This window comes from Malus sylvestris, chromosome 17, assembly GCF_916048215.2.
Source record: "Malus sylvestris chromosome 17, drMalSylv7.2, whole genome shotgun sequence".
In the NCBI taxonomy this organism is placed as follows: domain Eukaryota; kingdom Viridiplantae; phylum Streptophyta; class Magnoliopsida; order Rosales; family Rosaceae; genus Malus; species Malus sylvestris.
This window is the reverse complement of record NC_062276.1, coordinates 10858017-10929846: the sequence shown is the minus strand read 5'-3', so window position 1 is coordinate 10929846 and position 71830 is coordinate 10858017. Positions and strand designations below refer to the sequence as shown.

The 71830-nt window shown below is 40.1% G+C and overlaps 4 protein-coding genes and 2 long non-coding RNA genes across 6 annotated transcripts; 5 read left to right on the top strand and 1 right to left on the bottom strand.

The window, feature by feature from the left end:
- The first annotated feature begins 23999 nt into the window (after positions 1-23999).
- On the top strand, positions 24000-25710 carry LOC126609560 (uncharacterized). The gene is made up of 3 exons (XM_050277407.1): positions 24000-24669; positions 24783-25004; positions 25178-25710. The coding sequence occupies exons 1-3, from the start codon at positions 24130-24132 to the stop codon at positions 25475-25477; spliced, it is 1062 nt and encodes a 353-aa protein (XP_050133364.1). The 5' UTR covers positions 24000-24129; the 3' UTR covers positions 25478-25710.
- Positions 25711-25841: 131 nt separating this feature from the next.
- LOC126609559 (7-deoxyloganetin glucosyltransferase-like) lies at positions 25842-27979 on the top strand. The gene is made up of 2 exons (XM_050277405.1): positions 25842-26895; positions 26978-27979. Exons 1-2 carry the CDS (start codon positions 26367-26369, stop codon positions 27907-27909), a joined length of 1461 nt encoding a protein of 486 aa, XP_050133362.1. The 5' UTR covers positions 25842-26366; the 3' UTR covers positions 27910-27979.
- A 4291-nt stretch (positions 27980-32270) lies between these two features.
- LOC126611785 (7-deoxyloganetin glucosyltransferase-like) lies at positions 32271-37111 on the top strand. The gene is made up of 4 exons (XM_050280146.1): positions 32271-32694; positions 32999-33033; positions 33133-33187; positions 36849-37111. The coding sequence occupies exons 1-4, from the start codon at positions 32271-32273 to the stop codon at positions 37109-37111; spliced, it is 777 nt and encodes a 258-aa protein (XP_050136103.1).
- Positions 37112-47388: 10277 nt separating this feature from the next.
- LOC126609752 (uncharacterized) lies at positions 47389-47827 on the bottom strand. Its single transcript, XR_007618263.1, has 2 exons — positions 47765-47827; positions 47389-47642 (listed from the first exon to the last, which is right to left on the bottom strand). It is a non-coding gene; the product is annotated as an uncharacterized LOC126609752 (long non-coding RNA).
- A 20370-nt stretch (positions 47828-68197) lies between these two features.
- Positions 68198-70540, top strand: LOC126609722 (7-deoxyloganetin glucosyltransferase-like). Its single transcript, XM_050277637.1, has 3 exons — positions 68198-68502; positions 68676-69410; positions 69518-70540. The coding sequence occupies exons 2-3, from the start codon at positions 68876-68878 to the stop codon at positions 70447-70449; spliced, it is 1467 nt and encodes a 488-aa protein (XP_050133594.1). The 5' UTR covers positions 68198-68502; positions 68676-68875; the 3' UTR covers positions 70450-70540.
- A 32-nt stretch (positions 70541-70572) lies between these two features.
- Positions 70573-71456, top strand: LOC126609747 (uncharacterized). The gene is made up of 2 exons (XR_007618258.1): positions 70573-70931; positions 70978-71456. It is a non-coding gene; the product is annotated as an uncharacterized LOC126609747 (long non-coding RNA).
- The last annotated feature ends 374 nt before the right edge of the window (positions 71457-71830 follow it).

Below are 71830 nucleotides of genomic sequence, written 5' to 3'. Positions count from 1 at the left end.
GAAGAAGCTAGGACAGAAGGGTAGAGTTCAAGAGAGCAAAATGCGTTTAGGAACGTGGAATATAGGAACCTTAACGGGAAAATCTATGGAAGTAGTGGAAGTTATGGTGAGGAGAAGGATAAATATTATGTGCCTACAAGAAACTAAGTGGGTTGGTAGTAAGGCAAAGGATCTAGAAAACTCAGGGTTTAAACTTTGGTATTCGGGCACAAATAGAACGAGAAACGGTGTTGGCATCATCGTGGACAAGACCTTGGTACAAGATGTTGTAGATGTCAAGAGGGTAGGAGATAGAATCATGGCAATCAAGATTGTAATAGGACAAGAACTTATCAATGTGATTAGTGCGTACGCACCTCAAGTAGGGTTGGATACGAGTTCGAAGGAGAAATTTTGGGAAGATCTTGGAGACTTGGTGCAAGGAATTGCTCAGACGGAGAAGTTATTTATAGGAGGAGATTTAAATGGACACGTGGGCAGGGAGACAGGCAACTATGGAGGTTTTCATGGTGGCCATGGTTTTGGGGAGAGAAACGAGGATGGGGAAGCTATCTTGGATTTTGCAGTGGCATATGATCTCTTCTTAGCCAATACCTTCTTTAAGAAGAGAGAAGAACATGTGATCACCTACAAGAGTGGGTCGTCAAAAACACAAATAGATTTTCTTCTAATGAGGAAAGGGGATCGTATAACTTGTAAGGATTGCAAAGTTATACCAGGAGAGAGCGTGGCTAATCAACATCGCTTGTTGGTGATGGATGTACATATCAAAAGAGTAAGACAAAAGAACAAGACTTGGAAGTGCCCAAGGACTAGATGGTGGAATCTAAAAGAAGAAAAACAAGTCATTTTCAAAGAGAAGGTAATCACCCAATGTGTGTGGGATAGAGAGGGGGAAGCTAGCGAAATGTGGGATTCCATGGCTAGTTGTATCCGAAAAGTAGCAAAAGAGGTATTAGGAGAGTCCAAGGGCTTTGCCCCACACCAAAAGGAATCTTGGTGGTGGAATGAGGAGGTACAAACAAAGGTGAAGGCTAAGAAGGAATGTTGTAAAGCCTTATACAAGGAGAGGACCGATGAAAATGGTGAAAGGTATAGAAAAGCGAAGCAAGAGGCGAAGAAAGCTGTGAGAGAAGCTAAGTTAGCGGCTTACGACGATATGTATAAACGACTAGATACCAAAGAAGGAGAGTTGGATATCTATAAACTATCTAGAGCAAGGGAAAAGAAGACAAGGGACCTAAACCAAGTGAGGTGCATCAAGGATGAGGATGGAAAGGTTCTTGCTACAGAGAACGCGGTTAAAGACAGATGGAGAGGTTATTTTCATAATCTTTTCAATGAAGGACATGGAATGAGTGCTTCTTTAGGGGAGTTGAGTAACTCAGAAGAGTGTAGAAACTACTCTTTTTATCGTCGAATCCGGAAGGAAGAAGTGGTTGTAGCTTTGAAGAAGATGAAGCATAAAAAAGCAATAGGCCCAGACGATATACCAATCGAAGTGTGGAAACTTTTGGGAGAGACAGGTATAACATGGCTCACTGACCTTTTCAATAGGATTTTGAAAACGAAGAAGATGCCAAATGAGTGGCGAATGAGCACTTTGGTGCCTATCTACAAGAATAAGGGCGACGTACAAAATTGCATGAACTATAGGGGTATTAAGCTAATGAGTCATACAATGAAGCTCTGGGAGAGAGTCATTGAGCATAGATTGAGGCAAGAGACACGGGTTTCGGACAACCAATTCGGGTTCATGCCAGGGCGCTCAACCATGGAGGCAATCTATCTCTTACGAAGATTGATGGAAAGATATAGAGATGGGAAAAAGGATTTACACATGGTCTTTATAGATTTGGAAAAAGCGTATGATAGGGTCCCAAGAGACATTCTTTGGAGGATTTTAGAGAAGAAAGGAGTACGAGTAGCATATATCCAAGCTATAAAGGATATGTATGAAGGAGCAAAGACTGCCGTAAGAACTCATGAAGGACAAACCGAAAGCTTTCCCATAACTGTAGGATTACATCAAGGCTCATCCTTAAGTCCTTACCTTTTTGCGTTGGTAATGGATGAGTTAACACGACATATTCAAGATGATATTCCTTGGTGTATGCTTTTCGCAGACGATATAGTGTTGATAGATGAAACTCAGGAAGGGGTAAATGCAAAGCTTAACCTTTGGAGAGAAGTGTTGGAATCTAAAGGTCTTCGCCTAAGCCGATTAAAGACAGAATATATGGAGTGCAAGTTCAGTGCAAATGGAGGCCAAAACGAGTTAGGGGTGAGGATCAGAGATCAAGAAATACCAAAGAGCGACCGTTTTCGTTACCTAGGATCTATCTTGCAAAAGAACGGAGAATTAGATGGAGATCTCAACCATAGAATACAAGCTGGATGGATGAAGTGGAAGAGTGCATCCGGCGTGTTGTGTGACCGCCGTATGCCACTGAAGTTCAAGGGAAAATTTTATAGGACGGCAATAAGGCCGGCGATGCTGTATGGCACAGAATGTTGGGCGGTGAAACATCAACACGTACACAAAATGGGTATAGCGGAGATGAGGATGCTTCGTTGGATGTGTGGGCACACGAGAAAGGATAAGATTAGGAATGAGGATATCCGGGGTAAAGTAGGAGTAGCCGAAATTGAAGGAAAGATGAGAGAAAATCGGTTACGGTGGTTTGGACATGTGCAAAGAAGGCCTACTGACGTTCCGATTAGAAGATGTGACTATGGGACAGAGGTTCAGGGCTGAAGGGGTAGAGGAAGACCTAGGAAAACTTTGGAAGAGACTCTAAGAAAAGACTTAGAGTACTTGGATCTAACGAAGGACATGACACAGGATCGAGCACAATGGCGTTCTAAGATTCATATAGCCGATCCCACTCAGTGACTTGGATTTTCCAAGTCTCCAACCGAGAAGTTTTCCTCACTCGGGAAATTAAGGGAACACTACCCCAACCTACATGCTCTACTCAGAAAGCTTCAACATACAAGCTTTAACAAAAGAAAATTCAAAGAACTTAGCGAAGAAGGCTTTGGTGTATTTAACACAATACGTTGAAATGAAGGAAAGCTTATTTATTGATATCCCCGATAAGCTACAAATATGTACATATACATGAGTCAAAATAAGCACACAAGAGGGAGCCTTCACAAAGGTTGCTTAGGAGAAGTCTCAGCAGTCGGTAGAGCCCCAGAAAGAGAAGGCACCGGAGGGGGATCATTTGAAGCCTCAGTACTGGACATAACCCTAGAAGGAGGAGGCATCAGAGGTTGATCATTTGGAGCTTCATTACGCGGTACAGCCCCAGAAGACGAAGACAATAAATGCCTTTGGAACAAACCCACAAATCTCTGATGATCAAGTAAAACCTGACCATCAGTTTCCTTCATCTGGTTAAGCTTCTTCTTCATGTTTGTAGCATAGTCATGTGTGAGCCGGTGCAACTGTTTATTCTCATGCTTGAGCCCTCTAATCTCCTGTTTGAGACTCATCACTTCAGCCGCCAATGATTCAACTTGGCGGGTTCGAGCAAATAGGCGTTGGGCCATATTAGACACAGAACCTGCACACTGAACACTGAGAGCCAGCGAATCCTTAACAGCTAACTCATCAGACCGTTTGGAAAGTAGTCTGTTATCTTTGGGAGTGAGAAGGTTCCTGGCCACCACCGCAGCGGTCATATCATTTTTCATCACGGAATCCCCAACGGTAAGAGGACCAGTAGGGGAGACGAAGGATGGGCGCCATATGTTGTCTGGAGAAGGCGGGGCTGCCTCTTCAACAAGGTTCAAGTCAAAACGACGGTCGGAGGGGCCATACATTTTCAAAGGTGTTGAAGAGAGAAGAGGTCGGACAAATCAAGATCTTAGAAGTGCAAGAATGAAGCTTCTACTGGTGGAGATTCAAGTGTGCTTTGGAACTTAATGCCAGCCCCTGTAAAAATCTGCACTCGACGAAGCTTCAGAAATCGAAGAGGCGCCTGCTCAGAAATCGAAGAGGCGTTTGCTTTCTCAAAAGCTGGGCTGCTTAGAGATCACGAGGGTTGATCTCAGAAATCGAAGAGGCGTTTGCTTTCTCAAAAGTTGGGCTGCTCAAAGACCACGAAGGCCGATCTCAAAAATCGAAGAGGCGCTCGCTTTCTCAAAAGCTGGGCTCCCCAGAGACCACGAGGGTCGATCTCAGAAATCGAAGAGGCACCTATTTTTCCAGCCTTTTCCAGCCTTGTCAGCACCTGTCACACGCACACTCAGTTTTGCGGAAATTATGGGCATTCTGTCAAAGACTTCTGGGGAAGTAGAAAACACATGAATCTTACTGTTCAATTACCCACTTCCCACACGCAACAATAGCTCATGGGTACCACAGATAACTTTGCCAAAGTTCTCTGCCAAAGTTGAGCACGTGAAGCTTGCAGCTCCCACTACATCGCTCTGACCAAGAAGGGTAAAAGAATAGCAAAGAAACAACACTAACAAAGTTTAGACCCATAAATTTTGAAGGTCTAGCTACCATATTATTACCCACAAGGGTAAAGGAACAGTACCACTGCTGGATAATTGGAAAGTCCCTGTGTGTCAACCTCTGTGCTTCGTGGCAAGGTAGACTAGCAAACATGCCTAACCTTTACTCACATTCGAGAAAACACTCCCAATAAGATTGCTTGCTCCAAAATCGAAGAGGCACCGTCCTCCGAATCTCGAGAGCCAGACTCCCAACATGACTACTTTCTTAAAAATCGAAGAGAGGGTAAAGGAACAGTACCATTGCTGGATAATTGGAAAGTTCCTGTGTGTCAACCTCTGTGCTTCGTGGCAAGGTAGACTAGCAAACATGCCCAACCTTTACTCACATTCGAGAAAACACTCCCAACAAGATTGCTTGCTCCAAAATCGAAGAGGCACCGCCCTCCGAATCTCGAGAGCCAGACTCCCAACATGATTACTTTCTCAAAAATCGAAGAGACACTGCTCCCCGAATCTCGAGAGCCAGACCCCCAGCATGATTGCTTTCTCAAAAATCGATGAGGTATCGTTCTCCGAATCAATCGAAGAGGCGCTCGCTTTCTCAAAAGCTGGGCTGCTCAGAGACCACGAGGGCCGATCTCAGAAATCGAAGAGGCACCTACTTTTCTAGCCTTGTCAGCAACTGTCACACGCACACTCAGCTTTGCAGAAATTATGGGCATTCTGTCGAAGACTTCTGGTGAAGTAGAAAGCACATGAATCTTACTGTTCAATCACCCACTTCCCACACGCAACAATAGCTCATGGGTACCACAAATAACTTTGCCAAAGTTCTCTGCCAAAGTTGAGCACGTGAAGCTTGCAGCTCCCACTACATCGCTCTGACCAAGAAAGGTAAAAGAATAGCAAAGAAACAGCACTAACAAAAGTTTAGACACATAAATTTTGAAGGTCTAGCTACCATATTATTACCCACAACTGTAAAGGAACAGTACCACTGCTGGATAATTGGAAAGTCCCTGTGTGTCAACCTCTGTGCTTCGTGGCAAGGTAGACTAGCAAACATGCCCAACCTTTACTCACATTCGAGAAAACACTCCCAATAAGATTGCTTGCTCCAAAATCGAAGAGGCACCGTCCTCCGAATCTCGAGAGCCAGACTCCCAACATGACTACTTTCTCAAAATCGAAGAGAGGGTAAAGGAACAGTACCATTGCTGGATAATTGGAAAGTCCCTGTGTGTCAACCTTTGTGCTTCGTGGCAAGGTAGACTAGCAAACATGCCCAACCTTTACTCACATTCGAGACAACACTCCCAACAAGATTGCTTGCTCCAAAATCGAAGAGGCACCGCCCTCCGAATCTCGAGAGCCAGACTCCCAACATGATTACTTCCTCAAAAATCGAAGAGACACTGCTCTCCGAATCTCGAGAGTCATACCCCCAGCATGATTGCTTTCTCAAAAATCGAAGAGGCATCGTTCTCCGAATCTCGAGAGCCAGATACCACATACCACTTTTTCAAAGTGCTCTGACAGAGTTAAAACATGTGAAACTGGCAGCTCCCACTACCGTGCTATGACCAAGCAGGGTAAAGGAATAGCATTACTACTTGTTGTTAGGGAGACTCCTATATATGTCGACCTCCATCCCCAACGGACAGGCAGACCTGCAAAAATGCTCAACCCTTCATCATATCTGAGAGGGCACTCCCAACGAAGCCTTTCGAAATATTCAGCTTTCTTTCCCCCCGATAATACCTCTGCAAACAAGCTATACTAGAGCAAGAATATCTCATATCATCAGGGTTAAAAGCAAGAGTATCCCATATCATGCTTTTTCCCTGTCTTTTCTTTTGGCCTTGTTTTTACCTGCAAGACAAGGAGAAAGAGAACAATCAGTCAGCACTTGGAATCAAGCTTCCAGCCAGGAACTGACTGCCTGGAACCCCTTACCTGATTACTTACCTGGCATTGCTCTCGAGTACTCATCTTCAACATCTTATGTTTCCAGGGAAGATTCCGCATCTGCTTGAGGAACAGATAGGGCAAGTGCGAAGGATACAAGGAAGCATGTGGAGACAAGCGTAACAGCACACGTGCCGATACATTCATTACTCTGTCAAAAGCAAAAGTATCCCATATCAGCAGGGTGGAACGTACTCTAGATTTGATGGACTTGTTTTGACCCTCAAATTCTTCAGTCGGCCTTATACTCTGGAGGAAACCAGAAAACCCTCCAGCTCAGTTCAAGAATAAGTCTGTGGAAAGTTACTTCTTCAAAAGCAAAAGTATCTCATATCATCTCTTCTCATTTTTCTTCTCTTTATCCTTCATGCTGCTGCAAGATGGGGAGAAGGTGAACAATCAGTCGGAGCTCTGATTGCTTACCTTGTCTGTCACCTCTTTCAGCAGACCCCCTAGCTCGGCGACTTGGGGGACTCCTACTACATGGTTTGTATCGCGCTTGACCAAGCCTGAAACTACAAGTAAGCTTCAAGTGAAATTGATACATTACCTTGTGCATCTCCACCAGTTAAAGATACCACCCCTGGATGGAGGAAGAGTACTTCCAGAGAAGATGCCACATCTACCTATGAGACAGATAAGGCAAGTCAAGACGACACCACACTCCGATACTTAGAAGTTTCGTGATTACGAGATCATTCTCCCACAATATTTCCTAATGTCATTTGTACTAAATCATTCACTTGTACTCACTAAATGAGAGCTTGAACCTATGTACTTGTGTAAACCCTTCACAATTAATGAGAACTCTTCTATTCCGTGGACGTAGCCAATCTGGGTGAACCACGTACATCTTGTGTTTGCTTTCCTATCTCTATCCATTTATATACTTATCCACACTAATGACCGGAGCAATCTAGCGAAGATCACAAAAAGCGATCGTTTTCGCTACCTAGGATCTATCTTGCAAGAGAACGGAGAATTAGATGGAGATCTCAACCATAGAATACGAGCTGGATGGAAAGAGTGCATCCGGCGTGTTGTGTGACCGTCGTAGGCCACTGAAGCTCAAGGGAAAATTTTATAGGACGGCAATAAGGCTAGCGATGTTGTATGGCACAGAATGTTGGGTGGTGAAGCATCAACACGTACACAAAATGGGTGTAGCGGAGATGAGGATGCTTCGTGGGATGTGTGGGCACACGAGAAAGGATAAGATTGGGAATGAGGATATCCGAGGTAAAGTAGGAGTAGCCGAAATTGTAGGAAATATGAGAGAAAATCGGCTCCGGTGATTTTGAACATGTGCAAAGAAGGCCGACTGACGCTCCGGTTCGAAGATGTGACTACGGGACAGAGGTTCAGGGCCGAAGGGGTAGAGGAAGACCTAGGACAACTTTGGAAGAGACTCTAAGAAAAGACTTAGAGTACTTGGATCTAACGGAGGACATGACACAAAACCGAGCGCAATGGCGTTCTAGGATTCATATAGCCGACCCCACTTAGTGGGAAAAGGCTTTGTTGTTGTTGTTGTTGTTGTTGGTATTCGGGGCTAGTAGAATTGAATCCATGGCCGTTTAGCAGGTTCATAATCTATCATGTGTTTATCTTTTCTCAAAAGATCCCCCCTTAATATAATTTTTCAAGAGTTCTACCTATACAAGTACAAATTTTTTTTCTTGATCCATATGCTTATGTCTATGCAGATAGAGAGAGGCAACAATTGTTGAGGCTCAAGCATTAGGGGCGGTAGTTCACTCTCAAGGTCCTTTGTTTGGAGGTGTTCAAAAAATGTGAAGTCTTCAAGTGACAATGTCCTTGTTTGTTGGAGATCTCTGAATAGTTTGATATTTCTTTGTATATCTCATCGTTTTGTTGTTTACCTTAGAAGATTACTTCTTGTTTTTTCTTTTTTGTTCGGATATCTTGTATGTACATTTCATATATTCTATAATTAAATACTTTTGCTTGGTTAATTAATTATTGTTTAGAATTTAATTACAATATTTATCAAAAATTTAAAAAAAAAAAATTTTGACCAAAACAAAAAAAGGGCTTTGCGGGACGCATGTCCTTACGTCGCGCAATATTTATCAAAAATTAAAAAAAAAAATATTTTTGACCAAAACAAAAAAAGGGTTTGCTCGACGCATGACTACGTCGTGCAAAGCGGCTTTGCGCGACGCATGTCCTACGTCGTGCAAAGCGGCTTTGCGCGACGCATGTCCTACGTCGTGCAAAGCCATTTTGTGTGACGTAGTACATGCGTCACGCAAAGCTGCTTTGCACAATGTAGTCATGCTTCATGCTAAGTGGCTTTGCGCAACGTAGGTTACTTCTTCGTCGTGCAAACCTTCTGTCACTGCCTAGGTGCGACGGTTGGCGTGCGACGAAGGTTTGTTGCGCTAATGTTTGCGCGACGGTTTTTTGACTTTGCACGACGAAGGACCTGCGTCGCGCAAAGTGTTTTTTGTACTAGTTTCTAACCTTCAAATTGATTTGGTTTGGGAATAAAATTTTGGAAGATTTATGACTTCCTTGTTATGGCAAACGGGAAGAATCCTAACACCAGTTTCATTGTTAAGATGTAAAGTAGTGGCCTAAAGTTAAACTGTTCGCTCTCTGTGTCTAATTTGTGATCCAAATAGAGTTCAGGCAAGACCTTATACAAATTTATTTTGCAATTTGAAATGATCTAGAATTCTGCATGCTTGGTTAATGATCCAGTCTCTTTTCTTTTTATTATACAGGGGTCACATATGTGGAGCCAAAAATATTCACTAGGCGACATGTGGACTTTTGGACAAAAGAGGACAAAAATACCCTTGAGGCATACCGGGATTCCTACGCGCAAGCAGCGGGAAATTATCTTTCAACCAAGTCAAAAGTGCTCAAAATAGGTAACAATTTAAAGCCTATTTCATCAAATCCTTTCTATAAGGTAATTCCCAAAACCTAATTTATTTTATATGTTTTATATTCCATTATTTAGCTAATCAATTAGCTAAATAATATATTCCTTTCATGTCTCCTAAAAATTGACTAATTAAGGGATTAATTACCTAATCAATCCCTTAATTATCAAATTGAAACACCCATTCAAACCTAAAAATACTAGAGGGCCGGCTATCCCCATTCAAAATCTAATCCATCACCTTTTTCTACCTTTTTTCACCATTTCTTCCTTTTTATTAGCCAATTAATACCATAACCACCAAAACATTTCCTTTTAGATTTAATTAGCCAAATAAAACCTAAAATTCCTATTGAATGGCCGGCCACATTTCCTCTCTAAAAAGTAAACCTACCTAGCCCTATAAATAGGGACCTATTTTCACCAAATGTAATTCCAATTCTCTGACAAAAAATCCCAAATACTCTAAACACTATTTCTCTCTAAAATTCTAACTTTGACATCGGAGGTTCTTCGGCCAAAGCCCCCCCCCCAATTCATCGTGGGCGCGTGAGGCTTTTGGCCTTAACCTAAGGTGCTACTTATTTTGTATGTGCAAAATCGTCCAAGATCGAGGAGGAGAAAATTTGCATCCACAAATTGGTGCTTTCATTGCAAGTTGAAATCAATACTTGTAGAAGACTCTCGCACAAAAATGTTTTTTTTTCTTTATTTTCTAGTCCATTTGAATATTTTTCATACGTTCATATTATTAGAATTTTTTACTTGCAAAGGTTCTTTGATAAAACGTATAAGAAAAATATAATGGCTAGAAATTTAAAAAATTCCACAAGTGAAAATTCTAATATTCAAGAAATGGGATTGAGGAGATCCGTGAGGCTAAATGCGACAATAAGTGGAGCGGCACCACCATCACGAGTTTCCACCACGGGAACCACCGCGGTGGCTAGCCACTCGTGGCGAGGTCCATGGTGCCTTCACCATGGCCCAAGTTGTGCCATCCAAGGTTCACGGCACCAAGGCCATGGCCCAAGCCATGTCACTCCAAGCTCGACACGAATTCAACGCGTTGCCAAGCCAAGCCCAAGCCTCGTACCCATATGCATCACACTCCGAGCAGCCTGTTCCCGTGGCCCAGCCTGCTCCAACTAAGCAGCCCACTCCTATGGCCCAGCTTGCTCCAACCGAGCAGCCCACTCTTATGGCCCAGCCTGCTCCTGCCAAGCAGCCCACTTCTATGGCCCAGCCTTCTCCCGCCGAGCAGCCTACTCTCGCAGCCCAGCTTGCTCTCGTGGCCCAACCTACTCCTGTGACCCAGTCTGCTCCCATGGCTTTCCAAGCAGCCCAAGTCGGCCCAAGACTATCTCAACCATCCGGACCTACCATCGAGCCAGGGCATTCTCACCACATTTTTTCGCGAATTTGACATTTCCCAACTCAAATCTCGTGCCCGGAGTCTACCACTCTTCCATTGCCCAAGAAGGCACATTCCTTCCAAGCTTTTCCAACCCAAATGGAGAACAACACTTGTCTCGACAAGTCATAGAGTTAACAAGCGTCCTCGTACAATAGACGACCTTGGTGAACCGGCTCTTCCAGCACACCGAGATGCAACGTGCCCCAGACGAGGTGTCCCGAAGTAGGACAAGGGCAGACAAAGAACCTTTCCAGCAGCGTCCCAGTAAGCAGCCACTCGACCAGCCACGAACCGAGCGTATAGGCAGTATACACTCTCGATTGGGCCCCCGAGATAGTGTATACTCCCGTCTTAGAGTGCGGAGGAGTGTGTACTCTCGACTAGGCCCACATACGAGCATACATTCACGGTTAGGGTCACACTCCGATAGTCAACATGAGCAGCCTTCCAGGCGAAGTGTTCATTTGCGACTAAGCCCGCAAAGGAGCATCATCCACCTCACATCGGAGTAGGCAGCCCGACGGACGAAGAGAAGCAGTCACTCAATACGGCTCAAGTGCAACCGGCAGCCTGCGAAGAACTCGTTCGCCTGCTAGGAACACGCTACATGCACTGCATCCGCGTCATAAACAAGCCAAACACATGGAATTGCAGCCTAGACCAGCAAGTCACAGTTGGGGGCAGCCGAGAGCTCCACTACCCCAACAAAAACAAATTCAAGAAGAAGTAGAGAGACTCTTGACCAAGCGATTGCGTAATTTCCAACGCAATGAGGTCATTGACGAGGCACTACAACGGAACATGACCAACATAAGCAGGTCACCCTTCACAGACAAGATCGAGCAGCAGAGCCTTCACGCGAGTTCAGTATGCCATATTTCACATCTTTCAAAGGGGATGAAGACCCGGAGAGACACTTAAAGCACTACCGAAGGGCAATGATCCTCTATCGAAACAACGACAATCTCATGTGCAAGATATTCACCATCACTCTACAAGGCGAGGCGCAAGATTGGTTCTACACCCTGTCGCCACAATCTTCGAGAATTTTAATGAACTTTCTTTGGTTTTCACCAAAGAATATTCATCCTATCGCTCAATCAAAAAGAAGTTCGACCATTTGTTCGACGTCAAGAAAAATCCAAAGGAGTCGCTTCGAGACTATGTGAGGAGGTTCAAAGCAGAGAAGGCAAAAATAGTCGGATGTAATGACTCGATCGCTAGAGCAGCCTTCCAAAAAGGACTTACAGTAGACCACCCGCTATTCGGAAAACTGATAATGAAAGAAGATCTAACTTTGGCAGACTCTTTCGCTTTAGCAGAAAAGCATGCACTTTGGGACGAAGTTCGGCGATCTTGAATATGAAGTTCCCCACTACTCTGAAGGAGATTCAAAGTCTGACTGGACGAGTAGTCACATCTGAAGCAAAAATAAGCTTTACCATCATACGAGAAGAGCTGGGGGGCCGACTACCTATATTCCACAGTTTAAAAGCTCTCATCCATGCTATTAGTTGTATTCCACAGTTTAAAAGCTCTCATTGATGTTATCAGAAATTCAAAAGCTAACTTTGGCAATAATTGTTGTAACCTAAAAGCTTAAGTTTTACCTTCAAGCGCACGTAGTCATCATCATGATGCACCATTCTGCCGAATCCATACGTGCGACAATAAAGGAGTAGACCTTAGCGGATGCAAAGCTTTCTGACGAACACAACAACTCAGCCTAAAAGACACGCCAAGGGCAGAAGAACATTGGAAAGAACACTCAGAAGCAAGTTTTGTCCTCGTCGTCCCAGAAGATTCTACATAAGAGCAACATGTACCGGCAGTTGAGCACTACCTTCTGCCGTGCGTCACATGGCCCTAGCTGACCCTTACTCCATTATTCAGCTCTAGAGTGGCCCAATATCGAAAGTTAAGCATCTCCTACTACATGTAACATGGCCCTAGCTCCACGGCTGCCTGCCGAGCCTTCACGCCTAGCCTTGACAACGCAACAGAGCAGCCTAACGACGCCCCGAAGGCAGTCGAGCACACTTTAGAGGCACATACTCCCTCAATGGAGATTTCTGGCATTTGCATGTCAACGGCGCATCCAACTACAAAGGCTCATGAGCAGCCATGGTTCTTGTCACCCCAAACGGTTCAATGCTCGAGCAGGTGATCACTCTAAGTTTCAAAGCATCTAACGACGAAGTAGAGTATGAAGCCCCACTAGCAGGCTTTCGAATGACAAAAGACTTGGCGATGAAAAAGTTTTCAATTCATTCTGATTCCCAGCTAATCACCAACCAGACTACTAGGGGCAAAGGCATGATGATCGTGGCAACCGACTACTTCACCAAATAGGTAGAAGCAGAGCCCATGACGGCCACGATTCAGACGAACATAGAGCGCTTCATATGGAGGAATATCATTTACCGATTTGGCATCCCTTAATCCATCATCACCAACGATGACCCGCAATTCATGGGAAAAGATTTGGCGAAGTTCTTAAAAAAATATGGCATAAAGCAACATATGTCCACGCCGAGATATCCTCAAGGCAATAGGCGAGCCGAAACATCCAAAAAGATGATCCTCAACTGCCTTAAGAAATCCATCACCAACAAGAAGGGAAGATGGCCAGACGACGAGTAACCGAAAGGAGATGGCCACAAGCTTAAATCTGGCAGAGGAGAAGTGCGAGCAGACTATCACCCGCATCGCAGCTTACCAGCAGTAGTTCCTTTCCAGCTACAACAAAAAGGCCAAGATCTGGCAATTTCAGTCCAAAGATCTAGTCCTAAGAAAAGCCTTCATCATTGCCCACAAAGAAGGCTCCAAAAAGATGGATCTCATCTGGGAAGGTCCGTACAAGCTCAGCAGAATAGGCGGCAAGAGTAATTACACCCTCGCCACCATGAAACGATAAAAAGATCGAAAAGTAGTGGAGCGCCTACAATCTGAAGAAGTACCATGTGTGACCTCCGACTACATTAAAGCCCGAAGACTCAAGAAGCTCAATGGGCATCACCTCACAAGTTGAGGACTATCCAGTTGTTATGCAGTTCCTACCTTACAACTAAGTTCTCGTTTGTTTCACTCGTTTTTCAATGAGGAATTCAGAAGTAATCACAACTTGGCTCAGCTGCATGCTTACAACAACTGATCACTCCAGCACTTCAAAAGAAGACTGCGCCCTTCTTAGGGACCCATCGCAGGAATTGTGCCCCCCGAGGGACCAACCATGCTCTCTAGTGTGAGAGGATAAACTAATTGCTCTCCAGTACGAGAGTATAAACTTTACACTCCGAATATCCAGACGTGGATGAGCTTGGTTGCCTTAGTATAACTAGATGTACGATGGCTTGTGCAGGGATTCCTCGAATTAGCCACAACGGTCTTTTTCAAAGCTTAGCTAACTGAAGGATTTTGGGTCTCTTGGCCTAATCCGCGAGGAACCGGGCCCTAGAGACGGAGGGGGCACATTACGCAGTACGCCCTATAGACGGCTGCCTTGGAACCCTAAAGCTGCTACCGAGTGCACTAAGGTAGCCTACGGATTCCGGAAGATTGCCTACGGCTTGCCCTTGGAGCAGTAAAGCCACGCTAGACTTATACAACTGCACATTCTTGTGAAAGGTTAAACAAGCTAGCGCACATATACGAAGTTTTATCCACTGCCGACATGCTACGTAGTCGATAAGCTTCACCTCTACCAAGCGCGGAACAACCTACACCAAGTCCTAAAGTGTTATGATACTTGCTACGCAACCTACGAAATTGAAGAAAGTCAAGGTTAATAACCTAGTGGTTTCGCGGACTTGTCTGCTTCTGTAAGTAAGGCATCCGGCTGCCAACCCTATGGCTAACAACTTTGCAAAGTTCTACACCAATACCTACGGCTGCATAGGCTATACGAGCTTGTCTGCTTATAAAAAAAATAGCATGCATGCCACTGGTCTATCAAGTTTAAAGGTTAGGGCATGAACAAAAGAAGCGAAGATGAAGAAAAACGAAGGAAAACATGTTTATAAACAACTAACAAAGGCCGAAGGAGTTCAAGCAAAACAAAAGCTACAAGGTCTTAGCAGCGGCTTGGACATCCCACGACAGCAGCAGCTTGGATACTACACTACAGCAGCTTGGACATCCCACGACTACTCAATCGCCACACCTTCAGCGGCCGTAACGCTTTTAGCAGCGACATCATCCGGCGATTCACCCCCTGCTGCCCCAGCCTAGGCACTAACTTCTCCAACTACTTCACCAATGGAAGCCTTAAAAGTAAAAGCAAGCAAGTATTCCGGAGAAATAAAGAAGGTCTTAAAACCTCAAGCCCATCATTCTCACCCTTCAGTTGCTCATTCTTCTCAAGCAGACTAACACGGACGCGCTGCAGCTCATCCACACCCTTCTTAGCATAAGCAGCAATCAACTTTTCATCATTTGCATAAGCAACGAATCGAAGCTCAGAAACTGCAACCTCAAGATCTTGAATTTGAGGTATTGTAACATTCAATCTCCTTCTCTGTACTTTCATACTTAACTTGGATCGCATCAAGCTTAGTCTTCAAGTCAACAATCTCGTGGTGAGCGATCTCAAGCTGCAGAGAAGTGGGGTCAGAAATATTAGACCATTTCAAAGCAACGAGCTCATAATCCAACAGCTTGATCTCTTCGGCCGATGGATAAGCTTCAGTTGCCATAGTCTTCGCCACCTCATTAATAGCCTTGCTATATCTGCATCATAGCAAGCAGAGCAATCCTTCTATATTGGGTCGTATGCTTTGCAGAGGAACTTGGGCAAACAAATTTTTCTAACGTCATCAACAAATTTGGCACAAGCGTCTATATCTTTAAGGAAATCTGCTTTCAGCACACAAATCTCAGCAGCCTCCCTAGAAGCAGGCTTAGTGGATTTCTCACAGCTACCCATGCGAGTAGTTTCCTTCTTCTTAGCAGGCGAATCAATCTCAACAGCAGAGGGAGTGGGCCTTAGCGCCGCTTTAGCAGCAAAGTCCATCTTATCGCTCTTCATATTAACAAGCCTCTCTAAAGGTGAACCAGACTTTTGCTCTTCACGAATGTCTTGGTACAGACTTCGACACTAGGGGCATGACATAATCTTTACACTGAGCAATCCTATTAACAATTGTGCTAGCTATTCTCAACATAGAAGGCGCCATAGGCTCAGATCTAGCAGCCTCATTTTTCTTCCTATTGGAAGAAGTCACGCCAATCACAGGCCTCTCGACAGCAGACGGATCTTCACGAGCAGCGGAGGAAGTCTTCAATTTTTTCTCAACTGGCACCTCTTGAGTAGACAGGGAAGATCTCTTCTTTCCATCTTCATTCATAGTAGGCTCCACGACATCGATCAGACGAGTTAATGCATCCGCCTTGATCCTCTTTACCTCCACTTTCGGGAGCAGTCCACCTTACTTCCGGCGAAGAGAACTAAGCAGCCAACGCCATTCACGGTACTCAGCAAATGAGATTAACCCAATATTCTAGCAGGTAGGAGGCCTGCATGCCCAGCATTCCAGCAACCATGAGGCCATGAGGCCCACGACTTCCTCATTTCTTTCAGCCGCCAGCCTGGCCTGAGTAAGGTCCAAAAGCCCAAAGGACATGAGCCATGTGGCTCGCCTAGCACTGCGCCCTAGCGCCACAATCTACGGCCCTGACCTCACAAGTTGCCTTTGGCTCTAGCCAAGCCAAACAGCCCAAGTAGTGGCCCCTGCCACGATGCCTCCTCGGCCCATGCCGAGTCAACTCCTGGCCTCTGCTAGCCGACGTGCCGCACCACCCCGATGACTGCTCCACAATAGCACTATCCAAGAAGAAGACAAGAAAAAATTAAATTTTTCTTACATCGGTGCGGCACGGAGAAGACGAAGAAATCAACGAAAGACGGTCCTTTACACGGGCAGGATGTAGAAGATTGCTAGAGAAGGGGGAACAAATATCCTCTAAGCTCTCTCTCTCTCTCTTGTAAGGTAAAATAAATCTTTCTCCAAAGTTGATTTAACAACCCACTTAAGGTGGACTTAAATAGGCTTTGAGAGAAATTTATTTCCCTTTCCTAGAAGGATCTAATTTCCTATTAAAGAGAAAATCTACATCAAAATAGGAAGCAGTCCTAAGTTTCCTAAAGTAAGAAGATCTCTACACCTGCTGCCCTTTTCTGTAGGCAGCCCAACAGGTGTGGGGGCATTTGTGGAGCCAAAAATATTCACTAGGCGACACGTGGACTTTTGGACAAAAGAGGACAAAAATACCCTTGAGGCATACCGGGATTCCTACGCGCAAGCAGCGGGAAATTATCTTTCAACCAAGTCAAAAGTGCTCAAAATAGGTAACAATTTAAAGCCTATTTCATCAAATCCTTTCTATAAGGTAATTCCCAAAACCTAATTTATTTTATATGTTTTATATTCCATTATTTAGCTAATCAATTAGCTAAATAATATATTCCCTTCATGTTTCCTAAAAATTGACTAATTAAGGGATTAATTACCTAATCAATCCCTTAATTATCAAATTGAAACACCCATTCAAACCTAAAAATACTAGAGGGCCGGCTATCCCCATTCAAAACCTAATCCATCACATTTTTCTACATTTTTTCACCATTTCTTCCTTTTTATTAGCCAATTAATACCATAACCACCAAAACATTTCCTTTTACGTTTAATTAGCCAAATAAAACCTAAAATTCCTATTGAATGGCCGGCCACATTTCCTCTCTAAAAAGTAAACCTACCTAGCTCTATAAATAGGGACCTATTTTCACCAAATGGTAATTCCAATTCTCTTACAAAAAATCCCAAATACTCTAAACACTTTTTCTCTCTAAAATTCTAACTTTGACATCGGAGGTTCTTCGGCCAAAGCCCCCCCCCCCATTCATCGTTGGCGCGTGAGGCTTTTGGCCTTAACCTAAGGTGCTAGTTATTTTGTAGGTGTAAAATCGTCCAAGATTGAGGAGGAGAAAATTTGCATCCACAACATACGTTCGAGAAAACTGGGAAATGCAGCTCAGTTTTAGAATATATTTTATTCCTGCTTTCTTATGGCTTAATCTTATATAAACAATGTTCAATACCGACACCTCTCAAATCTGGGCTTTCCCTTTGTTTTTATTTTTATTTTTGTCTGATTCTTTAATAATTTTTCTTTTGTATTTGATCCCGCAGGAAACTCAACGTCACCTCAGTTAACGATTTTTGTTTGAAATTCTTTTTATTTTTGCCCATAAATTCTTAAGTTTGATGGAACTCTGCTTGTGGAATGATGAATTTGTTTGTGGAGCAACAAAGATGGGATGAACAAAGCTTTTTGGGGAAGATGTTGTTGTGCAGAAATGATTGTTTTCGAGTGTTTTCTTAATTAGGGCTACAATATGTAAAATGATTGTTTTTAGTTTGTATGGTTTTTCGATTTTTTATTTTTTTAATATTTAATTGAATGGGCTCAAGTACAAACTTTGTGCTAACATGGATGGAAAGTCATCTGACAACCAGAACAGAGGCACAAAAATGCTCTTATTTGTGCCAAGTCTATGAACACCAAATGCTATATGGTGCCCTTTGACCAAAGGGCACACCCATAGAGGGCACATATATATTATAGTTGCTGCATTGTTGATGTTGATCAATGGGCACATATGTGAGTGCCCTTAAGCATCATAGGGCACAAATATATTTTTGTGCACATCGACCATTTTTCTTGTAGTGAAGTATATAAAGACAGATAAAAGTTCACCACATGATCAACAATTTCAGCAAGAGAAGAGAGCACAATATCACCATCTAAAAGAGCATTTAATCTAGGGAATTTTCATGAAAAACTTCCGGTACTGTTCACTTTAACGAAAAACCACATTTTTATACTAAAAAGTCAATTCTGGTACTTGTTTAGACCCAAAATTACACCATCGCCCCGAACGATCGAGGCCGTTGAATGAGTAGAGTTCAAGACCTTCGTGGAGTTGTTAATGTAATTTCTTATCATTATTGAGGGATAATATTGTGGTTTTAATCATAATTATTAGCTCTTAATAGTATATTAAATTATTTTAACTTAATATTATCTAAGATCCCAGTCGGTTTGAACGAAATGGAATAATGGGCATATGCCTTTGCCTTATTCATGTATTGCTTTCGCCACATGGAGTAATGCGTCATTAGGAGATTGATTTGATAGAATCTGGCAATGCCGTGTGGAATGATACGACTGTAATTTACAAGGCACGACATCAGATGATGAAGCATGTAAGATGGGGTTGTTATGAAGGAACACGAGGACTTTTTGGATTATGGTGATGATAAGATGGCAACAATCAGATAGTAAATTATGCTAAAAGATTTAGCATATTGGCATATGCTTTTATACCGTGAGTCAGCATGAAGACCTTTATGAAGCCAGATTCATTCAGCATGAATATTGGGAACTCGTTCAGCCATGCATGATGCGAATTGTGTTGATAAGGATTGCTTAATATGATTATCAAACATCGGTTTATTATCCTTTAGTATCAAGACATGACTTGTTCACGGCAAGGGCTCTACAAGGCGGCCATCATGCAGTTTGGTATTATAAATACAAAGCTGCACACAACGTAAAGACCCTCCAATTAAGCACACAATTGCCCTGCGCAAACTCTCTCAACAACCTTGAGATTTTTATTTTTCCCTTTTCGCCGACACATCTTCCATTGGTATCAACAACATTGTGAAGGCAACCGGTGATATCCTCAGTCGACATAAGATAGATCTGTCATCGTAGAATCAGCCGATCTCGCAGCATCTTTCATTGGTATCAACAGCACTGCGGTGAGGACAGTTGGTTACCTATCCAAGTCTCGGTCGAGAAGGATTTCCGAATCCTTGTTGGTTGAGGTTATCTCATTAGCCTTCTCGGCGAAGTGAGGTGTTACAGTTTACCAAGCTCGGCACATTGCACACTGAGTTATTTTATGATTGGATACTCTCAAGTGGGATTTAGAGTTTGGCATTCCGACGACTGAACCACGTTCACCATTAAGACTTATATCTGCTTTGAGTATTTGTGCCCTTACACTTTGATGTCGATTCGGCGTGAATTTACTCTGACGAATACCATCACTGTGACCGAGTCCGACAATGACGATTCGTGAACTTCGTAAGAATAATAGCCTTGTCTTCAGGCTTGAGAACCCAAGAGGCCGAGACGTGTTCCTTTCTCGGCCGCAATCGCAAGACGCAGAAGTCAGTAGCGCGACACAACGCAACATCAGCAAATTTTACTCCTCGGCCGACAAGTTGGCACGCCCCGCACACAACCGAAGGACGTAGTTAGCTCATAGATTACTCGGCCTGCGCGCCACGTAGGTTTAGTAGTTTTTAGGGTCAACAGTACTATTCACCTTACCATTTATTTTGTCTTTATCGTTAAAACCCAAAATTTTCAAACTCTTTTTATTAGTTTTCCTTTTAATCTAAGCACGATAGCGCCAGAAAGCTTCTTACATACGAAGAGCATTAAATATAGCTGTCTTGGCCTCAATTTCTTCATTAAACCTCTCTTGAGAGTTCTCAGTAGAATAATTAATATTTTGAATATTATGTAGCTTTTCCTTAACCATGGTGACGTTTTTATGGGCATCACCATAAACACTATAATTCCAAACTCGAAGACAACACTGAAGGGCCGTAAGCTTTAACAAAATAGCAAACATATATAAGACATGCATAAGCACTAGTTGATTGTCAGCACTTAGTTACCACATCAATAAGACTAGAATATAATGTCCACACATGGACTAAAACCGAAAAGGTCGAGGTCCCGAAAGTAAAGTAGCAGAAGCCGAAACAAGAAGACAGTTGTGATCAGATACAGCTCTCGGCAAAGCAGAACAACTTTTGTGTTCAGTGAAATTAAAAAAGCACATATACATATTTATGTTCGATGAAACTGAATAGGGCACAAACCAATTGTGTTCTTAGACCATTATTGTGTTGTGGTTTCATGAGCTTCTCAATCACAGCAGCTGAAGAGCTTGAACTTCCTATTGTGTTGTTCTTTCCTGCAGCTGCTTGTGGCTTCAAGAGATTCAAGCATTATCAGGCTTTCCCCGGAAAAGGATTTACACCACTAAGACCATCTCTAATGGTGGGCTAACCTAAAATTTCCCTTCCCCCCACCCCAAATCCACTCTAACCATGACCTAAAATAAACCTAAAACCCAAATGGGGGTCAAATTCCCGCCCAATTTTAGGCTACACAGCAAAAAGGCCCCACCAACTGAGACTGAAACCAGGGTTGTGAAGCCCACTTCACAAATCCTACACGCCTATGAGCTGCATGCGCTAGGCTTTGTTGAAATATGGACAAGCCCACGTGGGGGTGTTCCCCTGGTTGTCAGACCATCAAGTAGCCCAATAGCTACTTTTTATCATCCAACGACTACGTTTAAATGGGCCGTTGGTTAATCCAACGGTTCAAGTTCAAATTATTATTTTTTAGTTTTATATTTATATATTTATTGAATCCAACGGCTTAGATCGAATATAATCAAATCTAACGGTAAAAAAAAGATCTAATGGTCCAAATTTAAATCCAATGGCTAAAATAATTAAAAAAAAATTTAACTTAAAATGCAACCAAAAACTCTATAAATACCTATGTATTTGTTCAAACATCCACACAAAACTCACTTTTCTTCTACAATTCTTCCAATTTTTCTTTCTACCATTTCTTCTCATTTCTAAAATTTTCAAGATGGCAAAAGAGCATGTTAGAGGTCGTTATTGGACCTTTGACGAAGATATTGCTTTATGTTTGGCATGGATTTCTGTTAGCGAAGATGGTGCCGTCGGCACGAATCAAAATAGAAAGGTTTTGTGGGGTAAAATCGTTGATAAGTTCCATGAAAACTTTAATGCCGGTCGAAGGGAAGCTGGTGGTGTTCATGATCGGTGGAAGATTATCAACAAAGCATGCACTTTGTGGAATGGAAGCTTGGAGAGAGCCATGGTTGACATGCTTAGTGGAAGGGGCGCCTCATAAATTGTGAGTTTCTTTGTTCATATTTTAGTTGTCATGTACATAATAGTATTTTGCAACTAATTATTTTTATGTATTTGTTGCATAGGGTGACAAAGCAATGGCAATTTACAAGACAAGAACTACACCAAAAAATCAAGCTTTTAAGTTGCATCATGCTTGGAACATCCTCAAGGATTGTCCAAGGTGGGGAACCAATGCGGACCAACAATGGGGAATATTATTTCATAGTGAAACCCCACACCCAAATGGTGTCAATGAAGGTGTGAATTTTGCCGACAATGAAGGTGTCGAACAAATGACCCCAACTTCTTTTGCAAGGCCCCCAGTAGAGATAAGCAAAAGGAAGCAAAGAGAAAAGGGAAGTCCCAAGATCCAATACGTGCACAATTTGCTAGCGAAATGGTAAGAATGAATGAAAACCATATCTCTCGGCAAGAAGAATCGGCCCAAAATGTGTTTGGCCATGAAGGAACAAGGGGATAGGGAGCAAGAAAGGTTTGAAATTAATTTTATGATGGAGGACATCGACAAATACACTCCAGAGAGGAAGAAATACTTACGTGGTAAGCAAAAGGACATTTTACGAAGGGATGCCACAAGGAGTATATTTCAAGATGACGATTCATCTCAAGACTATCACCCAAGTCCATCACCAAGTCAAGATGGTGGATATCATTATTAAGTCTATGAGTTTTCGATTGTATTAAGTTTATGTGGTTTATTAATTGTCATTTGTATTAAGTTTATCATTTGTATTAAGTTTATGTGGTTTATCATGATTTTCATGTATTGATTTAGTAATTTTTCAAAATTTATCGGAATTTAAATATTTTTAGGTTAAAATGTTCATATAATTAATTTAGGATAGTCTACATAATTTTTTTTTTAAAAAGTTAATTTAAAAAAAATTAGCCTTAATTCATTCTTTGATGATCTCAGGCTAAAATTTTAGGCCATAAGGATTGGAGTAGAAAAGCTGTTTCTGGACTAAAACCTAAATTTTCTGGGCTAAATATTTTTAGGTTTTAGGTCATCATTGGAGATGGTCTAAAAGGTGGAGGGGAAGTGCAAGAAAATGAAGAACTCATTAGTGTATCTGATTTTTTATTTTTTAATTTAACTATACTCACTGTTTTTAATGCTGCAGATGAGAGTTATCTGTCAAATGGCTACTTAGACACTGTCATAGATTGAATACCAGGAAGGCGGGAAAGAAAGATATCCATCTAAGGGACCTTCCAGCCTTTCTACGAACAACAAATCTGAATGACAGTGCGATTTTCTTAACAAGTGAAGCAACTAAGAGAGCACATAAAGCTTCTGCAGTTGTAATTCATATTATCGAAGTCTTGCAGCTAGATATTTTGGATGCTATCTCATCCATGATTTCCCATCTTTACCCCATTGGCCCTCTCCAGTTGCTTATCAATCAAATAGAAGAAGACCTTTTGAAGTCTGTGGGATACAGGCTATGGAAAAAGGAAGCCTGAGTGACTTCCATGGCTCGACACCAAGGTGCCAATTTCCTAAAAATGGGTGGTATGGCATGTATTTGACAGCAGTATTGGCACCTTAACATGGCAAAAGGGGATGGATGAAAGTGCTCTAAAAAGATTCAACTCAAATATTATTTCTTGAGCTGATCAAAATTAATATCGACGACACTTCGATTAAATTTTAACGACACAATGAAAGATTAACAACATACTAAAAACTATTCATGTCAGTAACCATGACTCAAAATAGATCATTTTAGGCAAGAACCCTTTTTTGTGCACATCTGAGTTTAGTCAAGTTAACTAGAGCACTGTATCCATCCTCTGCACTAAAATCTCAATTCTCTCTAACTTAGTGTAATTACCTTGTCGTTTGCATTAAAAAAAGGGAATTTTAACGAAAAGTTTTCAGTACTGTTCATTTTAACGAAAAACCACATTTTTACATTAAAAATTCAATCTTGGTACTATTTACTTTATCCTTTATTTTGTCATTTTCGTTAAAACTCAAAGTTTCTAAACCATTTTCATTAGTTTTTTTTCTTAAAAAAATCAATTTTGTGTAAAGTTTGTTAATTATTCTTTTATCATTTAGTAGGGTCTTAAATTAAAACCCCTATTTTGAATTGGAAAACTTTGAAAATATCACTTAAATACGGGACTTGGTCAAGAAAACAAAAGCCGGGAAAATTAGCGAGAGGGAAAAGGAGGGCCAAAATCAAAATTTAACGAAAACCAAATACGAAATCGAAGTGCCTCCTCAATTCCCAATACTTCCTCACTGCTGCTGTGAGCGGAGTAATTCAGAGAGAGAGAGAGGGATGAAGACTGAAGCAAAACGCTTCGCCATCGAGATCGAAGACGACGACGAGTTCCTTTCTCAGGTAGCGGCGGCCGAGGCCGAAGCGCTCGCCTACAAGCGCCGTCGAATCAGTACCGCGCCCGCACAAAACGCCGCCGTTTCCTTCAATTCTCACGCGAATCAAAAATTAGGCGCGGACCACGACGACGGCGGCCTCTACACCGCTGCTCTCAAAGGAAGCCAGCGAGCACTCTCTGACACTCCCCGCGGCGGATTATCCAGAGGGAGGGTCAATGTCGGGGCGACCGGAAACGACGGCGTCTCCGCTGGTGGTGATACCTGCTTCAAGTGCGGCAAACCGGGGCATTGGGCCCGCGATTGTGATGCCCCCAGCGGAGGAGGAGGCGGTGGTGGGTATTATGGTAATATCGGTGGCGGCGACTCTTCGATTTCTGTTCCGGAGAAAAATTGCCCTTGTGGGTATGGAGCCTGCCTGGTCCTCACTGCAAATACTGAGAAGAATCCGGGTCGAAAGTTTTACAAATGTCCTCTGAGACAGGTTCAAAAACCCATATCCATTTCTTCTTTTATTTTTAATTTTTTTTCTTGGATTTAAGAGAACAATGGATGCTATGGTTACCGATTTTGTATAATGTTACTAAATTTTGACAGGAAAATGGAGGCTGTAGTTTCTTTGAGTGGTGTGACAATGCTGCTTCTGGGCCAAATGCCATGGCTTCTACTGGTAGCGCTACTAGAAGCCATAGCTATGCTGCATCTGATTCTTCGTTTCCAGCTCTAGAATGTCCCTGCGGTGGCGGTGTCTGCTTAATCTTAACTGCCAAAACTGGGAAAAATATCGGCAGCCAATTCTACCGTTGTCCTGCGCAGGAGGTACCTTTTAATTTGTTGAGCCTAATTCATTGATTTGGGTACAGTTAGATAAAATTATGTTGCAAATTTGCAATCTGTATCGTGTATGGTATGTGTTTGAGTTAATGTCGAAAGCAGAGTGTGTTTGAATTGAAATGAAGTAGGTTAATGGCTTCATTGTTTTGCTCGTTTAGGGAAGCTCTTGTGGGTTCTTCAAGTGGTGCAATGAGCATACTGCGGCAGCTGCTGGTGTTCCAGGTCGTGGTGCAAAGGTGCAATATGGTTTGAGCGAGGCAAACAACAAAGGGTATGTTGTAACTACTGGTTCTTCCTGCTTTAAGTGTGGAAAGGAAGGGCATTGGGCAAGAGATTGCCCAACAGTTCCTTCGTATAATGCTGCTCCGGCCGAAATGGGAGCACGGTCTGCTTCAGGGGGCTCTTGTTATAAGTGCGGCAAGCCAGGGCACTGGGCGCGGGACTGCCCTTCAGGTTAAGGTGCAATGTACTTCTGAAACACCACCATTTGCTGGAGTTACTGTTTGTGTTGAAAGTTTGCAGGACTGGTTCTTTCTTGATGTGATAATTTAAGAAAGGATTAATCCAATCATGGTAAGCCTGTGTATAGTTTTGAGAAGTTTGTGGAACGAGTGTTTAGAACTTGAGGACTTATGTTGTTTGCACATCATTTCGTTTCGCAATGGAAATTACTTAGTTTTGATTTCCCGCATTGAAGAGTTTATGGTTTATGCTAGTAATGTGATGTGATAAATGCTGGCAATTGAATGGTAGTTGAGGTCCTATTTTTTAATTTGACTGAGAAACTTGTGGAACAAGTGAATAGAAGTTGAGGATATGATGTTCGGCCATCGTTTCATTTCTCAATAGAAATTACACATTTCAATTCAGAGTTGGGTGGAAAAAGCTCCGTTCTTGGCTCTCCTGTAGCTAGATCCTCAGAAACCACGAGAATCCTTTGTTAGAATGGGATTCCATATAAGTGAATGCTCCAGTGAGCTGAAAATTTTCTGGTTTTTAGTCCATTGAGCTGAAGATCCTTGGTAAGACTGATTGGTTTGATATGTTCAACGACAGTAAATTCTCACCCATGCCTTTAGTTAGAGATGTAGTTTTGGGGTAATTGTCGCTTCACATTTTCTTTACTCTTTCCGCGTGTTTCTTCCACAAGCGCCGCCTTAGTAATGAAAATGTTTTCAGCCTGTGCGTGTAATCTCCAACCCCAGTATGGCCCTTCAAATAAAAGTACAGAAGAAAGATCAACCTCGCCGTCCATTATTTATTGGACTCGCTGACATTTAACGCCGCAAAATGGTCGATTGCCTATAAAGCTCGGACTGCTTGCATTTGTGAGAATGCAAATCGAAGATGAGTTCCATAGCAGTAGGTGATAAGCCTCACGCCGTATGTATTCCGGTTCCATTTCAAAGCCATATCAAGGCAATGCTGAAATTAGCAAAACTCCTCCACCATAGAGGCTTTCACATAACCTTTGTCAACACAGAGTTCAATCACAAGCGCTTTCTTAAATCTCTCGGACCCAACTCTCTTGATGGCTTCCCTGATTTTCGGTTTGAAACAATTCCTGATAGCCTTCCAGTTTCAGATGCAGACTCCGCCCAAGACCCCTATTTGCTTTGTGATTCTATCAGAACAAATTTTTTGGCTCCGTTTTGTAACCTTATAAAAAAACTCAACGACATGGCAGCTTCCAACAATGTTAGTCCTCCGGTGTCTTGCATTGTTTCAGACGGCCTCATGACGTTTACTATCACGGCTGCTGAAGAATTTAGACTCCCTATCGCGCTGTTTTTTACTTTAGCTGCATCCGCATGCAGCTTAATGGGATCTGAACACTATTCTGCTTTGGTAGAAAGAGGATTTGCACCATTAAAAGGTGAAAATTTTGAAGAATTTATTTTATTTTAATGATTTATTGCTTGTTGCTTAAATATGACATGATTGATTGGGTGTTGTAGATGAAAGCTGTTTGACAGATGACATTTTGGACAAGGTAATAGACTGGACTCCGGGAATGAACGGTGTACGGTTAAGGGCTCTCCCCTACTGGGATAGTGACATCTTCCTTAACTTCACCGTTGAAGCAATGGACAGAGCTCATAAAGCTTCAGCTGTTGTTTTTCACACTTTTGATGCGTTGGAGCAAGATGTTTTGGATGCTCTCTCATCTATGCTTCCACTTGTTTACGCCATTGGCCCACTCCAACTACTTCTCAATCAGATACCAGAACACCCTTTGAAGCCTGTGGGATACAGTCTATGGAAAGAAGAAACCGAGTGTCTCCAATGGTTAAACGCCAAGGCACCAAACTCTGTTATTTATGTGAATTTCGGCAGTCTAGCAGTGATGACACCTGAACATGTTATCGAGTTTGGTTGGGGACTTGCAAATAGCAATCATCCCTTCCTGTGGATAATTAGGCCTGATCTTGTTGCCGGGGAAACAGCAATTTTGCCACCCGACTTTGTGGCCGACACCAAGGAAAGAGGTATGATAGTAAGTTGGTGCCCACAAGAGAAAGTCCTCAACCACCCATCGGTTGGAGGGTTTTTAACACACAGTGGCTGGAACTCAACCATTGAGAGCTTGTCTGCCGGAGTGCCTATGCTCTGTTGGCCACTCTTCGGCGACCAGCAGACAAACTGTTACTTCACTTGCAACGAATGGGGTAGTGGCATGGAAATCGATAGTAAAGTGAAGAGAGATGAAGTGGAGAAGCTTGTTAGAGAATTAATGGAGGGGGAGAAGGGCAAGAAAATGAAAAATAAGGCCATAGAGTGGAAGAAACTTGCGGAAGAAGCCACCGGTCCGCATGGTTCTTCATCCAAAAACTTAGACAACTTGGTGAAGCAAGTGCTATTAAATAATAGCGATGTACTGCGCGACTAGATGCGCTTAGCTGAGGCTCCTGTACTCGGTTAGCAGCATCCTTATGAATAAACTGAAAACAGTATGCTTTTTTCTGTTTGTTCCCCGCTTAATTTGTCGGTGAAAGTAGTCGGATTTCCTATGTTGGAGTTAATTGTTTAGAAGCTAGCACAAGTTGGAGAAAATATACAGCGATACAGTACCATCAGCTGGCTTTGCTGAGTAGTAGTACGTGTCCACTAAAATTTTGCCATGTGTACAACAAATACACATAAGCTTAAGCTGTTTAAACCGACGTTATATAAAACCAAAAAGCCATTTACTCCGACGTTAAAAACCGAAACGGAGGTTATACTGATCCTCTGCCATGGCAACACCACCCAAAAGCTTGCTGGACCGGCGACGGCGAGTCTACTGACCAAATACTTTATTTTTTAATCTGCCATCTTTGTGCAATTATATCTTCTAACATTGGATTACATGCCCCGGTCCCGATATCCCCAAATACCAGGATGGACACATGATGGCTGACACCCTAGAGTAACGAAGCCATACTAACTAGTATGCAAGTGATATCGGTAAACGAAAGTAAATAAAATATGTAAATATGAAGAAATAAACAAATGCGGAAACGTGTTTAGAGCAAACAACTAATCAAGAATATTGTGAAAGAATTAATATAAAATGGTACGAACAAAAGAGTGGGTCCTACTCAGATAAGGTTTGAAGATACCGATGTGGGAGTGCCCTGACGTCGGTATCGTACGCCTCATTTCTAAATCTTGAAGGGGGCGCAAAACAAAATGTGAGTGGACCAAAGTTTATAATAGTAATAAGAATAAGAAAATCATTTTTCTTTTTTAAACATACTAACCCCTTGTTTTGAAAACACGTATAATACTGCATAATAGGTTTTCTGAAAACCCCTAACTTGCCATGAAAACATTCATAAAACATGTAGGTATAAAACAGTGCTCAGTAATGATAACATAGTCGCCTGAAGGCAAATCAGTAGAACATCCATAGTCACACCAATGATGTACTCAACTAGGGGTATCATAGTCGCCCGAAGGTAAAACCATCACCCGAAGGTGAAGCTGTACGACACTGGGTTACGCCAGTGAAGAAACATGGTAGGCCCCATCACTCGAAGGTGAAGTTGTACAACTCTGGGTTATACCAGAGAAGAAACATATACATAACATAACACACTGACACTAGCCCTGGCTAGTGAAGTTGTCCAACACTGGTTTAACCAGTGAAGCTGAGAGTATGTCATAAATATCCTTAACTGTGTCCTATAGCCACGTATACATACTCAGGTTATGTGTATGTGATGTATACCCACTAATTAAGCACAAAAAACATAAATCACATTTCTCGTATCAAATCATCAGGGCTCAAAAGCTCAAAGTATCATCTCATAAACCATAATAAATCAATCATGTGAAATCATAAATTCATATTCGTGAATCCATCATATATTGTAAAGCGTAAAAAGCCATGGTTTGTAAATCTTTCATAACCGTATATTCAATAAATTGTAAATAAATCATAAATAATGCGTAAAACGTAAAATCATGAAAACATGGTTTTTGTGAATGCAAGCCTAGCATTTAATAAAATAATGCAATTTAAGAAGGAGTCCACTCACAGATACTATGTTGCCGAGGAGCTGTTCGAACTAGGGAGTTCGGGATCGCCACTAACAACGCACCTAAGCACATAAAGGGACCAATTAGTAAAACCTTACTAAAACGATTGAATTTGAGAAAATGAATGTTAGATTCGGATTCGTTAAGTCGAAAAATCTAAAGAAGGACCTCGTGTTCCCCCACGCACCGCCACGCGCAGATTTGGGTCGTCGAAAAAGTCACCGGGGCCCCCGTGGATGGCGACGAAGCACAATACCTCTGGTGAAGGCGCGTGTGCTCCATGCGCTAGGCACTGCAACACCATGCTCAGCCTATGCGCCCGCAAGGCCTCAAACTGGCTGAATTCTAGGCTATTTTTCTAGAGCTTCATTCAAGCTCATTTCTCCACCAAAAACAATGTTCTACCTATGGAAATGAAGTTGGGAATAAGGAGAATAGATTCGTACCAAACAGAGACCAAGTGGTGGCCGAAGTTGGCCGGAAAATGCTTGCAAAAGTAGGTTCATTCGTTGAAAAACTGGGGAAGGTTCCCCCGAGCCGGTTTTGCTTCCAACATGGGAGTATAACTTAAAAACCACCCTAATCTAACCTTAAAACACAATCTAAAGGGTTCTAGGCACTTAACTACATCGGGGATGGCGAGAACTCGTCGTGGGTTCGTTGGGGAAGACAGTGAACAATGATCTATGCCACTGCCAGAGTTCTGGGACCTTGGCCTGGGGTCGAGACGGCGAGATTGAGATGGTGGTTCGCCAGCGTGAATCGTGGTGGAGGTGTTGCCGTCATTGTTTGTTTGTGTGCGTCCGTGCCTAGGAGAGGAGAGGAGAGAAGAGTGCAGAGATAAGAGGAATAGAGAATCGAGGGACCAAAAATTAGGGGTGGGCCCCACAGGCTCACCAACCAAGGGGAAAAGGACGAAACGCAAAATATTCTGCAGATGCAAAATTACCAAAATACCCCTAACACATCGGATTCCGTAAAATTCACGTTCTAGCTCCAAATTCAATTTCGCTTGCACCCACGTGTTCGTAGCGACGAGCACTACAAGGATATGCCAAGGAAAAGTGCCGTGTGCGACATGATAATACGGTCAACAAAAGTCAACACTTTTCGCCTCAAAGGGCATTTTCATATATTCATGTTTAAAATTATAAAAACCGTAAAATTTGGGACGGGTCGTTACATTGGATAATTGGGATTTGGGAAGACCTGTAGGTTTCAAGAAGATGGGAGAAAATCCCAAATTAATTTTCTTGGAAACGATGGCGAAGGTTGTTGGAAGCCAAGCCACCGCCCATGGATTTTCTGAATCTGATTTCTCATTCAACCAAACAGCCTTTGATTGTGCCTCCATCGTTCTTGTTTCCTCTTCCTCACTTTTGCATAAAACTCCTCTTCAAATTTTATTCGAGAAATTCTTAATCTTGAACGGTGAATCAATGATTCTATCAACCATCTGCAATTTCATTTTAATCCACCGGTATACCACCGCAGGCGGTGGTCAAATCCAGTGACGTTTCTTGTGTTAAGTTGTTGCTGACATGTATTAAATTCTACAGATGGCAAAATTCTAGTGGAACGTATCACCACTCAGCAATGCCAGCTGGTGGTACTGTACTACCGTATAATTCTCCCACAAGTTGATGTTGCAAAGATTTGAAAAATCCTTGTGGATTATAATCTGATTAGGTCATAGAAAAGACACATGAATGAGCAAGAGGACTAACTTTTAGCACTTGGAGTGATTACCTTCCTACTTAGTGTTGATTGTATTAATTAGCTTTGTATCAATTGTATTAGGGATCAATCATATGAATCTTCCTATAATATTTGTATATTGTAACCTTGGAAATTATGGATCAAGGAAATATTAAGAAGTACTCGTACTACAGAGGGCCGGTCACCCTATTTTTGTGATAACCAAGCAGCTCTCCATGGTGCTGCCAATCCCGCGTTTCATGAACGAAAAAGAGACATTGAGTTTTTTATTTTTTTTAACAAACAATATTATCTACACTAAAGCGGTGAGAGAGTGTCCTCATAAGGGATAGCAATAACATGGCTCTAATTCGTCTTTGGCAAGAGTTGAAACTAAAACCTCTCACAAGTGAAGAGGAAAACCACTAGACCGTAGTACTAAGTGGCAACAAGAGACATTGAGTTTGATTGCCATTTTGTTCGAGATAAGATTATGGAAGGAAAGATCGTCACCAGCTTTGTTCCATCCACATCATAGTTTGATGACATTTTTACCAAGGCCTTAGGCAAGAAATGCTTTTGTTCTTTGTTAGGAAAATTGGCGTTCATGATATTCACTCTCCAACTTGAGGAGTGTTGAGAAAGTCAACAATCACAACATATTTACCTAGGTTAGAATCCAATCAACGTTGATATAGGAAAATATGCTGGAATGAATACCTCCTTAGTTAGTGTTGATTGTGATAACCAAGCAGCCCTCCACTCCATAGGACAAAGAGAAACTGTTACCACGTGCGACATAGGTCAAAAATGCAAAGAGCAAACTCAACTGTCCATTGTTTATCCGAACCACCATCATACAAATTTGAAGTATATACAAAATGTATATGACATATATACATACAATACATATATATAGTAGTCCTGTCTTAGACTAGAGATATATGAGATGACTAGTTCCATAAAGTAGTAGGCAATAAGCCTCATGCTGTATGTACACCGCTTCCACTTCCAAGCCATGTAACGGCAATGCTAAAACTTGCAAAGCTCCTCCACCACAAAGGCTTTCACATAGCTTTTGTTAACACAGAGTACAACCACAAGCGCTTTCTTAAATTTCTTGGCCCCAGCTCCCTCGATGGCTTGCCTGACTTCCGGTATGAAACAATCCCAGATGGCCTTTCAGATACCAATCCCCGCCAAGAGTTCCCTTTGCTTCAAGAGTCCATCAGAAAGAACTTCTTGGCTCCGTTGCGTAACCTCCTCAAGAAACTGAATGACAGTAATCCTCCAGTGACTTGTATGGTTTCAGATGGTTTTGTGACATCGACCATCACAGCTGCTAAAGAGCTTGGAATTCCTATCGTAGTCCTCCTTCCTTTTGCTGCAGCCGGCTTCATGGGCTCTAAACAATATCCTATTTTGGTGGAAAAAGGACTTGCACCTTTGAAAGGTGAGAAGCTGAAGCACTTCTGCTTGTAAGATTTTTTGCGTAAGTGCTTTTATTATAAATTTGTACATAATTTATCAAAAATCCAACTGGTTTTATTCATGAATCCAAAACACCCTTCTACATAATCATAAGCACTTTTAAGTTTTTCTTCGAAATATAGTCGGAAGTGCTTTTGGTTGTTAGAAAGTGCATTTAGCTTTGTCAGAAGCATTCCATAGAGGCCCTAAATACTCCTTTTGCCAATTTATCATTAAACAAAATATTGATGAGATTAATTTTCCTTTACTTGGATGTTGTGTTGTAGATGAGAGCTGCTTGACAAAAGGATTTTTGGAGATGGTAATAGATTGGGTTCCAGGAATGAAGGGTATCGGTTTGAGGGATCTATTGAAAGCTTTGTTTTTGCCTACTCACGTTTTCTGTTTTGTGCTCCTCCAGATTTTAGCTGCTGAACGTTTGTATCGACGAGGATTCTTGGTGAATCTCAGTATAGGTGGCTACCTCTGAGGGTACGATCCTTACCTACACTACTGTATTTTACTTATGCTTTGATGTCGCGTGTGAAATGGGTTCATTCCCGCTCACCAGCGCACTCTTGTATTTAGGCACTTTTAGGTTTAAATTTATTCACTTTTTCCACTTCACTACACTTTATGGCTTCGTCACATTCCAGGTGTCGGCCAGCATAGCTCAATTCGGAGTCCTAGTAGACATTCCAGGTCGGGATGTGTCACATGATTTAAAGGTTAAGGTCACATGCCAAAACTGTACTTAGAGTCACCTTATGATATCGCACGCGAGTCATTGACTCTGAATGATCAAGTGACTTAACCACTAGACTTCTGATGCGTCTAGCGATAAACGTTAAATAAAGCCCCTATTGAGAGGCAAACCAAGTTTCTAATTTTTTTCCTTATTCTCTTTAAGTTTTTTATTTTATGTTTCTAGATGTTTTTAATTTCTTAAGCTTTATTTTACTTTAGTTTGTTTTCAATTGTTTCAAAAAGAACAAAAAACAAAAATAAAAATAGAAAACCTTGAAAAATCCAAAAATATTTTGTTTTACTTTGCTTCTTTCCTAATTAGTTCTAGCTTAATTTTGTGTACTTTTCCGTTTTTAATTTTCAAACACACTTGGTTCAACAATTGATGAGGGCTTGAGAAACATGCTAAAATTGGGTTGGTAAAACATGCTAAAAATTTTGGGCTTTTGCAGGTGGTAGACAAAACATACAAGATGATCCTATTTTCAGCTACTTGCACGTGCAGAAAAGTAAAATTGGATAATGCATCCAGTAGCAAGTCTTGTGAAATCCCATCCCCGGAATTTCACCATTCATTACGTATCTCGAATTTTAAATTCGTATTTCGCGATTACGTTATCTTTATTAGTTAATTTTAATTCCGTTAATTTTAAGTTTAGTAATTGATTAGTTATCGAGTTGGAAGTTTCTTAATCAATCGTTATCTTTCGTTGATATTTCGAAGTTACAACTAGTGTTTTTAAATAAATCTCGAATCCACGAACGCATAGGCGAAAGCCGTTTGCGAGTACGAATTATAACGGTATAGTTGCTGACGTTTGAAGTTATAAACTATAGATTGTGGGAATTGTTTAATTTCCACATGTGAATTAAAAGTTAAGTTAGTTTAAAAATAATAATAATAATATAAAAAAAAGAAAAAGAAAGGATCAATCAGATGGTTTGGGGGGGGGGGGGGGAGCTAGAAAAGGCGAACTAAAGGAAAAAAAGGGGACACTTTTTCTTTCTTCCCCATTTGGTGAACTGTGTGCACCACCAAACCGTTTTCAAACAGGCCATTTCAGGTAAGTTCCTCCAATTCTTAGCTGATTCTCCTATCTCCTTCACCTGTAACTTGCTTAAATATCTTCTCCCTTCCCTCTCTACCAAAAATCAAGGGTTTTTAAGGTCTAATTTGGGTAGAACTCCATAGGAGACCCCGGGGGTTCTCGACGACGAATTGTCGTTCCGGAGAGTATCACCACTAACCATCACCCTTAATCAACTTCCCTTGGACCCAGGAACAGCCCCCAACTGGTGGTTGGGGCGTTGGAACACCAAGGAAACCGAAGTGAAGAACACCCACCTTAGGGTTCGTTGGGTGTGAGCCAATTTGATGGCCTTCCAGGCCAAATTGGACTCGGCCACAGGTATAAAGTTTACTCTGCTTGTTGAAATCTTTATTCCTGTAAAATTTGAGAATTTTTGGAGAAAGTCAAATTTTCCGATGTGTGACATTCGATTTATGAAAATGTTGTTGGTTGAGTATTTTATCGATAAGGTCCGCCACTTGATTATGCTAACAATTGACGATCTTACAGTGTATTGACACTAATTTTAGTATGCTATGGTAGATATTGTTTAAGGACCTTAGGGACTTACAAGTGAAAATCTAGTGATTGGATATTACGGAATAAGTGACGCAAGATCATGGACCCTACCTTAGAATGATAGTTCGATTCCTCATTAAATGTTGTTGTGGGAGATATATGAGAGTTTTAAGTATGTGAATTATCGAAGGAAATATAAATGTGGTTTGTACCTTGTTAGGCGGTGATAGAACGTGATGCCTTAAGTCTTGTGTTTGAGTGCGTTAGTGTGAATCTTAGATGAGTGATTCTAATCTATGTGTTATGGTTATTGCTTTGAAATCTTTTGTGCTAATAAACTTTGTGGTTACACTATGGATTCTTAAAATAGTTCTGATGCTAAATAATTGTTGCTATTAAGTTGTCGTCGATCTACTTATGAAACATTAGGTGACTTGGATATTTGAACTGTGATGGATTGTGTTTTGGGATATATATGTAATGGTTGATAAAAATGATGGATTGTGTTTTGGGATATATATGTGATGGTTGATAAAAATGATGGATTGTGTTTTGGAATATATATTTGATGGTTTGATAGAAATGAAGGATTGTAAATGACCATTACCCTAGTGTCATGGGGTTAGGTGACACTAAGTTTGCATCACGTAGCAGTGGTCCTGGATGGTCCTACTTAGTTAATCCGCATTAGGGGACCATACTATTTGTGGATTGCGCTTGGTTAATCCGCGTTGGGCGATCCTTATATCCTAGGTATGGCCATACACATTTAAAGGTGATCATGCTTGGTGAATCCGCATTGGGTGATCACCTTCCAATAGTTATAGGAGTGACTCTGCTTGGTTAATCCGCATTGGGGGGTCACTACCTATTTGGTTATTTTCGCAGGGGTGACTCTGCTTGGTTAATCCACATTGGGGGTCACTACCTACTTGGTTACTTTCTTAGGGTTGGCTTTGCTTGGTTGATCCGCTTTGGGGGGCCACTTCTTATTTGGTTACTTGCGTAGGCTTCGGCCGAACGACGTCTCTCTAACTCTAGTTTTGAATATATCTGTGAATGTGGCTTTGAGAACTTTGAGTTTTGATTTAGAAAACTCGTTGGATGTATTTGTGACTCCTTCGGAGGTTGCAAGGTTTGGTAGCGATTTCTTATAAATGATTTATATTCAAAGTTTATAATTGTGAATGATGGTTGGTTTTATTATTAGTATCATATACTTTGTATTATTTATCGCTCACACAAGCTTCGTAGCTTATCCGGGTTGTTGTTTGCCCGGTGCACCATTTCGATGGTGTAGGCACTGATCTTATAGGTAACAAGTCTAAGTAGCTTCGAGAGGTTCGTAGGTGGGGTAGCGGTACAGTTATAAGAGATTTGGAGTGCTAGGTTACCCCTATCCTATCTTGTACTTTATCTTTGGGACTTTCTTTTGAGCACCTCAATCTTGTTCTTAGTAAAGCAAAGATTATGCTTCTTTTTGGGATGTACATATTTGTAAATATTTTTTGGAGAACTTAGAGACCTTCATATTATTTTGGTTTATCAGTTAAAGTATTTTATTCCGTAACTTATACCGTATTCAACGGACGTTATTTTCCTTGTCACGTGTCGATTCTCGACGTATGTTGGGATTGGGGCGTGACAATTTTTGTGGTATCAGAGCTTAGGTTCAAGGTTTCATACCTTAACCTTAGAGTGAGGAAACCTTGGGAAGGTTGGGTTGTGAACCTTGACTAGGTCCGTGAATTCGTCTCTCGAATGTTGATTATATGCTTATGTTGAATTCTTCTTGCATCAGACATTATGACGACCCCACACGATACTACTCAGCAGTTTGGGGATGATGTTCCCGATGAAGGCACTTCTACTTCTGGTCAGGAGGCTAGCCATGATTATGATGGACCCGATGGAGCTTTCCGGGCCATCGAGGATTTGACACAGTTAATGCAGGCTCACGTTCAAGCGGCTTCTAGTAAGGAGAAGCCTTTGTATGGGGAGTTCTGTACCCATAAGTTGTCTTCCTTTGATGGTAGTGTCGATCCATGGGCGGCTGAGTCCTAGATCAATCAGATCGCCAGAATTTTCACAGTATTGCATTGCTCATCTGGGGAGCAGGTTGATCTTGCAGCGTATATGTTGACAGGTGAGGCCTACGAGTGGTGGCAGATCACTCGTCCATTATTAGTAGCTTAGGGACTTCTTACTTGGGAGCGGTTTCAGACCGCATTCTTTGAGCAATATTTCCCAGAGTCATTCCGAGACGAGTTAGAGGCTGAGTTTTCCACTGTTGAGCCGATACAGTGGCTGATTTTATGGCTCGTTTTACCGTTTCTCCCAGCCTCTTCCTGAAGATAAGAAAACGAAGAAACTTATTAGGAGGTTCAAGCCTAGTATCAGAGATCTATTATCCGTCTAGGGATTGCTTTCTTACGCCCAGGCGATTGATCGTGCACGCACAGCTAAGATTAATGAGGAGCGCAATGCACGAGAGGGTGGAGAACAGAGGAAGAGGGCCCAGTCAGATGGTCAATTATCTAATGCGTTTTCGAGTAGATTCCGGAAGCGCTAGGGACCATTATTTGGTGGTTTATAGGGATCGTCCCATAGGGGATATCAGGGCACTTCTCATGGAAACTTACATGCTACTTCTAGGGAAGGCTCCCAGCATTCAGCTGGGGCGAGTTATCAGGGCCGTTTCCGTGGGGGTACCTAGAGCGCGTTCAGACGTGGACCCCAGACTTCTTCTAGAGGTTGTTCACAAAGTTTTTCCAGAGGATCTCATGGGCCACATAAGACACTTTCACGGATTTGTGCTCACTACGGACATCACCACCATGGAGCATGTAGAGATGGTACTAGAACCTGTTATCAGTGTGGTGAAATGGGTCACTTCATTCGTGATTGTCCCCAGATTACTGCTAGTGGTACTGGCATACCATATGCTACTGTTGGGGGTTCAGTAGCATCTTCGGTGCAGAGTAGGCCTACTAGAGCATCTTCAGTCTCGGGCCAGCTGAGGATTGGGCAGCAAAGGGCAGGACAGTAGAGAGGTAGATAGTTTGGTGGAGGTTCTCAGTAAGATGGGGCCCATAGCAGTGGAGCGAAGACGTCTCAGGCAGGTACTCATCGAGTTAGCAGAGTTTATGCATTATCTACTATGGAGGTCGAGGCGGAGCCGAACACAGTTACAGGTACTATTCATTTTGATTCACTCCCCGCTAAAGTATTATTTGACCCTGGGGCCGAGAACTCATTTATATCAAATAATTTTGTGAAGTCTTTGGATAAACCTATAGAGATGATAGATGTGACGTACTCTATTTCCTCACCTTTTTCGGGACCTTATGTCGTTAAAAAAGTAGTTCGATCGTGTGAGGCTCGTGTGGGTCAGGGTGAGATAACAATGGATTTGATGATTATTCCGATGCGAGATTTAGATGTCATTGTTGGCATGGATTACTTACCCTTGTATCGCGTGAATTTTGATTGCTTTGAGAAAGTGGTGACTTTTTTACCACTTGGTAAACCTCAGTTTTAGTTTGTTGGAGATCGTAAACCTATTCTAGCACCAGTAATGATATCAGCCACTAAGGCTAGACGACTTATGAAACATGGATGTCAGGGTTATCTAGCTCATGTCATGGTCGTTGATCAAGGAAACAGTAAGGTTGACGCCATCCCAATATTTAAGGAGTTTCCTGATGTGTTTCCAATTGAATTGCCTGGCTTGCCCCCAGTGAGGGAAATTGAGTTCACCATTGATCTTATGCCAGGGACCACACCTATTTCTAAGGCTCTATATCGAATGGCACCTTTTAAACTTAGGGAGCTTAAGGTACAGTTACAGGAGTTGTTGGATAAAGGTTTAATTCGCCCTAGTGTTTCACCATGGGGTGCTCCTATTCTGTTTGTGAAGAAAAAAGACGGATCTATGTGGTTGTGCATTGATTATCGTGAGGTTAATAAGGTGATAGTCCGAAATAAGTACCCTTTACTGAGGATTGATGACTTGTTTGATCAACTGCAAGGTGCTCAATATTTTAGTAAGTTAGATTTAAGAACTGGTTATCATCAGTTGAGGATCCGAGAAGAAGATATAGCAAAGACAGCTTTTCGGACTCGCTATGGTCATTATGAGTTCTTCGTTTTACCGTTTGGTCTGACTAATGCCCCTACTGCGTTCATGAACTTGATGAATAGGGTGTTCCGACTGTTTATTGATAAGTTTGTGGTGGTGTTCATTGATGACATTCTGATTTATTCACGGAGTGCCACTGAACATGAGGAACATCTAAGACCTGTTTTGCAGATGATGCGAGATCATAGGTTGTATGCTAAGTTTAGCAAATGTGAGTTTTGGTTGGAAAGTGTTAAATTCCTTGGCCATGTGATTTCGAGGGATGGTATTCAGGTGGATCCTACCAAGGTGGAGGCAGTTGTCGGTTGGAGTCGACCTACCACGGTGACTAAGATTCGGAGTTTTCTGGGCTTAGCTGGATATTATCGCAGATTTATTAAAGGTTTTTCATCGTTAGCACTTCCTCTGACGAAACTGACAAGGAAGGATACTCCTTTTGTTTGGAATGATGAATGTGAGGTTAGTTTTGAGGAGCTAAAGAAGAGACTCGTCTCTGCACCTGTTCTTACGCTTCCATTTGGTTTTGGAGGTTTTGTAGTATACACTGATACGTCCCATAAAGGATTAGGTTGCGTTCTGATGCAGCACGGTAAGGTTATGGCTTATGATTCTCGCCAACTTAAGCCGCATGAACTTAATTATCCCACTCATGATTTAGAACTAGCTGTTGTGGTTTATGCATTAAAGCTTTAGCGACATTATCTGTATGGGGAGTCTTGTGAGATTTATACCGATCATAAGAGCCTCAAGTATATTTTCACCCAACGAGAGCTAAACTTGCTACAAAGACGTTGGTTATAGTTGGTGAAAGGTTATGATTGTCATATTCTTTATCATCCTGGTAAGGCAAATGTAGTTGTTGATGCTTTGAGTCAGAAACACTTAACTAGTGTTGCAGCTTTTTCACTTCAGGTTGGTCAGTTAGCGGAGGATCTTAAGCGAATGGAGATTAAACCGATTAATCAGGGTTGAGATCCTCTCCTCGCAGCCCTTACGGTACAACCTTCGTTAATTAATCGGATTCAAGCAACCCAAAGTGAAGACTCAGAGTTAGTTCGGATCATGGAAGGAGTATGAACAGGTACTCGGCCCGATTTTACCATTTTTGACAGTGCTGTACTTTGTTACAGGACTCGACTTTGTGTTCCGAATGTTAAAAACCTACGGAGAGAGGTCATGGAGAAGGCTCATACTTCCCATTTTTCCGTCCACCTTGGGAGCACAAAGATGTATCGAGATCTTCGTGATAATTTCTGGTGGGGAAATATGAAAAAAGAGATTGCCGAGTTCATCGCACATTGCTTGACTTGTCAACAAGTTAAGGCAGAGCATCAGCGACCTACAAGTTTACTTCAGTCACTCCCTATTCCTGAGTGGAAGTGGGAGCACATTACCATGGATTTTGTAACAGGCTTACCGAAAACTCGTGATGGGCATGATTCCATTTGGGTGATCGTCGATCGATTGACGAAATCTGCTCATTTTATTGTTGTTGAGAAAACTTATACTCTTGAGCGACTTGCAAGACTATTTTTAGATGTGATTATTAAGTTGCATAGAGTTCCAGTATCCATCATTTCCGATCGTGATCCTCGTTTCACTTCTCGTTTTTGGGGTAGCCTTCATAATGCTATGGGGACTAAGTTGAGTTTTAGCACAGCTTTTCATCCTCAAACCGATGGTCAGTCAGAACGCACCATTCAGACGTTGGAGGATATGCTTCGAGCTTGCATACTTGATTTGAAAGGTAATTGGGATAAGCAGATATCTTTGATTGAATTTGCTTATAATAATAGCTACCAGGCTAGTATTAAGATGGCACCATATGAGGCACTTTATGGAAGAAAGTGTAGGTCTCTTTTATACTGGGACGAAGTAGGAGAACGTCAATTATTGGGACAAGAGTTAATACAGATTGCAGCAGAAAAGATTTCTATGATCCGTGCACATCTATTAGCCGCTCAGAGTAGACAACGGAGTTATGCTAATCCTCACAGATGTGAGGTGACGTTCGATATTGGAGAATATGCTACGGGTTTCACCTATGAAAGGCGTTTTTAGATTTGGACGTAAAGGGAAGCTTAGTCCAAGGTACATTGGACCATTTAAGGTATTGGAGAGAGTGGGCGAAGTTGCCTATCGCCTTGCACTACCTCCAAAGTTGTCTCACATTCACCCAGTATTCCACGTATCCTCACTCCGGAGGTATTGTAGTGATCCTTCTCATGTCATTTTTTATGAGCCTATTCAGGTTAAGGAAAATCTCAGTTATGAGGAGTACCCCATTGAAATTATTGATCAGAGAGAGAAAGCTCTCCGCACCAAGACTATTTCATTGGTGCGCATGTTATGGAATAATCATGGTGTGGAGGAGTCAACTTGGGAACCAGAGATTGAGATGCGCCAAGATTATCCCCATATATTTGACTCAGATGCGTTGAGTTTAGGGGACTAAACTCTTTTTAAGGGGGGAAGGATGTGAAATCCCATCCTCGGAATTTCACCATTCATTACGTATCTCGAATTTTAAATTCGTATTTCGCGATTACGTTATCTTTATTAGTTAATTTTAATTCCATTATTTAAGTTTAGTAATTGATTAGTTATCGAGTTGGAAGTTTCTTAATCAATCGTTATCTTTCGTTGATATTTGGAAGTTACAACTAGTATTTTTAAATAGATCTCAAACCCACGAATGCATAGGCGAAAGCCATTTGCGAGTTCGAATTATAACGGTATAGTTGCTGATGTTTAAGTTGTGAACTATAGATTGTGGGAATTGTTTAATTTCCACATGTGGATTAAAAGTTAAGTTGGTTTAAAAATAAATAAATAATAATATAAAAAAAAGAAAAGATCAATCAAATGGTTTTTGTGGGGGGGGGGGGAGCTAGAAAAGGCGAACTAAAGGAAAAAAAGGGGACACTTTTTCTTTCTTCCCTATTTGGTGAACTGTGTGCACCACCAAACCGTTTTCAAACCAGCCATTTCATGTAAGTTCCTCAAATTCTCAGCTGATTCTCCTATCTCCTTCACCTGTAACTTGCTTAAATATCTTCTCCCTTCCCTCTCTACCAAAAATCAAGGGTTATTAAGGTCTAATTCGGATAGAACTCCATAGGAGAACCCGGGGGTTCTCAACGACGAATTGTCATTCCGGAGAGTATCACCACTAACCATCATCCTTAATCAACTTCCCTTGGACCCAAGAACAGGACCTAACTGGTGGTTGGGGCGTTGGAACACCAAGGAAACCGAAGTGAAGAACACCCACCTTAGGGTTCGTTGGGTGTGAGCCAATTTGAGGGCCTTCCCGGCCAAATTGGACTCGACCACAGGTATAAAGTTTACTCTACTTGTTGAAATCTTTATTCTTGTAAAATTTGAGAATTTTTAGAGAAAGTCAAATTTTCCGGTGTGTGACATTCGATTTATGAAAATGTTGTTGGTTGAGTATTTTATCGATAAGGTCCGCCACTTGATAACGCTAACAATTGACGATCTTACAGTGTATTGACACTAATTTTAGTATGCTATGGTAGATATTGTTTAAGGACCTTAGGGACTTACAAGTGAAAATCTAGTGATTAGATATTACGGAATAAGTGACGTAAGATCATGGACCCTACCTTAGAATGATAGTTCGATTCCTCATTAAATGTTGTTGTGGGAGATATATGAGAGTTTTAAGTATGTGAATTATCGAAGGAAATATAAATGTGGTTTGTACCTTGTTAGGTGGTGATAGAACGTGATGCCTTGACTCTCGTTTTTGAGTGCGTTAGTGTGGATCTCAGGTGAGTGATTCTAATAAACTTTGTGGTTACACTATGGATTTTTAAAATAGTTCTGATGCTAAATAATTGTTGCTATTAAGTTGTCGTCGATCTACTTATGAAACATTAGGTGACTTGGATATTTGAACTGTGATGGATTGTGTTTTGGGATATATATGTAGGTTGATAAAAATGATGGATTGTGTTTTGGGATATATATGTGATGGTTGATAAAAATGATGGATTATGTTTTGGAATATATATTTGATGGTTTGATAGAAATGAAGGATTGTAAAGGACCATTACCCTAGTGTCATGGGGTTAGGTGACACTAAGTCTGCATCACGTAGCAATGGTCCTGGATGGTCCTGCTTGGTTAATCCGCGTTAAGGGACCATACTATTTGCGGATCGCGCTTGGTTAATCTGCGTTGGGCGATCCTTATATCCTAGGTATATACACATTTAAAGGTGATCATGCTTGGTTAATCCGCATTGGGTGATCACCTTCCAATAGTTATAGGAGTGACTCTGCTTGGTTAATCGGCATTGGGGGGTCACTACCTATTTGGTTATTTTCTCAGGGGTGACTCTGCTTGGTTAATCCGCATTGGGGGGTCACTACCTACTTGGTTACTTTCTTAGGGGTGGCTTTGCTTGGTTGATCCGCTTTGGGGGGCCACTTCCTATTTGGTTACTTGTGTAGGCTTCAGCCGAACGACGTCTCTCTAACTATGTTTTGAATATATCTGTGAATGTGGCTTTGAGAACTCTGAGTTTTGATTTAGAAAACTCGTTGGATGTATGTGTGACTCATTCGGAGGTTGCAAGGTTTGGTAGTGATTTCTTATAAATGATTTATATTCAAGGTTTATAATTGTGAATGATGGTTGGTTTTATTATTAGTATCATATACTTTGTATTATTTATCGCTCACACAAGCTTCGTAGCTTATCTGGGTTGTTGTTTGCTCGGTGCACCATTTCGATGGTGTAGGCACTGATCTTACAGGTAACAAGTCTGAGTAGCTTCGAGAGGTTCGTAGGTGGGGTAGCGGTACAGTTATCAGAGATTTGGAGTGCTAGGTTACCCCTATCCTATCTTGTACTTTATCTTTGGGACTTTCTTTTGAGCACCTCAATCTTGTTCTTAGTAAAGCAAAGATTATGCTTCTTTTTGGGATGTACATATTTGTAAATATTTTGTGGAGAACTTAGCCACCTTCATATTATTTTGGTTTATCAATTAAAGTATTTTATTCTGTAACTTATACCGTATTCAACGGACATTATTTTCCTTTTCACGTGTCGATTCTCGACGTATGTTGGGATCGGGCGTGACAAGTCTGCCTTATTATCAACCACATGAGTTCTACATTATCAATTGGCAGAGAATTTAAAGCAGTTAAAGTGACAGAAATTTCATGCAAGCATAGTCAAAGCAAACAAATTGTTATGGGGTCCTATCCTAGCATGCAAATTCTATGTCCTAAGGTGGGCTAGGTCTTATGTGGTTGCTAAGCTTTATTCGCATGGGGCTGTGGAGATTAAAAATCCTCATGAGTTCAAGGTAGGTCACATGCCTGAACTGTACTTAGTGTCACGTCTATTACACAAGTCATTGACTCTAAATGATCAAGTGACTTAACCACTAGACTTCTGCTGCATCTATTACCCAAGTTTCCAATTCTTTCCTTATTTTCTTTAAGTTTTGTTTTATGTTTATAGATATTTTTAATTTCTTAAACTTTATTTTATTTTAGTTTGTTTTCAACAGTTTCAAAAAAAAAAGGAAAATAGAAAACCTTGAAAAATCCAAAAATATATATATTTTTTATTTTTAAATTTGTTTCTTTCCTAATTAGTTCTAGTTTAATTTTGTGTCTTACATTCCGTTTTTAATTTTCAAACACACTTGGTTCAAAAATTAATGAGTGCTTGTGAACATACTGTGATGTGTAAAACTGGGTTGGTAATACATGTTATGGATTAAAAAATTTGGGCTTTTGCGTAGTAGACAAAACATACAAACAGTAAAGTTGGATCTTGCATCCAGCAACAAGTCTATCTTATCATCAACCACATCAGTTCCACATTATCAATTGGCAGAGAATTTAAAGCAGTTAAAGCGACATAAATTTCACACAAGCATAGTCAAAAGCAAACAAATTGTTATGTGGTCCTATCCTAGCATGCATATTCTATGTCTCTAAGCTGGGTGGGTGGGGCCTTATGTGGTTACTAAGATTCATTCTTATGGGGATGTGGAGATTAAAAAAGAGGTTAGTGGTCATGAGTTAATGGTCACAGGTTGGAAATGTATTTGGAATCATCCTATGATATTGCACGCGAGTCATTGACTCTGATGAATTTAGTGGCTTAACAACTAAAATTTTGCTGCGTCTATCTATATACGTTAAATAAAGCGCTTATTGTGAGGCTACCCAGTTTTCCAACACTTTCAAAAAAATAAAAAATAGAAAACCTTGATATAAATGTTTTGTTTTTACCTTTTTCTTTCCTAATTAGTTTTAGTTTAATTTTGTGCCTTACATTCTGTTTTTAATTTTGTCCTAAACCCTGTTGTGTAAAACTGGGTTGGCAAAGCTTGCTATGGATTAAAAAACTTGGGCTTTTGCAGGTAGTAGACAAAACATACAAGATGGTCCTATTTTCAGCCATAATGAACGTACATAAAAGTAAAATTGGATCATGCATCCAAGCAACAAGTCTACCTATCATCAACCACATTAGTCATACATTATCAATTGACAGAGAATTTAAAGTAGTTAAAGTGACATAAATTTCCTAGCATGCAAATTCTATGTCTCAAAGGTGGGCTGGGCCTTATGTGTTTACTAAGGTTTATGCGATGGGGCTGTGAAGATTAAAATTGAGGTTACAGGTCATGATTTCAAGGTTAATGGTTGCAGGTTGGAACCATACTTGGAGTCACCCTATGATACTAGCATGCGAGTCATTGACTCTGAAGAATTTAGTGACTTCTGCTGCATCCAGCTATAAACGTTAGATAAAGCGCTAATTGGGAGGCAACCTAATTTTCTAAACCTTTCCTTACTTTCTTTATGTTTTAAGTTTTTAATTTTAAGTTTCTAGATGCTTTTAATTTCTTAAGCTTTATTTAATTTTCAACAGTTTCAAAAGAAAAAAAAAACCTTGAAAAATCTAGAAATATTTTATTTTTACTTCGTTTCTTTCATAATTAGTTCTAGTTTAAATTTTATATCTTACATTCTATTTTTAATTTAAAAAAACATTCATGAGTACCTGTGAACATACTGTGCTGTGTAAAACTGAGTTGGTAAAACAAGCTAGGGAGTAAAAAAATTGGGCTTTTGCAGTTAACAGACAAAAGATACAAGGTGACCCTATTTTCAGTTACAGTGCACATAAAGAAAAGTAAAACTGGATCCTGCATCCAGCATCAACCACATCAATTTTACGTTATCATTGGCAGAGAATTTAAGGCAGTTAAAAGCAACAAAAATTTCATGCAAACATAATCAAAATCAAACAAATTGTTATGTGGTCCTATCCCTAGCATGCAAATTCTACGTGTCTCTAAGGTGGGTCCTTATGTGGTTACTGAGATTTATTCACATGCAGATGTGGAGATTATTAAAAATGAGCTTAACGGTCATGAGTTCAAGGTTAATGGCCAGGTTGGAAATGTACTTGGACTCCTATGGTAGCACGTGAGTCATTGACTTTAAAGGATCCAGTGGCTTAAACACAGGATTTCTGCTGCGTCTAACTATAGACGTAAAATAAAAAGCTTATTGGGATTTAACTCAATTTTCTAACTCTTTCCCTACTATCTTTTAAGTTTTTTTTATTTTTTTATTTTAAGTTTCTAGATGCTTCAAATGACGGTTCTATTTTCAGCTACGAATGTACATAAAGAAAAGTAAAACTGGATCCTGCATCCAGCAGCAAGTCTACATTATCATCAACCACATCAGTCTACATTATCAATTGGCAGAGAATTTAAAGCAGTTAAAATCGACAGAAATTTCATGGAAGCATAGTCAAAGCAAACAAATAGTTATTGAGGGGGATTTTAGAAAGCATACCAGAACAATTCTGATGAAGTTTCTGCATTTGGATCCACTCACTCCACTCAACTCACTCCCACCCCATAAATTATACACCACTTTGAAATTCCTAGATACACTTTCCTACAGATCGGGGGTCCAAATGCAGAAATGTCCACTACGCTAGTCCGGTTAGTCCAAAGTTTCATCATCTTTACATTTTTGCTGGATTCATGCATAAACTTTCAGTTAGGATTTCATACGAGTTCAACATTTTTGCAATAGGGATGCATGTTTTTTTTTCCTCCGAATCCAGAATTGTAATTTAATACGAGTTCAACATTTTATCTTTTATGGCCACTGCTCTGAAATTTCTTACCATGCTCTTTTAAATTTAAATGGACAAATGTATGGCAGTGTACAGAAAATATGACCAAATAAACTCAGAAAGGTCTGGGCACAACAATGGCTTCTGTTGTGACATGAAACCAATACCAAAAATTGTAATTCAAACTAAAATTGAAAAACCAAAATGTAAACAAAAGATCCTTTGGCTGCTGTTGGAGCAATTGTGCAAACCTCATATATAAACATCAAAATATAAGTATCAAATTCTTTGGATAGCCTATTATAAAAATAAAAAACATGTAGGTAAATCGAATAAGAGTAAATTCAAACCTTCTCACTGGTCTATGTGGCAGATCTGGCACATTTTTTTTACATTCCGCAGCATCTTTCCTGAATAACGATGATTATAATGTCTCGAATTAGTTCATTTGTAAACGAAAGCTACTAGAAAACGAATCAAACATTTGAAAACATAAACATGGAAAGAGATATGTCAGATTGTAAGAAAATGTCACAAACCTAGGACATTCTTTTCTGGTGAGGTTATGGACATCCCTGAGGCGCTGGTCAATGATTCGGCCCAACCTCCCCCCCCCCCCCCCTCCCCCAAATTCTCGGACCTTTTCCAAAATTTCAAAGAAAATAAATGCAAACGAAGAACATAAATTAAGAAAAATTACGTTAAATTTACATCCTGGGGTTCTGCTACTTCTCTTACCTTGGAAATTTGAAGGCCTAACGAGAGCTGGATTGTTCTATTTTGATCCCATTTCGATCACCTTCAATACGAAATCACCATCAAACAACAGAAATCAAAAAATCAAAAACCCCAAATTAAAATTTGAATGAAAGCAGAAAAACTCATGATCTAGAACAGGAAGAACAATAAGAAAACGTCCGAAAATCTGAAACAATGGAAACCCAGAACACTCGAAATTTAAAAAAAAAAAAAACGAAAGATCGAAAGAAACCCACAAACCTTGAAGAGAAATCAAGGGACTCGATTAAAGTAAGGCAAATAACAAAGCTTTGAATCTTTAAACTCCCGAGAGAGAAATGAATGGCATAGGAAGCCGCTCTCTCTCTCTCTCAATCAGATTCAAATTGGGAGAGAAGGGCATGTGCTCGTCTCGTTTTGAATAACGGCTACTAATTCCTGACCGTCGGATCTTCATACTACCGAAAAGTCTAGATGGTCTGTCTCTAACGGCTATCTCGCTTTTGTGCTCCGTGCCCTATTTATTATTTCAAATGTTTTTTTATGGTTTTTTGTTTTATTAGTTGGGCCTGGGCCTGGGCCTTGACCTTTTTGTATCTATTGGTTTCCAACTTTACCCACAAAAATCCAACAAGGAAAAATAATAATTTTACCAAAAAAAAAAAAAGAAACTTTATAAAAAAAAAGTCTTACATAGTTTCAAACCTAGAATGTCACGTGCAATAATAATTTTTTCAATCAATATAAATGATTTAATCATTTGAGCTACAAGTCCCATTGTACTATTTTCCTTTACTTCTTCTGTGTAGCAATGAGTAAGGTGAAAATGAAAAGGGTAGTGCGCCACACATCCATTTTTACTTCTCAAGCACCCTTCTTAATTTTCATTTGTTTGATTGAATGAGTTGAAAAAAAATTAATAGCAAAAAATTAACAAGGTTGAACATTGGATGTGTTTTTTCTTTTCTTTTTTTTAATTTTTTTTTAATGTGTGGACATGTTTCTCTTGATTCAAGTTATTGTGTAGGATGGATCGGTCACAAGAATTCGAATGCATAAATAATTGTTTATCATTACGTATGGTCGAAGCCTTTTTCATGGAAGCTAGACATTATGGTTTATTTGCCTTGATAGGAAGATATTGGGAGGGTAGGCATTTGAACTGTCACATAACTAGAAGAAAAGTTTAAAGAAACGAATTAAAGTAGTTTTTTTTCATTTTCATTTTTATTTTTTTAAATATTGTTCCCTGATTAATTACATTAACACCCCCTGAGGTTTATCGAGTTTTCACAAAATCTCTTTATGTTTAAGACATTACACTAACACCCTCCAGATTTTGATTCACTTTCAAATAACTCCTTTCAGTCAAAATTTTGGCAATGAAATGACAAGTTTACCCTATAACTAATTTCATAAACAATAAAGAATTATATTAGAAAAAGTAAATATCACAAAAAAAAAAAAAATCAGTAAAAAGAGGGTTGGTGGAGCAACCACCCTGATCTCGAGCCCATTTCAACACCCGCTTCTTTGTGGCGCAGCTCGACCTTGGACTGCCAGTTTCCACCGTCACCATTTTTGAGAGAAACCCAGAAATTCTAACACCAAATTTTTCATCAAAGTTGGGGTTTTTGATCAATTTGAACAAAACTCAGATGAGATTATATGCAAATTTTCAGAAACAGAGAAGAACCCAAAATCTAGAACTCTTCTCGCCGTAGTGGAATGGTCAATTGATGGCTCTTTCTTTCTTGATAGATATATGACTTCTGCTTGGGGGAGGAGTTGAAGGACCTGGGCAGCGGGCAGGCATGGGGAGAGGAAGGGATGGAGGTGGGCTGCGGGGAGGAAGTTCTCAATATTATAATTATTTTTTATGTTTAATTTATTCTTTTATTGTTTAAAATTATTTTTAATGAATTTATTCTTTTAGTGTTTAATTTATTTATTTTAAATATTTTTTTTTTCTAATATTTTTTTTGTTGTTGTTTAAATAATTAGTTATAAGGGTAAAGTTGTCAATTTATTAGCAAAATTTTGACTAAAGGGGTTATATGTAAGTAAATTGAAACTTAAGAGTGTTAGTGTAATGTTTTAAACGTGAAAGGGTTTTGTAAAAACTCGATAAATCTCAAGAGGTGTTGGTATTATTAACCCTACTGTTCACCCACTACACTAGTAAAAATTTAACAAAACTGTTGGAGTTTTTTATTTTATTTTTTTAATACATACTGTTCACCCTCAGTGCGTTGCTTGTATATGCAAGCAAACCCACGTGATTGCATGATAAAAATTGAACAGTGTTGATTTAAACGAGTGTATCGTACTCGTATTTAGAGGATCATCTCATTTTACGATGGGTAGACCCAAAAGAAATTAAAAAGTTGAATTAATTAAAAAATTTGAGTGTATCGCACTTTTATCAGTGACGAATCTAGGATTCCAACTTTAGAGATTTTTAGTATAGTATAAAAGTTACTATAATGTTAGGATAGAAGAGAGTGCTAGCTTTCAAATCTATATAAGCAGAATCGACTCGTTTATAAAAATTTGAGTTGCACCAATATTCCAAGAAATTCGTAGAACTTACCCAAAATATAGAGTTCCTTCATTTTTGTTTCCAGGGAAAATTGGAGGCGAGTTGCCTTGAGTTCTTCCTTTGATTGTTTTCTAATGATGAACATATGTGTGTTGTGTTTTATAGCATTAACTTTATGCATTAGAATTGAGGGGTTAATTACACTAACATCTCTTGAGGTTTATCGAGTTTTCACAAACCCTCTCATGTTTGAAATATTACACTAACACTCCTTTAGGTTTTAATTCACTTTCAAATAGCCCCTTCACTCAAAATTCTACTATCAAATTCACCACTTTACCCTTATAATTAATTATGCAAACGTTAAAAAAGTCTTTATAATTATATATAGAAAAAAATATAAAAAATATAAAAAAAAAACAATAAAAATAGAAAAACCACCACTCCATGAAATCTCCTCCCTTCGACTCCATTGCTAGTCTACAACCCTAGCCACCCTCGGACCCTCCTTTGTGTGTTTTCCCAAAACCACCACTCCAACTTCGACCACAAATTCAAACTCTAAACATGAAGAACAACCACCCCTCGCTGATAAAGCTGATATAACGGGACAAGAAGACGTCAACAATCCAGTGAAAAAAGCCGATCTTGCTTCGTGGGTCAAATTAGATTTGTGGCCAGCCACTATGCATCGCTTAGCCGTTGCGGATCAAATCGATTCATTTCAGACCATCACGTTCACGTTGTGGATTCTGATTTGTTGCGTCAACTGTGTTCATAACCGTTTTCCCAATTTTCAGATCCAGCACTCTAACATCTCTGAATTTGACTCCATCTTCCATTTACACCTCATCTCTCCCTCTCCCTATCTCTCTCTCTCTCTCTCTCTCTCTCTCTCTCTCTCTCTCTATGAACCTGTTCGAAATTTTTGTTGGATTCTTTTGGAACGTTGTTTAAGCGTTTAAGTTGATGATTTCATATGGCGCAAATTGTATAACATAAGGTAGAACTAAACGTAGATGTAAAACGTTTAGAAACTAAACTGTACAAAAATTTAGAGTTCAAAGAGAATAAATATTTTGTGCAAGATAATTGGGTCACAGCCTCCACTTTGTGATGAAGAACTACAACAATAGTAATCTTTTTTATGTTTAATGTATTTTTAGTGACAATTTTTAATGTTTAATATATTTTTTAATATTGTCATTTTCTATATAATTGTAAGGATTTCTTTATTGTTAATTAAGTAATTAGTTATAAGGGTAAAGTTGTCAATATATTAGAAGAATTTTGACTGAAGGGGTTACTGTGAAAGTGAAATAAAAAGTGAAGGGGGGTGTTAGTGTAACGTCTCAAACGTGAGGAGGTTTGTGAAAACTCGATAAACCTCAGGAGATGTTAGTGTAATTAACCCTAGAATTGAGTAAGAGGTTGGGTATTTTACCCATTGGTTGTATTGATGTTTTAACTTTATGCGAAATTGAAATATTAGGTTTGTGAAGCTAATTCATCCGTTACTAGGTTTGCTTTACTATATATTTGTCGAATTTAGTGACAACATTAATCAATAACTTTTTACAAGAAAAGATAGAGTGATTTCATTAATAAGAACTAAAGAGATACAGAGGGTAACAAATGAGTACAACTTCTAACTAGTGACCAATTTCTTAATCTGAAAAGAAATCCACATAACCATCTCAAGCACCAAGAGCAACCAGTACATATCTGGAAAACCATCACTAACTTAAAATCCTATATTAGTTGCAACGTCTTTACCTTTTGAACATGTTCTTTCTGTTTATTATTACCACTAGCCTACTACTGCCAAACTTTAAATATGTTCTTAAAAATATGGAAATGTTGTGACATATGTTCTAATACATATTATGAATGTGTAAATCCTAATCAGAGATAGATTAGGAATCCTTTAGGATCTAGAAGATCTTTCCTAAAATACTTTGTATTACTTGAAGAGCAAGTTTCCGTCCTCCTTATTATTATCATTAGAGGCACAAGAACTGAGGAATTAACATACAATTCCTGAAGTCTATTATCCACTCTCTTTCTCTCCATGCTGCACCTCTCAGTTAAATATAGGCCACAACACGTTATCACCACGCTCCTACTGCTGCGCTTAAGGAATCTGACGTAGAAATTATTTGTCTTCAACTAGGGGAGTATTACGTTTCAATTATTCTTAATTGATTAAATTTTGATTTTTTTTATTGATTCATATAGTTTTATCGATTCCATTTATTTATTTATTTTTTTGTGTTGAACGTGATACAAGCTTTGGAGATGGAAAGCCGAAATTGAAGACAAAACCCGTTCACAATATTCATCATGCAATCCAGGTTCTTCTAAAACAACAGTGTTTATCTTTATATTTTTTCAGCCTTGATTGCATGACCCTTCACCATAATGCATGACCCAACTTTACATTTTACGAATTTTAGATTCTACATAAATTGTATATGCATTATAATCATAATATTGCTATTATGTGAATTAAATATGTGTGAATAAAGAAAAAAAAAAGAAAAAAGGGATTTTGAAACCCTAGAACTCGTAATGGGCTTAGACGCCCTAGTCTACTTTAGCCTAGGCTTGATTTACAAATCCCCAACTTGAGCATGCAACTCACGCTGGAGCCGTTGAGCCGAAGCTCACGCTAAGCCAGATACAAGGGTCCCGAATGAATTGTCGTTCACATCTTCTTCTCTATCCACCTTATCGCCTTTGTGCAATTTTATGTCGAGATATATGATCTCCAAAAACATAAACGACTTGCAGTCGTTTCCAGGTGAGACCCACAATTTCTCGATGACCTGAAGTCGTCGCAGTGGTGAAAGCAAACGACTAGATGTCGTCCGATCTCCTCCTCAAGATTTCTTCAAATTCTCAATGGAATTTAGAGTTTTTAATACTCCAAAATTGTTTGGAACACCATCCCAACGAAACCTCGACAACATCTGCCCGGAAATTGCCGTCTTCAATAGCGTTGTGCCTTGTTTTGTCGACGGCAGCACACCCAACCATCGATGGGGTGTCTTCAACCCGACTCGAGGCCTTGGGCCTCCATATTTGTGCTCATCCCACTATAACCCTAGCCCACATCTTGGGCCTAGGGCTTGGTTCCTATTCTTTTTGGGCCCTCAGTTATTTGGGCCAGGTTTTGACAACATACCCCAAGAAAAAAAAAACAAAAAAAAGGCAGTAAGCCCAGTTTGGCTCTCCTACCCGTTTTGTGCTTTTTCCAGCCCACTTGTTTTCTCCCATGGACCTGTAGTCCAACCCACATGTGAGAAAAATATTTTTCTTTCTGAGACTATTTAGTTTAGCCCATATGAAACCTTAAACCCTATTGTCAGGATTTAGTTTTTACTTTTTCTTTCTTAACTCATATTTGGGTCCGGGTTTTATTAACCCAGCTGATTAAAATAATATTTTGGACTTGAAGTTCCATACTTTTAAGGCCTTTTCCTAAAACTTTCACACAAAAGTCCCGAAGCTATGACTCACTATCAAATGGAAGTACCTCACTGCTGAGGACTCCATGGCTCTATGACTCGTTATGGACCATTTACGTCCATGAATAGGTACAATTATGAAGTTTATATCCGATCGAATTTTGACTGGAAGACAATCTTTCTCGTCATTCTATATCTAAATTGCTCCTGAAGTAGCAGTATAGAGAACAGAAGTTTATCAAATCCTTGGATTTGATTACTAACACACTTGTGAGAGAAAGGTACCCCAGCAATTCGGCTGGGAGGTACTGACCGGTATAAACCCAGTTTTCGGCTGGAGTTTACTGAATGGTGGTACCCTACTTTGGTAGGGATACACCGACATGCATGCTCTACTTTGGTAGAGGTGCACCGAAGGGCATGCTTTGCTTCGGCAGAGGTGTGCCGAACGGTATTGCTCTTCGACAGAAGCCTATTGAACAGACATCTATTGAACCCAAGTCTGGGTCTGTCTCTCTCTCTCTCATAATCTAATTTCAAGTTTGTTTTACAACATATGGTAGAATCAGGGTTTGCCAAAAGGTGGTATCACGCTTGAAGCATGATCCTTGGCACCTAAGACCTAAAACTTCAAGAATAAGGAATAGTATTCCCGAACCTCAACCCTGCAGAATCCGTTTTGACGGAATCGATCATTGGTCATGCATTTTTCTGTGCCTTTACATATGTTATTGAGGAGTACCATTCCCGCAGTCAATCCGTAAGACTAATTTTGCTCCACCTAACATATTTGGAAGAGAGAAATTTGACATGGATGGCTTATTGGCTGAACCCCCTTGTATATTTGGTTTACTTTGTGAACAATTTATTTTGTTCTTGGATTTAAGATTGGTGTTTGGATGTCACTATTATTCTCAAATAAGAGTTAATTAACGAAAATACCACATGTGACTAATACAATTAACTCATGCTTAGGTATGCTTTGTGGAGAAGTTAGCTGTCTAGTTCTATGCTAACTTCATGCCTAATCATTCCTTAATAACTCTTTCAGGCTTATCCAACCTGAGTGTGGGGCATGGCATTGCCCTATGTTGTCCAATGGCAATAATTTTACCATATAATGGGAAGCCTTATACTCACTTCGTTCTTGAATAACGCTCTTTTGAGCTTTAAGGATATTTGAGAGAACTATTACCATATTGAAACCAATCTAGAAAATGGAGTAAAATTCCTTTGCACTTCCAATGATTATAGCCAGAAGCGTATTCTAGGAATGCTTAACGAGTAGATTACACCCATTCAGGCCCACTATGTGGCTAGCCAGAAGCCCGATATTCCAAAGGAATTTTCACTTTGAATGTACGATTGGGATTATCTAGGATGATCTGTGATGCGCCGTTTTGGGCATCATTTTACCAGAAGTAAAAACATTATATCTGGAAGCGTACTATGCCTTAGTACCTTCCATCTTTTCTACAAAGAATTCAAGTGGACATTTGTGGACTAATTCAACCATCATGCAGACCATTTAGATACTTTATGGTATTGGTTGATGTTTCTACTCGTTTGTCACACGTGTGGCTATTGTCCACAAGCAATCTTCTCTACACTGGTGGCTCAGATTAACAAGATCAGGGCTGGCCACCCTGATTATCTGATCAAATCAATTCGATTGGATAAGTTGGAGAATTTACATCGAAAACTTTCAATGGATATTGTATGTCGGTTAGGTTTTGAAGTTGAACATCCAGTATTCCATGTTCATACCCATAATGGCCTAGCAGAAGCATTCATTAAACACCTTCAAATGATTGTGTAATCGTTGGTCATACGTACCAAGTTCCCGATCTCTACTTGGGGCCATGCAATATTGCAAGTAACCATGTTGGTCCACCTGAGGCCCGTCATGACCTAATCTTATAAATCGCGTGTTAGTTGGTTACCATATACGAACTCGACATATCGCATATGCGTGTCTTTGGTTATGTGGTCTATATGCCATTTGGGCCGCCTTTATGTACAAAAATGGGTCCTCAGAGAATGATGGAAATCTATGTAAGTTATTATTCTCCTTCTAATATTCATTACTTAGAACCTTTGACAGGCGATCTCTTTACCGCTCGTTTTGTGGTTTGTTACTTTTATGAGACAGTCTCCCGTCTCTAGAGGGAGATAAAAACGTCAACATTTGGATGTCACCACTATGTCTCATCTCAATCCCAATCTAGATCGTCAGTGTATAACCAGACACTTCCTCTTATCTAGCAAAAGTGACAAGATCACATATACCAGCTGCAAATGTGCTTGCAAAGATGAATGTACTAAATGTACGATCGACCTTCATCCCTGAAAGCAGTAACGCCACTACTATGGCTGACTATCGTACATTGGTAGCTAGCCAAATAATCTGTCATGTGCCAGAAGCATGGCAGATCACTCGGTTCGAAGGATTCACCTCCCTGAAATTGGAAGAACATGGCATGAACGAATCCACCCCTCGATCGCTATCTCAATCATTTCCATCTCATGAGATTAAATCTAAATTGCTCTCGAGACCTGAAGTTCTTGGTCCATTACACTAGTTTGGATGAGATATGGAATTGGAATGAGATTATCATAGATGATGTTTTATTTATATGGTTACTACCGACATAAATGAAAAGCAACGATAACAAATCGCATTCCATTGATTAGTGTCAACGTAGAACTGATTGGTCAACTAGAAGAATCAATCCATGACGAATGAGATGAATGAAATAGTCCGATATGATGACTTGTGGTGCAAGGCTTCTCTCATACGCCATGTGATTGATTACAACATTACAAATGTGGTTATAGTATCTCTGGGATTCTAAAAGGAAACCTACATGGAGTTTCCAAATGACTTACATGTATTGATTCAAATAGTTCTAGACCACAAGAATGTCATCTTGGTTCGGATGAGGTATTCACTTTGCGGATACAGAACTATCCGGGCATATGTGGTATATCCGTCTAAGTGAATATTTGATCAGTTAGGGATATACAAAATCCAAAATTGCTAGAGTTGAGAAAACTGACTCGCACCTAAAATCAGACTTTAAGATGAATGATCTTAGGCAAATTCAACATTACCTCGACCTGAAGTTTCAAGCTAGTTCTAATGATATTCTGGTCTACCAGTTGAACTAGACCCATAAAGTGTTATGTCTGAGTATACCCTGATCGTTTGTACATTAGATGCAAATGCAACCTTTACGGAGGATATGGAGTAGGTTCCATATTGGAACGTGAGGCAACCATATCTAAGTACAATTGGCGTTTGTAGTACTTAGCTCAATGCACTAGATCGAACATCTTATGTGCTGATAATCTTTTGCATAAAGCAGCATTGCGCCTACACGCCATCACCAAATTGGTGTTAAAGATGTTTTTCCGTTACTACGGAATTAGGCTTATCTATCCCTATGCATCTCAGAATAGATCACACCCCCTTGATCTTCGGAATGATGCCTACCTTGTGGGATTAACTGAATCAGATTATCTATTTGACCGCACAAGGTACGTTCTCGAATGGTTAAGTCATTACCATGAAGGAACACTGCAACATCATGGAGGTAAACCATATAGACATTTTGTTACGAAACCTTTGAATCGTTCCAAGACTCACTGTCTCTCATCATGTGAAATATATGGTCGAGAATTCTTGTTGAGCATATTCGAACTCCTTGCAATTTTCATCTAATAACGATCCATGAAGACAACATCATATGTATCGACCAGACAACCTTGTCGATCTCTACACGACGTCACTGCCAAAGTTTACCTTCCATAAGCTTGTCCGAGGAATTGGTATGCATAACTTTCTTATTTGCGATGCTTGTAGTTTCATTTGGAAGTTCTGTCAAACTCAGGGGGAGTATCTAGAAGTTTACTCACTTGACCTTAATGTACTCTTTTTCCCTACGCTTAGGAGCATTTTTCCCACTGGATTTTTGCTACCTAACTAGGTTTTGACAAGGCACTCATCATGGGTTGGTCATACCCTTATGTATGTTCTACTCGCGTCCCGAAGACATATAGTTTTGACTTAATGCAACTTCTTACCTTTCTCCTTTGACTATGGGCTTTTGTCCCACCTTGGGTTTTGCCATAGCAAGGTTTTGTTAGTTTCACCACCCATGCATTCTTCTGTTTATTTCGAGACTCGCATCGCTACTTGTGCTGACTAGACGAAACGACTTCATCAACTACTTCTACATTTGCCTGAAGATCTGATACGCCATCTACTTGAGTATTTGCACACTCAAGGGGGGAGTGTTATGACATATGTTCTAATACATATTGTGATTGTGTAAATCCTAAGTAGAGATAGATTAGGAATTTTTTGGGATCTAGAAGATCTTTCCTAATAGACTTCATATAACTTGAAGAGCAAGTTTCTCTCCTCCTTATTACTATAAATAAATGCACAAAGACTGGGGAATTAACACACAATTCCTCAGGTCTATTCTTCGTTCTCTTTCTCTCCATGCCGCACCTCTTAGTTAAATACAGGCCACAACAGAAAATGTTTTCCGATTAATCTATTTCTTCACTAATTCAAGTTCTTGTAATTAAATCACAATTTAAAGATTGAGATTAAAATAAAAGAAGAGACAAAAAAAAAACAAAAAACAAAATAAAGCAGGTGTTTGAGTTGGATATAAACTCCAATATATTCATGTGCTTAAAACAATATTTGTAGTTGGACTAAGTTAGCTCGTTACGTATAAGGAGTCATTTTGTTTACAGACAAATCACAATTTGACATGTATGTAAAAAAATTTACTTTAAATGAATGCCAAATTTTTTTTTCCTTACATTACATATAAGAAGCAAAACAATATCCATTGCAAATGCAACTAATTTCCTTCAATTGTTGCATCCCAATTGAACTATTAATTTATTTATTTTCAGTAATTGTTGAAATGTTAATAGTCTATTACTTCACAGTACTCCTTAAAGAAAGAAACCCTAATTTGTATTTGTTAGTTTGCGGGGTTTAATATATACAGTGGATTGAATAATTAGTCTTCTGTTGTAGGCCTATTTGACTGAACTGTATTTAGGACAGAGAGAGAAAGAGGCCGGCAGCAACAGAGAGAGAAGAGAAAGATGTAATTCTGAGGTGTGTGTGTTGTATCACCCCATTGTGCCTTTATTTATAGTAGTAGGGAAGGTTAAATCCTTACCTTATTAGGATTACAACTCTAATAGGAATTAAACTACTAAAGGGAATATACAAAGATACTCCTAGATACACTAGGATTTAAACAATCACATTCCTAATCCAATAGGACCGCAACACTCCCCTTTAAGTGTGTAAATACTCAAACAAAACATCGCATCAGATCTTCAACAGATAAGGTAGAACAATTGATGAAGTCGTCGGCACAACGAGTGAATAAGAGTCTCAAATATAAGAAAGCAAGTATGCATTGGTACTAAAATTTACAAAACCTTGTTAGGTAGAAAAAACCCAGTGGGAAAAATGCTCTTAATCGTAGGAAAAAGAGTACATTAAGATCAAGTGAGTATGCTTCAGGATACTACCCCTGAGTTAGATATAACTTCTAAATAAGAGAACTACAAGCAATTCAACTTAGATAATTTACGCATACCGATTCCTTGGACGAGCTTTTAACAAGTAGACTTGGGCAATGACTTGGTGAAGAGATTGGCCAAGTTGTCTTGGGAACGAATTTGCTTGACTTCAATGTTCTGATGTTCTTGTTGCTGTTGAGAATAAAAGAACTTTAGCGCTATGTGTTTGGTGTTGTCTCCCTTGATGTATCCCTTCTTTAATTGCTCGATACATGTTGCATTGTCTTCAAAGATCATTGTAGGAAGATCAACGACAGTGGAAAGACCATTAGTGCTTTGAATATGTTCCACAACTGCTCTCAACCAAAAGCACTCTCGCGATGCTTCATGCAGTACCAGAATCTCAGCATGGTTCGAAGAAGTCGCAACTAGCTTGGTAGACCTCCAAGATATAGCGGTGTCTCTAATGGTAAAGACATAACCCATTTCAGAACGTGCCATATGTGGGTCAGACAGATAACTAGCATCTGCATAATCAACGAGTCGTGAATCAACCCGAGGATCGAGGGGGCAATGGTTCCTCTCGAGGATTCATGGGTGTATAACAAGTCATCGTACGCTTAAGGTAGTGGAAAATGTCTTTAACACCATTTCAGTGTCTACATGTAGGCGCATTGCTGTATCTAGCCAAAAGATTAACAGCGAAAGAGATGTCAGGTCTAGTGTATTGAGCCAAGTACAATAAAGCACCAATTACACTTAGGTATGGAACTTCAAGCTCCAAAATCTCTTCCTTATCCTTTTTTGGACAGAAGGGATCTCGTTTAGCATTTAGAGATGAACGACCATAGGAGTACTCAAAGGTTTCGCTTTATCCTCATTAAAACGTCGCAACACCTTCTGGTTGTAATTCGATTGATGTACTAGGATTTCATTCGAATAATGCTCAATCTCTAAGTCAAGACAATATCGAGTTTTCTTAAGATCTTTCATCTCAAATTCTGATTTCAAGTAAGCATCAATTTCTTCCAGCTCTGCGGGAGTTCCGATGAGGTTCATCTCGTCGACATAAATTGCAACGATCGTAAATCCTGAATGTGACTTCTTGTTAAACATGCATAAGCATAATTCGTTGTTCACATAACACTGACTTGTCAAATATTCACTCAGACGGTTATACCTCATCCACCCGGATTGCTTCAATCCGTAGAGTGATTTCCTCAATCTAATCGAGACAGTGTTCTGTGGTCTAGAACTATTTGAACTAGTCAATGGAAGTCTTTCTGGAACTTTCATGTACATTTCAGTATCTAGATCCCCATAGAGATATGTGGTTACCACGTCCATAAGCTGCACATTCAGTTTTTCAAAAACTACCAGACTAATAAGGTAGCAGAACGTTATGACGTCTATTACAGGGGAATACATCTCCTTGTAATCAATCCTAGGGCGTTGAGAGAAACCTTACGCTACAAGGCATGCTTTGTAGCCCACAGGCTTCACATGTTGTGGAGTAGGAGCTACAGGCCCAAACACCTTACGTTTCGCAAGCGAATCAAGTTCAACCTGGATTACTTGTTTCCAGTTTGACCAATCTATTCTACATTGACATTCATCAATGGAACGTGGTTCAATGTCATCGCTAAGCATGATTTCAGAAGCAACTGTATACGCGAATACATCGTCGAAAATCATCTTATTTTGATTCCAAACCTCATCCAATACTACGTAATGGATCGAAATCTCGCTATTCTCGAGAGGCCAGTATGTCTCATCTAAGACATCATTGTAATCTAGAATAACCTCATGCGTTGGAACAGATAAGGAAGCAATGGTCGAATTTAAACTATGGTCATTAATTTGTGCCGTTTTCTTCTTCCGGGGTTGTGAATCCTTTAAACCAGAGGGCTTGCCACGCTTCAAAATAGAAGCAAGTAATTAGCTAGCTGCCAATGTACCTTGCCATGTGGGAGGTGCAGCCGCCCCACCCTCAAGGACGGTCCGGCCTTCCAAGGCAGTGTCACGGCATACGTTAAGTACATTCATCCTTACAGGTGAGTTGGCAGCGGGTATATGTGATCTCGTCACCTTTACTAGATCAGTAAAAGCATCTGGCATGCTTTGAGCAATGCTCTGAAGATCTAGAATATGTCGCACTTTAGTTACAGACTGAAAGGCGCGGGGATCTAAATGAGACATAGTGAGAGTAATCCACGACAATTCACAGTGTTCTACAAGAACGTTAGTGATCTTATTTCCTTTTAACGACAAGAAGACTGTCTCATCAAAGTGACAATCCACAAAACGTGCGGTAAAGAGATCTTCTGTCAAGGGCTCTAAGTAGCTAATAATGGATGGCGAATCATAATCGACATAGATTCCTATTTTTCTCTGATGACCCATTTTGGTACGTAGTGATGCGCTATTGGCACATAGACTGCGCACCCAAACACACGTAAATACGAGGCCTAAGCTTAATAATTTATGCTAAAAGATTTGCAAATGCAGCGTTGCGTGTGGACAATAAGTAAACATGTGACCATCGTGTCGATGTATCAACCAACACCATAAAGTATCTAAATGGTCCGCAAGTTGGTTGGATAGGTCCACAAATATCCCCTTGAATCCTCTGAAGAGACTTAGGGGGTCGTGAATAATCTTTGTAAGTGAGGGTTGAATGTTCAACTTCCCCAGGGAACATGCTTTGCAAAGCAGATGGTCGAGATAAGATTTCAAGTGATACCCATATGATGGTTTGAGGATACGACGCATCATATCTCGTCCGGGGTGTCCCATTCGATCATGCCAAAGCAGCAAAGTGGTTTGGAATTCGGCCATATGGGTCTCAACGGCGCGAATGTTTGCTATGTACAACCAACTCGGGAGACGTTCCAGCTTCTCGTGAATATGCTTTTGGCCATATTTGTAAGAAGTGATACAAAGAAATTCAGAACCATTCTCTTCAATGGTTTCAAGATGATATTGATTATCTTGAATATCTTTAAAACTCAGCAACGTTTTGTCGGAACGTGGAGAATAAAGTGCCTCTTTAATGGTTAATTCAGTACCATTGGACAACATAATACGGGCATTTCCATATCCTTCTATTAGGTTGGTTGGGCCTGAGAGGGTTGTCAGAGGTGCATTTTTAGGTACAAAGTTAGTAAAATAGTGTTTCTCACACAATATGGTGTGCGTGGTGGCATTGTTAGGTAGACAACTAACTTCTCCACGAGTCAGACCTAGAAATAAATTAATTGAATCAGTCACATGCATAAATATATTTCCATTCATTCAATTAATCAATTCGAGAAATAATATCCATAAAATAATTATCCATAGTTCAAAACAAACCAAAACCAAACAAATAATTCCAAATACTTAGAAAAATTGTCCAAAATTAAACCATGGTCCGGAAATTCTAGAGGGGGGTTCGGCCACTAAGGGTGTAAAATGCCCTAACATGTCTTAGAAAAAAAAACTTTATTCTTCCATGGGAGCGGATGCCTCCTGAAAATCTGAAACTTCCAAAGTTGCAGTAGTATCTTCGGGAAGTTCTATAGGCGCAAAGTTAGACTCACGACATGAATGATACCTGGCAATAGCCTCAGAGGTAGCTCGGCATACGCGTGACCAATGATCCTTTGGTCCATAGTGATATCATATGTCCAGTTCAGTGGAAGCTGATTAAACGGTAGTTTTTCCCTTATTCTTGAAGTTTGGGGCTTTAGGGGCAAGGGGTTGGCGCTTATGGGTCAAATTTCCTCCCTTAGGTGGGCCTCTGTTTTGTTGACCTTGGGCTCGTGGCGGGGCTTGCCATCATTTTCCACAACCATGACGGGATTTCCATTGGTTGTGGCTACTAGAATTGGTCGCAAGGCGCGGCATTCGAGCCAGTAGGTCGAGCTTGATGATTCTTCATCAAAAGCTAGTTCTGCATTTCAGCAAGAAGTTAAACGGATATCAAATCCGAAAATTTGGTGAACTTCTGCACACTATATTATTGTTGTAGGACAATATTATTGGCATTGAAGGTCGAATAGGTCTTCTTTAAGATATCATGTTCGGTTAAGTCCTCGTTATAGAACTGAAGTAGTGATTGGATTGTACAAACTTCATAATTGTATTCATTCACAGACTTAAAGTCTTAGAAGCGTAAATGCTGCCAGTCGTGTGTTGCTTCAGGTAAGTAAATGTCTTTCTGGTGATCAAAACGATCGGCTAGAGCGAGCCAGAGGGTATGTGGATCCTTCTTTGCAAGGTACTTGGTCTGTAGTGCATCATGGACGTGTCTGCGGATGAAGATCATAGCAGTAGCTTTCTGACCTTCGTTGACGAGTGCATCATCGGTTGGTTCCTCAATAGTAGCTTTAAGACTCTTTGCAGTAAGATGAAACTTCACATCTTGAACCCACTTCATGTAGTTTCTTCCAGAGACTTCTAGAGCGATGAAATCGAGCTTGTTCAAGTTCGACATGTCCCTTCACGGAGGGTACAACAAAACGTGGTTAGTTATATGGAGAACCATAAACATATATCGTAGAACATTCGGGTTCTATAGACATGTATTGGTTTAATTTGAGCATGAAAGCTACGGGTTTCATGTGGTAAGTTTTAAATGAAAACTTTGGGGTTTCAAAGGCACTAAATTTGAAACTATAGGTTCGATTTAGTTATGAACGTTCAGTTCATATATAGGGGTAGCTGCAAGAACACATAATACAATACACAGTAAAATGTAGTGGATTTGTGGATTGCTTCAGGAACCCAACGGGACTACGAAAGATAGTCAACGGTTCAAAGAAAGGAAATAATTTATTGAATTGTTAATTGCCAAAAGTGAGCTTCAGGCCAATAATTTTGGATTAATTGTCAAATTAATGGAATGCTGGTCACTTTAATAGATCAGACCATACATGGTCGATTGTAGAAGCAAAAATAATTGTAACATTCGGGTTACAATTATAAAGAATGCCAAAAATAGCATTGGATTAAAAAAACCATAGCCTAATTACAGTGGGCAAGGGTGCTGTGAGTAGGGCAAAGCCTTAAAGGGCATATTGGACCTTAAGTGGCTGCAGAGCAGCCTAAACATAGCTACAAACCACGGGCCTTGTGGCTGGATAAGCCCAGTAGCAAAATTGCTGGCTTTTGCGCCAAAAATGGCTTTTGGGCCAAATAAACAAAACTTAAAAAAGTCTAGCACTGAAGCTTCACTTAAAGATGGCTCTTCGTGCATTCTTTGTTGCAAAATCATCAATTAAACCTTCATAATCAATTTTGTCTAAAAAATCACTTTCAATCGATATCAAAGCCAGTCCATTTAACCTTTCCTACAACATGGTTAACCGCAAGTATGATTTTAATAACTTTAACTTTGAGAAACTCCTTTCTGTAGATGCAACAGTAACAAGTATAGCCAACAAAAGTTTTTATGCAATGCTTGCAGTCGAGAAACAATGCATCCTCTTCAAGTAGTTCAATATGTCAATGGATGTCTTTATTTCTTTTGGCAAACGCTCTCGTAAAAGCATCAAGTCTACTAATAATATATCCTCATCAACATCAAAGAGCTCAGCTTTCTTGAGAAAGTTTTGAAGCCGATCACAAATTTATAAATTTATAAATTAGGGTTTAATAATTTGTGGGATATATACAAAGAGAGAAGGGAATTACACTGGGAGTCTGGGACACTCACACTGACACATGTTCTGGTGCTCTTCGCTGAATTGTTTGCCTCGGTAGTGACGGTAGTCTGGTGTGAAAAGAAGAAAAATGGAACGCAGCGATGGGATTTTGGCGTGAGAGAAGTAGTCTATCTTTGAATTGTTTGCCTTGGTGAATGGGTTTTCCACTTTAATTGATTAATTTGCCCCTTGTTAATTATTATTTTATATATTTTCGTACAGGTTGTAGGTAGTACTACTAGTAGTCTGATGGCTTTTAGCCTTTTAGGTAGTAGTCTGACTATGATGGCTTTTAGGTGGTAATCTGATGGTTTTTGGCCCATTAGATTTTTATATGTATGTATTTTGATTTGATTAGTATTTCTATATATTATTTCTATATAATATTATTTTATATATATTATTATATTCAATAAAAAATATTTTTTGGGGCCCTGTGCCATGGAACCGGTCGCACTCCCCCAACGCCGGCTTTGGATTTTTATTCCAATTCAGATGAATTAGTAAATAATTTATATGAATTCAGTTTCATTCTTACTCCGATTCCAGAACATTTAAGTAAACAGCTTCAACATGAATTCAATTCTGACTCCTCCTTATTTCAACATCTCCTCAATTCAATTCCTCGTCAATCAAATTCTTCCTATTTTGATTACGATTACATAAATGGGCCATTAGAAATTTAGAATAGTTAATTGGCCGAGTGCATACAAAATTGGGTCAAACATATTGAACTGAAAAGAGTGGTGGTCCTCCTACTCACGAAAAAGAGGTGGTGTGGTCCCTCTTTTTGGAGGAGGATTCTCTCCCCCACCTATTCTCATCTATTTCTTTCCTCTTCTCTCACATATTACTTTTTGTTTTATTATCTCTATAAAAAAAAATATATAAAATGGTAACGTGGCTAAACAGTAACCGTTCAAATAAAAGGGAAATGAAGGGAATAAAGATTAAGAGGGGAGAAAATCCTCCTCCCTCCTTTTCACCAGAAAATAAAAGTTGTGGGTGGTCTGTCTAATCTCCCTTATTTTGCGTGGCAGCTGGCTAAGGGAATAGGACCAAGTAGTATACGTGCTGAGTTACAAATTGCGAGACTAACTGTTTCTGTCATGAATTAATATGATGTGATGAGATGGTGAAACATGCATCAAGGTGTCTGTGTTTCGTATGCAACTAAGCTAGTGATGTGTAACTTACTCATACACTTCTGTTTCTTGGTTTATTACTTTGTATTATTCATTTAAGATGGTTTCAATTCTTTTTTTCTTAATAATATTTTACTTTTTAATTATGATTAAGTGTAACTAATTTTCTTTTGTTAGGATACGGCCATGAACTTTAACATGAATATATAATTTTTATTTAATTACGTATGATATTAAGCATGCATATTTTGAATTATTGATCAATATGCTTAAACAGTCTAATGGTCTTAAAGTTTAGCTACCATTAGGATGTTTGATAAATAAACGGATGCAATTTCTATTAGAATGTCACCCTGAAATTGAGGAATGCTTCTTATGGTTGATAATTATAAGTTCACAAAGGAGAGTGCTACATCTTAAGAGTTACATGGTTTTTCAAAGAGTTTTCACAAAGCGTAATGAATCATGCATGTTTAAATTTGATCAAAATGCCGCAGAATGATTGTATGTTTGATATACGCTCTAGCTTGAATGCTACAAGTATAGTATGCATAAGAAAAACCTAACCTTCAACTTAAATGCTACAAGTAGAATATGCATAAGGAAAACCTAACCTTCAAAGTTGCATGTGTAATTCATAAGCGATTGATAAAATTACATAAGATTGTTAAGGTGACAGTGTAACCTAGAGCTTTACAATTTGATGATCTATGAACTGTTTCCTTTCCGCGACGTCACGAAAAGTCCACTGAACCTTATCATTTAGAGGAAGGAGAAGTTGTAACAAGATTTTCGTAGGTGAACTTGTGGAAGGATCATTGTCGAATTGATTTACTTTAATTTTGTTTTCTTGCTGATTTTTTTAAGGGGTGTGCTATCCACACACCTTTTTACTTCTCGCACACTCCTTGTTAATTTATGTCTTTTGATCTTCTTCAATTCATCTAATACGACGGTCGAAAATTGAAATTGTGTGTGAGAAGTAAAAAGAGATGTGTGGATATCACGCCCCTTTTTCTAATTGTTTTCATTAAAATTGTTTTTATTATTTTAAATTCCAAATAAATCCTTTTCAAACTATTCTCGCCAAAGGCAAATTTGAACCACATTATTGTAAGCCCATTGTAAGGCTTAGCCACACACTCATCCCCTTAGTATAGATAATATCATTTGTTAAAAAAAACAAAATTCAAATCAATCTTTTCCAAACTTTGTTTCAATTTCAAATAGTTAATTAAGATTTGACTTTTACATAAATTGTTTTAAATAATCCATGGGGAGAACGGCCTTGTATGTGTATTCTTTCTACAACTACCTTGTACTCTTTTAAGTATTTTAAATGTTTTTATCCTATTTTTGCAGGTGGTAAAAATCATATCAACCAGCTTGCACGCCACCGCTCCCTTCCATCATCTGACATGCTGCCCGTCAGGTGGTCTTCGAGGTCCTTATAGGCACTTCTTCAAGCTTTTGGAGGGTCCAGTGACAACCTGGGTCCTTAAATAGATCCGCTCCTGCTCACATTACTTGATACTCTTACTATTAAATTCTGATTTTTATAGTTTAAAATAAAGATATAACGGTTAAAAAACATAGGAAAGTTAACGAAAAGTTTTTTTTTTTTTAATAAAAAATGACAAATAAATATGTAGTGAATAGTACAAGTTACTATATGATTGAAACTGAAATTCACCAAAAAGAGGTGGTATGGTCCTGTTCACCAGAAAATAAAAGGTGCAGGTGGTCTGTCTGACCTCCCTTGTCTTTGCCTGGCAGCGGGATAAGGGACCAGGATCAAGTAGAATATGTGTTGAGTTGCAAATTGCGAAACTAATTGTTTATGTCATGAGTTAATATGATATGGTGAGCGGTGAACCATTCATCACGGTGGCTGTGTGTTTCGTAATATCATGAATTTTGAATGCTATGAGTTGGGGATTGTTGTTTCCAATTGGAATCAACGTAGCAAGATACTTGAGGGCTTTTCCGTTTGCATTAGCAACTCTGCAGGTACATTCTATTCTTGTTTCTCTTATATCTACAAAATTCCATTCCAATTTTACCTACAATACGCAGTGTAGTTCATACAACTTAATTTACAAATTTATAATGTTGTTTTAGTGCTAAGTGATAAAACTACTAATGAAGTTTGGGATTTGTATCATCTCTGTTTACTCATGCAGTCTTCTCAGTTACTGAAGGCAGCAATATGTCGAAACAAGGTTGACTAATTTGTTCGTCGGGCCTCTCCCCGGCAACTCTTGGCTTTGCCACTGTAAATAACCTAGTCTCTTTCTACAACTCATTGTCAGATGGCGGCCAAACTTGCACAAAAATGTTGGTAGACCTATAAACCACACAATCAAACCACACAATCTAAGATATGAGTTCCAATATTGTACTCTGTAATAAGCCTCATGCTGTATGCATTCCCCTTCCATTTCAAAGCCATATAAAGGCTATGCTCAAGTTAGCAAAGCTCCTACACTACAGAGGTTTCCATGTAACTTTTGTCAATACGGAGTTTAACCAACGACGCTTTCTTAAATCTTTAGGACCAAACTCCCTTGATCACTTCCCCAATTTTCAGTTTGAAACAATTCCGGATGGCCTTCCAGATTCAGAGGCTGATGCAACAACCCGAAACCTCCCCTTGCTATGTGATTCCATAAGAAAAAATTTCTTGTCTCCATTCCGTAACCTCCTATTAAAACTCAATGACACGGCCAGTTCCATTAACAGTTTTGTTATTCCTCCAGTAACTTCCATTGTTTCAGATGGTTTCATGCCTTTTGCCATCACAGCTGCTGAAGAACTTGGACTCCCTATCGCAGTGTTCTTCACTGTGGCTGCGGTCGGATTCATGGGCTGTAAGCAATACCCCACTTTGGTGGAAAAGGGACTTGCACCACTCAAAGGTCATATACATAAATGCTAATGAAGCAACTGTTTGATTTTATGATGAATTGGTTGTGCCTAAACAAATTATGAAATTTTTGTTGACCTATTAAGTGTTGCATTGCAGATGAGAGTTATTTCACAAATGGTTTTCTGGATATGGTCTTAGATTGGATTCCAGGAGTAAAAGCTATCCGTTTAAGGGATCTTCCAGCCTCCTTTCAAACTACTAATCCCGATGACATCAGGTTTAACTTCATCTTGGAAGCAGCTTTTGAAGTTCATAAAGCTTCAGCGGTTGTTGTTCATACTTTTGATGCATTGGAGCCAGATGTTTTGGATGCTTTGTCATCTATGATTCCACATGTTTATGCCGTTGGCCCTCTCCAGTTGCTTCTCAATCAGGTACCAGAAGACCCTTTGGAGCCTATAGGTTACAGTCTGTGGAAAGAAGAAACGGAGGGCCTCGAGTGGTTAAATGCCAAGGCGCCAAATTCTGTTGTTTATGTGAATTTTGGCAGTTTAGCGGTTGTCACGCCTCAACAACTTATTGAGTTTGGTTGGGGACTTGCAAATAGCAAGCTTCCATTCTTTTGGGTAATTAGACCTAATTTGGTAGTTGGTGAATCTGCGATTTTTCCACCCGAGTTTGCGGCTGAAACTAAGGAAAGAGGTCTAATAACAGGTTGGTGCCCACAAGAGCAAGTCCTTAACCATCCATCAGTTGGAGGGTTTTTAACACACAGTGGTTGGAATTCAACCATTGAGAGTCTGTCTGCTGGAGTGCCTATGCTCTGTTGTCCCTTATTTGCCGACCAACGAACAAATTGTCTCTATACTTGTAATGAATGGGGTATTGGCATGGAAATCAGTAAGGATGCCAAGAGAGACGATGTCGAGAAGATTGTCAAAGAGATGATTGTGGGAGAGAAGGGTAAGAAAATGAAAAATAAGGCCGAGGAGTGGAAGAAACTAGCAGAAAAGGCAACTGATCCACATGGTTCTTCATGGACCAACTTAGACAATTTGGTGAATCGAGTGCTATTAAGGAAAGGCTAGGTGTTGTCCTTTGCAACGTTTATTGGCCTTAACTTTGTTGTTGTTGATGTTTTGGTTTGGTTTGCTGGATATTTTAGATTGACTTCTTTTAGAGTGTGTTTGAAGTTACGGACCTTAGGAGGTTTGTAAGAGCAATTCCACCGGGAAGAAGAGAGCCCAGCACCCAGTCAAAAAACCAGGCTGGCACCCTGTCAATTCACTCCAGCCTGTGAAATCGACTGGCACCCAGCCCAAGCCAGTCCACAGGCCGGCCTAAAATCGACAGACCTTGGGACCGGCCTATCTGACGTCAGTGTGACGTCGGAGGGCATATGACGTCAGAGAGGGAGTTGTTGTGGAGGCTGAGGAGCGGAGCTGGTCGAGGCGGGAGAGGATGTCGCGAGGGAAGGAACCACGGAGGGAGAACGACGGGAGGACGAAGCGACGGCGTCGGAGGTGTGGAGATGCAGGAGGACGGCGTCGACGGCGTCGGAGATGCAGGGGTGGACGGCGTCGGAGATGCAGGGGTGGACGGCGTCGGAGATGCAGGGGGATGGCGTCGGAGATGCAAGGGTGGATGGCGTGCAGAAATGGAAGGTTTTGAAGAGGAAGGAGAAGGTGAGCTCACGGGAGTGAGCTGGAAAAGAGAGAGAGAGGGAGGGAGAGAGAGAGAGAGAGAGAGAGAGAGAAAGAAAGGATCGGAGAGGGAAAGGAAGAAAGAAGAAAAAATAAAAAATAAAATAAATGATAAAATATTAATTGATATGAATAAAATAATATAATATTAGATAGACTGGGTGCCAGCGTATTTTTAGGGGTGGAGATGCTTTGGCCTATTACTGTTTACTGGGGTCTATTACTGTTTAATTGAGTGGATAAATGCGCTGGGTGCTGGCACAAAGTCCTTAGGGGTGGACTTGCTCTAACGGTGTTAATGTAGGAGGAGAAGCCTGAGAGGAAATCGGAGAGAAGAGCAGGGGCATTTTCCTTCTTTTATTTTTTTATCAATAACAATGAATTTCATACCACATCAATAAAGCATTATACATTTAGGATGTATTGACTGTACGCAAACAAAAGACTTCAGCAAACCCCGTCTGATATAACCATCTTCAAGCATTTTCTTTAGTTATTTTTGTGATATCCCATCTCCAAAATTAGTATTTTCTTTTATTTTTGACGTATTACGGAGAGTTAATAGAAATTAGTTCGTTAATTCTCTAATTTTGAGAAAAGTGAAGTGAAGGGTATTTCTGCCATTCGAATTTTACTCGACCTTTTCGATCAACTCTTGAGTTCGTTGGGTAGAGCCCGATCTCAAGAGCGCGTAGGCGCAAATGAATCTAAATTCCGAGTTAGAATAGAGAAGTTACAAGCCTCGAAAGTAGTGAAACCTTATAGA

Coding starts and splice junctions, on each gene's coding strand:
- LOC126609559 (XM_050277405.1), top strand. CDS start 26,367: ATGAGTTCCATAGCAGTAGGTGATAAGCCTCACGCCGTATGTATTCCG. Junction 26,896..26,977: donor AGGATTTGCACCATTAAAAG/GTGAAAATTTTG, acceptor TGGGTGTTGTAG/ATGAAAGCTGTTTGACAGAT.
- LOC126611785 (XM_050280146.1), top strand. CDS start 32,271: ATGCTAAAACTTGCAAAGCTCCTCCACCACAAAGGCTTTCACATAGCT. Junction 33,034..33,132: donor CAAAAGGATTTTTGGAGATG/GTAATAGATTGG, acceptor GTGCTCCTCCAG/ATTTTAGCTGCTGAACGTTT. Junction 33,188..36,848: donor CTTGGTGAATCTCAGTATAG/GTGGCTACCTCT, acceptor TTCTTGCATCAG/ACATTATGACGACCCCACAC.
- LOC126609560 (XM_050277407.1), top strand. CDS start 24,130: ATGAAGACTGAAGCAAAACGCTTCGCCATCGAGATCGAAGACGACGAC. Junction 24,670..24,782: donor ACAAATGTCCTCTGAGACAG/GTTCAAAAACCC, acceptor AAATTTTGACAG/GAAAATGGAGGCTGTAGTTT. Junction 25,005..25,177: donor ACCGTTGTCCTGCGCAGGAG/GTACCTTTTAAT, acceptor TTGCTCGTTTAG/GGAAGCTCTTGTGGGTTCTT.
- LOC126609722 (XM_050277637.1), top strand. CDS start 68,876: ATGAGTTCCAATATTGTACTCTGTAATAAGCCTCATGCTGTATGCATT. Junction 69,411..69,517: donor GGGACTTGCACCACTCAAAG/GTCATATACATA, acceptor GTTGCATTGCAG/ATGAGAGTTATTTCACAAAT.